The sequence below is a fragment of the Adiantum capillus-veneris genome, chromosome 1 (genome assembly GCF_014529385.1).
Source record: "Adiantum capillus-veneris isolate H3 chromosome 1, ASM1452938v2, whole genome shotgun sequence".
NCBI lineage: Eukaryota > Viridiplantae > Streptophyta > Polypodiopsida > Polypodiales > Pteridaceae > Adiantum > Adiantum capillus-veneris.
In genome coordinates, this window is record NC_140931.1 from 158706418 (window position 1) to 158778506 (window position 72089).

At 41.7% G+C, this 72089-nt stretch overlaps 1 protein-coding gene and 1 pseudogene across 1 annotated transcript; both read right to left on the reverse strand.

The window, feature by feature from the left end:
• Positions 1–24355: 24355 nt before the first annotated feature.
• On the reverse strand, positions 24356–39753 carry LOC147465887 (E3 ubiquitin-protein ligase At4g11680-like). Its single transcript, XM_086512782.1, has 3 exons — positions 39420–39753; positions 25391–25673; positions 24356–24848 (listed from the first exon to the last, which is right to left on the reverse strand). The coding sequence occupies exons 1-3, from the start codon at positions 39527–39529 to the stop codon at positions 24666–24668; spliced, it is 576 nt and encodes a 191-aa protein (XP_086368908.1). The 5' UTR covers positions 39530–39753; the 3' UTR covers positions 24356–24665.
• A 4113-nt stretch (positions 39754–43866) lies between these two features.
• LOC147465888 (uncharacterized) lies at positions 43867–44722 on the reverse strand (annotated as a pseudogene).
• Between the last annotated feature and the right edge of the window lie 27367 nt (positions 44723–72089).

Genomic DNA, 72089 nt, shown 5'->3' on the forward strand with positions numbered 1-72089 from the left:
GTCTAGGATAGCTATCGTCTTTATATCCTGATATTCGACAGGTAAGGTTGTATTACCTTCCTTACCTTCACAGTAATCTCCGACCTTGTTTATGGGCACAGGTTGGGCTTTGACCTTCTCGTTTGTTTTCTTCTACCGTAGGGTTTGTCTGAAGAGGAATCTTTATTCCTTTGTTCTCTAAATGTTTCTCCATGTCTTCCCATAAGCGTGGTCTGACTCTCAAGAGTTCTGATAATGTGATTTTGCATGCTACAGGTGTCGACAGCATCTCTTGAAGACTTTTTGAGTCAATCATTTGTGGAATAACTCTCTTCTGAGATGGAACTAATCTTATCTCCGATTGTGCCTCGTGTTCACCTATAAATGAAGGCAGGGTTTTCAGGGATTGAGCTTTGCTTTCCATCGAAGCCTCCATTCCTGCATCTCCATACAGCGATTGTATATCTCTTGGATAAAATTCATTGTCCATGTTAACCTCAGAAATTGGTACAGATTGAACGTCGCGCTTCCATTCTTTCTATTTCTAATGGTTTCCCATAAGGGTTGTGGCCATGGTTCTTTCACTTCTGGAATTGGCGTTATAGTCATTGACTTAGCATCATCAGTGGTGTTCGGCACCACTCGGTGATCCAATGACAATATAGTTTCAGGCTTGGGTCCGTTTACATGTTCTAATTCATCGATCTTCAGTTTTTCTTGCTCTTTGTGAATCAACACTTCTTGTTATGGGGTTCTAATCGCATTAGGTTCCATCAATGCCTGGGTTGTTTCAATGAGGTGTTTACACATTTCCAAACGCTTTGTTTCCACTTCTGTTTGAGGATAAGTCAACCATCTCTGCTCTAAGGTTTGGTTTGTTTTTATCCTTGCTTCATACGCTTGTAATAGAGCATCTAAAGGCTCTAACACTTTCTCGACCAAGACTGATCCCCCTGAGGATGCTTTCCTCGGCTTGTTGTTGTCCTCAACAGTTTTACTATCTCTCTCTTGTTTCAGTTGCTCTTTCGTTTCATGTAACTCATTTTGCATGGCAATTTGGGTTTTTATCCTTCTTGTTTTCATTCTGTCTCGTTTCGCCTTCTAGGATTTCCGCTGTGTTCTCACAGATAAACTCTCATTTTTTGTGGGTATTGTCAACTCGACCTTTTCTTCCAATGGTTTGTTTTTCTCTAAGTCCTTGGCTTGGGCTCTGGTTGCCGCATTGATTTGGATCATGGGTTCGGTTTCTGATCCACTGCTTGCACTCGGTAACACCCCCACAATATTCATAGTAGCTTTTCCCTTGTTGTCCGGATTCCTTGGGTAACCTAGCAGTATGTGATTCACACCACAACCGTCAAAAAACCCAAAAATTTTCACTCTTTCGCCTTTGAAAGGACAACTGTGCTCCCAATGATCTGTACTTCCACAATTATAGCACGGTCCAATTGGTGGTTGATTTTGAGGAGGTGGTCCCATAGGTTGTCCCGCCCTATTAGGATATCCTCTTGGTTTGTAGTTCTGGTTCGCAATGAACATTAGCGTTCTTTCATCCACCAAATATTGATCCCTTGAAGGTTATGCTACATATGTTGGTGGTGCCATACCCTCGTTATTTTCCCACGGTTGATAGGCTTCATCTGCGTACATCTGTGGTTCAGGTTCAATCACGTAAGGCTCATTCGGTTCCTCGTAATAAGAAATTTGAGGTGTATTATTTGTTCCTGGTGATGCTTCATAAGGTCGAGCATACCTAATCATGGCCCTATTTTCTTGGTGTAAAAGAGGTTGTTGACCCAACACAGGTTGAGGTCTGTCTGCTCCTGCTACCATATTCACATTTGGCCCAACTTGATATCTTGGAGGAGGTGGCGGGGGTGGTCCTGCTGGAGGCCCATACGGCCTTTCCCTCACATACTTTTTGTTGTAAAAACACTCATATGTGCCATGGTTCGTCCATTTTGCTCAATGATGCACCATTTTAGTACTCGTCCATTCGCAACTGGTACTTTCGGTTGCTGTGTGCACCACGACGTCGGGTGATCCCCCCAACATATGTCACATTTCCTCATTTGAGACTGTCTCATCACCGGATTTGATCTCATATGTTGCTACATTCTCTTCATTACTTCCTCTATCATTTGGTCAGCTGTCGGCATTAAAGAAGCCTGAGTATCTCTCTTGGTAGAGGGTTCACTCTTAATAGATGAAGAGACACTGGTTACTGAGTCAATATCCTCTGACACTTCCCCATATGCTTTGCAGTTATCAACAAGATATAATGCTTCTCTCGTAAACTCACTACAAGAGGTTGTGTGCTCTTGTGACGTTGTTAGCGACGGAAATACACTGGGTTTTTATAACCCCCGACGTCGCTAAAACCGTCGCTAATAGTGTCGCTAATAGCGTCGCTATAGGCGTCGCTATATAGATCGCTCATAGCGATGCTCATAGCGACGGTCATAGCGACGGTTATAGCGACGTTTACACAGAAGTCTATAGCGACGCTCATAGCGACGCTACAGAGCCATAAATAGCGACGGTTATAGCGACGCCCGAGAGAAATTTTTTTTGGTGACACGGCATTGAATGCCCTCCCACCCATCAACCATATTGTACTTGATTCACTTGTTAAAAAAATTGCAAGGGTAGATAATAGACCCAAAATAGTCACCCACAAGACGCATTGTTTGCAAAATTGACAAGCGTAAAATTGACAAGCGTAAAATTGACAATTGTACACATCATAGGCAAAATGAATTGATTGGAAAATGTAATAATGACAATTGTACAACATCATAGGCATAAAGAATTGATTGGCAAAATGAACTGCGGTGACAAATGTAATAATATACATGGTTCAAAAAGACGTATAAAATCCGTCTCATGATACATAAGCTATGAGAAACCCTAAACTAATGCTATCTAGCTACGGCTAACTGACGTCGTCTAGTCAGACGTCTCATCGGGTCCAAGCGGCGTATCTGTCGGATTCTGCAAAAAAAGACAATAAGACAGCTTTCAGTAAGTATAACCATATAACGACATTTATAAAACAATACAAAAAATAGAAAAGAGTAAACCCTAATACTAACCATGCCGCCGCGAGAACTGAGAATGTCCATCAAGGCATTTAAGCCCTTCCTGCCTACGTACTCGCGCTCGTACGGTGTGGGATCACGTCCTGTCATCGACCACTGTCAAAACATACAAAGATTTCATTATGTTAGAATTAAAAAACTCATAAGCCCTAAACTATCGAACATAAAGAGCAATGCAAAAACACTTACAAAATCGGCCTCAAATGATGCTGATCCACCGCTCCCCAAGTGGTGCAAGCCCCTGCCTCTACTCGCGCTCTGGCTGCATCCTTTTGTTGCTTCCACTTGTCGGGATTCTCACGCGCTGCTTTCTTCGCATTCTTCCAATCTTCTTTGGCCAGCCAATCTGGCCTGTTCCACCCATGCTTGATTGCTTTTTGCACTTCAAAACGCTTTTGTTTGCAGTATTCGCGCATTCGAATCTTCATCAGGTCTTCATTGAAGCGCTGATCCCGTGTTGGAACGGGAAACTCATCATGAAGTATGCTGATGACTCTGGATTTTAAATCACTTGGTACTTCACTCCATTTGTTTAGTATGTAGTGTCTAAACAGCTGAGAGCAAAGACCACGCATGCGCGAGATCACCTTCTTGCCTTCATCATCCATGATGATGCCGCCGCTGAAGTCGATGGAGTAAGACAAGCCCTCTGGCCGGTGACGCGTGAACCTGGGTGTCCCGGCAGGGGTCTCTAGCGGCGTGTCGATGGGGGTACGGACGTCAAGTGTCTCCACCGGCGTCTGGGCCCCAAAGCGAGGAGTGTCGAGTGGGGTGGCTCCTGGCGGAGTAGGTAGAGGTGTGTAGCTGCTAGGAACAGTCAGCCGCGCAAAACCTGGCGTAGATGGCGATGCTGTGGCTGGTGTGGGGGCGGGCAAAGAAGGGGAGGGTAAAGAGCCTCGTCGAACACGAGGCGGTGTGGAGGCATCGGCGGCGGAATCCCCACAACAACCGCCACCGCCACCACTAGAGCGCCGGTGTCTAGACGAGTGTGAAGATCGTCTCGTCGACACCGAAGCTTCGGAGCGCGCCGAATGCTCCGAAAGAGAGGAAGATGCGGATGGAGTAGGAACGCGCGATGATGCGCCAGAGCGATGACGCTCCACGTACCACTGTCTCTGCTGCGGTGACAAAGAAGAAAGAAACTCCTCATCATCCATACCTGCATTAAACACACAAATATTTAAACTTAATATTGAATGAATAGAGTAGACAATGACGCAAAGACCATTAAATACAATGACGTAATGACGCATATAAGTACAATGACGCAATGAATTGAGTGATAGAAGAGGCAAGTCGAAAACTCAGAATTTTCAATCAAAAGATGTGAGCGCGAGTAGAAAAGAGCGTTATACACCATGGAAGGTACTTAGAGAGCCAGAGCTTTTACAACACGGAGCAAAATTGTTCAAATACAATATTTGTGGCTTTAAGAGATCTCTCTCTCATCCTCGCATAACTCAGCATAGCTTCCTATATCTATATAGAGCTCTCCGTTTAAACACATATCCTCTGTTTCATTTTGTAGCTCCTCTGCATGCACCCCATATAGAGTAGTAGCATCTTGATGCTCGTCTGGCACCACCGCAGCGGCTTCTGATTGAGCATCTTCTCTGATCTCCTCCATTGATGCCGTTGTGATTGGCACATGGTAGCCTTCATACGTACTTACACTATGAGGGGCTACCTCTATGACGTACCACCAGTTTGATGTAGACTTTGTAGGATGGTCAACTTTGGCTCCCAAAGTATCTTTCTTGCCGTTCAAACGTTTAGAAATAAAGTCACTAGCTAGTCGTACATTGCAAACTTACCTTGGTTGCGCAACCCCGAGAGTACTCCCACTCTTCCTCAGTCACTTCATCACCGCATTGTTGTGCGCTTTTCAATTGGTTGTGCAACCATCTTAAGCTCATGAATGTTGGTAGGCTCTCCAGACCCGTCGGATAGTGCATCGGTGGTCGTCTTCCCCGTCTCCACTCGATTCGTGCCCTTTGTCGCTCTTGCTTTGCATCCTCATATTGTGAAATCCACTTTTGCATCACTGGATTGTGAAGCATGAAAAAGCGGTTGATTTTAGCCTCTAGATCTTCCGTCATCTTCTTCTCAACACCAAGATTGCACATGACAATCCCAGATATGCGCTCATCATCTATGGTTCTCCATAGCGTGTCCCGGGCTTTATCAAATCCGTCTAGCCACTCTCCAATGTACACTAGGGACTCTGATACCAACCAACCTTCTGCCATGCTACCCTCCAGACGTTCCTTTTGACGCACATATCCCTTAAGCGTTTTCATGAAACGTTCTAAGAAGAACATCCATCTGAAATGAACTATGCCAACTATTTCCACCTCATTAACTATGTGAACAAGAAGATGCACCTGAATGGTTAGCATGGTAGTAGGAAAATGTTTCTCAAACATGCACACAAGCTCCGTAGCATTTAGTTTGGCGAATGGTATGGAGTCTACGTTGATCTCCTTTTGTGAGATCCATTGCACCAGCTTTGCAAGTTTGTAGATTGTGTTACGGATGTCGAGAGACAAACATCCCTCAATGGCAACCGGTAAAATAAACTGTAAAGTATGTGCAGCAATGATATTAAAGTCCACATTTTATGCAATGATTTTAAAGTCCACTATGAACGTACCTGACACATTTTATGCCAATTGTGTGACTTCAAACCGGTAAGCTTTCCTTCTTTAGTAAAACACGTTCGGAGCCAGTGCATTACGCCAGTGGGGGTCCGCAAAGATCGAATGGTCTCTTTTACTTTGCATTCTTGGGCTCCTGTGAAAATCCATGGTGCTTTAGGGAGTTTTATCGATCCATCAGACGCTGTTTGCGGCCAATATTGCTCCATACGATCTACATTTCTAAGGTCAACTCTGGCTCCCAAAGTATCTTTCTTGCCGGTCAGATGGTCCCATAGTAGATTACCCACATTCTTGAATATGTGCATTGGATCGAGCAAGTGATTGATCATGAGTCGGGGCCAGTATGGTAACTCGTACCATAGAGATAGTCTCTTCATCCCTGGAGGCAATCCGTCATCGCACATCTCCTTCTGCTCTAACCATGCTTGTGCAGACATCCTTGGTGGCTCTCTTCCCAAAAATCCGTCGCGTAACACATGATTCTCTGGAAGATACGCTTGATGACCTTCGTAGATTTGCTTCTTCAGTGAGGGCGCCCTACGTGCATTCAGTCTAGGTCCACATGTGACACATGCTCTGTATCCGCTTGTTTGAAGCCCTGCATGTATACACATGATAATAGATCAACTATGGAAAAAAACAAGATTTACAGTGTCTGAGTGAGGAGTGTCAATAGATCACCTGAGCATTCTGTTAGCCCGGGATAGTCATGCACGGTCCACATTAGAATGCCTCTGATAAAAGCATTCCGTCGTCCTGTGTGTCGGCTCATATCCACCACCTCTATGCCAATCCACAATTGTTGTAGCTCTTCCAATAGTGGACGAAGATACACATCCATATTCTCCACTTTATATCGCCCTGGCACAATCAAGCTTAGCCATAGGTGCCCCTTCTTCGTTGTCAACCACGGGGGAATGTTGTAGTTGACGATGGCAACGGGCCATACACTGTAAGATGTTGATCTTTGACCAAATGGATTTATGCCATCCATAGCCAGGCCTAAGCGCAAATTTTGAGCTTCCCTGGCAAAATTCGACCATGTTCCATCTATATGTTTCCAGGATGCGCAATCTGCAGGAATTCGTAGCACACCATCCGAAGATTTATTCTCCTCATGCCATGATGCTAGGGCGGCCATGGACTTACATTCGAAGAAATGCTTGATGCGAGGAAGCAGAGGAAAATGTCGCAAAACCTTTTGTGGAATTTTTGTCCCGTGGAGATCTACTCGATATCTTTCGGAATCACATTTCGGACACTTCTCCATGTCTATGTATTCCCCTCTGAAAAGAATGCAGTCATTAGGACAAGCGTGGATAGAATTGTAATCCATCCCCAAGTTTCGTAAAATCTTTCTTGCTTCATCTCGGGAATCTGGCATCACATTGTCAGCTGGTAGTATGTGCTCTTTAAGCAATCTACACAACATAAAAATACGATACAGTCGTGTAAAAATCTATCAGATCATTATACATTTAGAGTTTTATTAAAGTAAACTAATTGTAATAGATCACCTGAAAAGCGCTGTGATGCTAGTGTCACTCCATCCAAACTTTGCCTGCATGTTGAGAAGAACCAGGAGTGCTTTCAATCTAAACATACGTGCTCCATTATACAATGGCGTATCGGCTTCACTTTTCATATCATCATAGATAAGCCTTTTTGAATCCATGATCGTCTCGATCATGTCATCAATCTCGGGCTCAAACATTGCCTCGTTGGGAATGTGCTCTGCATGATCATCCCCCGAGCTGTCAGAGGCTATATCTTGTGGCCTCACATATGCTGCTTGACCAAAGCGCCTGCGAACACGTCTATTGGGTTGCAAGATTGCTGCTTGTTGGCCAGCGTCAGAGTCCGACGAGTTATAATTGGCAACAACTCGATCTATAATAGATGGATCGAACTCGCCAAATTCACGAACGTGCTGCAAAGAAACACGTCTTGTCCGTCGCACAGCATGCTTGCATTGATTACAAGGACATAAGACCCTCGTTGAGGGATAGGTGTTTCGGTTGGACGGTCCCACATCCTCGTCACTACTCATAATGAGGATAAACATCTTATAACCTGGACAAAAAATTTAATATTCTATTGGCATTCTTCGTCTTATCTCTCTCTCTACCTCACATTCTCTAGTCATGTCCAATCCCCGCACACCTTGGTCTAGAGGTGCACGGAGATCAGAATCACAGGGTTATAATCTCGTCTTTATTGGTCAATACCTATATTTGTGGGTACAAGAAATCTATAGATCCACTTCTACATGATACTGCATGTAGTGGACAAAACCCCTTTGCCTCTTCTCTAGCTGTAGCACTTCACAGCATCTTAACATCTTTTCACAGTAGATCTTTTCACTGTTCGTCTAACTCTAAACCCTAAACCGTAAGTAATTCTTGCATGGACTCGATCTAACGTAAATAAGCATAAATCTAAATAAACGTAAATCTAACTAAAAATAAACCTAAATCTAATTTAACGTAAGTCTACATCTAACCTAATCTTTAACGTCTTTTGGGATAGTTTCCTACGACGTTAAAACTCTCTTCTTCTTGTGTGTGTGTGTGTGTGTGTGGGTAAACCTAAATAAACCTAAGTCTAATCTAATATAACATAAATCTAAATCTAACGTAAATTATGTTATATTAAAAACAAAGAACTAAACTAACAGGGATTATAAGAACCTTAAAACTGATTTAACACATAATTTTTCACATAACTCGGCAAGAGTTGGCATTCTCATCACTAAAGATGTGAGAGTTAACTTCCGGCGGTGACGCTGCCTCATCTCCATCCACATCTGACGACAGCAATTGGCCCTTTGGACCGTTCTTTCTCTTGTTACTAACTTTGAAGTTGCTGTTGAATGACTAGAGGTTGTCTAGATGGTCATTGTCGGGGATGTAGTGACTCTTGCCGCCCTGAAGATCCACCTTCTTCCCTATCTTCTGAAGACATTTCACCAGTACTTTTGGATCGACGGAGCCCACCATGAGTGAAGGCAACAATACCCTATATTCCATTGAGGGATTTCTTCTTCCGCTTCATGCAGGCATCGCAGTCTATGGAGACCTAAATCTAATCTAATATAACGTAAATCTAAATCTAGCGTAAATAAACGTAAATCTAACTAAAAATAAACCTAAATCTAATCTAATTTAACTTAAATAAACCTAAATCTAATTTAACGTAAGTCTACATCTAACCTAATCTTTAACGTCTTTTAGGATAGTTTCCTACGACGTTATAACTCTCTTCTTCTTGTGTGTGTGCGCGTGTGTGGATGTGTGTGCCAATAAAAAGAGATAAATGGTATAACCTTTCTATCACCCATGCCAAGTATGATAGATTGGTTATGCCATTTCCCTCTTGAATAATAGGTCTTGAGTTCAACTCCTCGTCGGCTAGATCTTTAGGTCTTTTAATTTTAATTAGTTTCCTACGATGTTAAATTAGTTTCTCTCTCTTTCTCTCTCAATGTGTGTGCGTTTTTTTGTTTATGCATGTTTTCTCTCTCTTTTCCTCTCTCAATGTGTGCGTTTTTTGTTTATGCATGTTCTCTCTCTTTTCCTCTCTCAATGTGTGCGTTTTTTGTTTATGCATGCTCTCTCTCTCTTTTCCTCTCTCAATGTGTGTGTGCATTCTTTGTTTATGTATGTGTGTGTGCGTTTTTGTTTATGTTTGTACTCTTTCTCTCTCTCTCTCTCTCTCTCTCTCTCTCTCTCTCTCTCTCAAAAACACTATGTGTGTGTGTGTGTGTGTGTGTGTGTGTGAGAGAGAGAGAGAGAGAGAGAGAGAGAGAGGGAGAGAGAAAGAGGGGAAGGGAACATGAGAGTGAGGAGAGGGAAGGAGCATACCTGGCTCTCCTTCCTCTCCTCGTGTGTGTGTGTGTGTGTGTGTGTGGAGAAGAAAGAGAGAGAGAGAGAGAGAGAGAGAGAGAGAGAGAGAGAGAGAGAGAGAGAGAGGGAGAGCATTACCTGCTCCTTGCTTGAGGGCGCCGAAAAACTCAGATTTGAGATCTGAGTTTTTGGGCGCTCTCTGTTATTTTTTTTAGCCCATTCGGCGTCGCTATGAGCGTCGCCGGGATTTTTTTTTTTGAGCGTCGCTGTGTGAGCGTCGCTAATCTGAATAGCCTCTTGTAGTGCCTGCTCAAATGTGCTACATGCTTTCAAGTGAAGGTCCTTTTTCAAGGGTTCGTTTCTAAGTCCTTCAATGAAGAGCAAAGACAATCTCTCGTCCTGCGGTAATTCTCTCCTTGGGCACCTCTCAATGTATTGCTTGAATCTCAGGGATGCTTCCTTCACTTTCTCGTTTTCCTTTTGTTTAAAAGCATATATTTGTGATACAGTATTATGCTTTATACCCCGTTTTGAGAATTCTTCTGCGAACTCCCGTAATACATGTTCAATATTCGGACAAGTTTCAGGGTTCAAAGGTTGAAACCATGTTAAGGCCGTCCCTTCCAAGGTCAGCCTGAATCCCTCATATTGAGTATGGAAATCAGTGATCTGCTCCGCTCTTAAGACTTGTTTAAAGAGCGACACATGGGCATATGGATCTTCTGATCCGCTATACTTCTTTGGCATGCATTTTGCTACTTGGGATGGCCTCATCCGTCTATGGTCTGCGACCAATCTCAATGCTCCCGTGTCTCGACTTAATCTTTCTCGTATATCATGGATGTCGTGGGTTGCTCTCGTTGGCTCCCCTACTACGAATCTACTACTAGGAGGCCAATGTGATGGTGTTGTTGCAAATGTCGGACCTATTGCGGTATGTGTAGAGATAGGAACCGCACTACCGCGATTCGTAGCATTGATTCTTTGGAATGTAATGTTCCCATGGGGCTTGGCATAGAATACTGAGGTCGACTGAAAGAATCAGCTACATGAGTCCTCTCTCCACCTGTTGCCATCGGGTTTGGCATGACATTTGTAGGTGCTGGTCTCAGTGGGCTTGGAGTGACATAATACTGGTGGAGTGGTCCCCCAAAGTACGTATATCCTTTCAACTCCTTTTTATCGATTGTTGCGTATCGTCTTCCATATTTGTCGTATGCAGTGATTTTCGTTTTTGATCCCTCTGTGTAGGTGAAGACATAAAGTCTTTTCCACTCTGTCAACTCTCCGATGTAGGGTTCCTCGCATCTATAATAGAGATCTTGCTCTCCATTATTATACTTATATAAACGCAAGTAGACGTTGTCTGTGTTGACTCTCAAAGTTTTGTTTTCTCGCCTTAACCTCGATCAGGGAAGCTCATTGTTGGTGCTTTCTCCTGAGGTTCCTCATCTACTTTGGCTTCCGTGCCCATCAATCCCCACTTGTCCACAATGTTAGGATTCACGAGACTACCAAGTACATGATACCTTCGTCATCTAAGTACCTATCTCTGCTATAGCTCACATGCACTGTCCTTGAACTCACTTGGTCTATCTTCTATTTTCACACAGTAGCGGTCCATACCATCTTTGTAGATCTTGGCACCTTGCTTGTTGTCATACTGATACTTGATGAAAAATAGCTTCATTGTGGCCGAAGGGTTTGATGGTCCTGTTGCCATGTTTTCTCTTCTGTTTAGGTTTAAATGTCCCAAGTGTTCCGTGAAATACTTGTAAGATCTCTCTAAAGAAGTATCAGAAATACTTTCTTCAAGGATCGGCTCTAACGGTCGTACTACACCTTGGTTTACACTCTCCTCCGTTGATAAAACACTTGCTTGATCCGCCAAATTTTGGTGTTGGTTGTTGATTTTCTTTCCCGATCTCAAAAACATGAAGAAAGTGGAATTTACCAATTGAATCCAAACCTCTTACCTGGAGATGGAGTGATCTTCCAACTCTCACGACTGCATGGATTGTTACTTGATTGGTCTCTGCAAATGAATACACTTGATGGCTATGAGATCACTGTATCATTCCAACTGTCAGCAGATTCAACAACTTCACAACGACTTCAACACAATTTTTCTTGCAGATTATTGATAGTATGTCCAATTTGGGTTTCGACAAGTCCTGATATCTTAAATAGTTGAGGTCTATGAACAATTCAAAAATGAGTCAAATCTGGCACAGAGGTACACCGATCGTGATCGTAGTATAGTGCCCAAATTTGATGAAACTTCACCGGCTTGTTCACTAGGCTATTTTAAAGCTATCCACCAAATACTTTTGTATTCAAACCCCAAAAAGTCAAGCTTTTACCAGTTCTTGGTTGGAAGTGTCTATTTTCCTGAATCTGTCAGTTTGACTTGACTTTGGTGTTTGTTTTGGGATTTGAGAGATACCTAGGCTTGTCCTATGCACACGCTATCCCTCTGCATGGTTTCTTCCCAGTTTTGATGTGTTTTGGTCTACTGAAAGTCAATTTCTATGCAAGTTTAGCAGTTTTTGACTTGGATATGTATTCAGTGGTTTTGACCAGTTTTTTGTGGTTTTTGACCCTAGGTCCTTTAGACCTAGGGTCAAAAGACTCTACTCATCAAATCTAGTAAAACTCTGAGGTCTAGGTACACCAATCACGATCGTAGTTCTGAGCCCAAATTCAACCAAATTTGGCATGTTTGTAGACACTGATGTTTTAAGGCTATCCCCCAAGTCTTTTGATCACCAAAAGTCAAGATTTTATAGTTTCTGGGTCTGTCAGGCTAGTTTTACCCAAGTGGCCTGATTTCCTTGATTTTTGATGATTTGGGTGTGGTTACTTTAGACAAACTTGTTTAGAATCTTATCAGGAAGGCACCTGTCAAATCTTGTACAATTGTGACACTGAGGTACACCGATCGCAATCGTAGTACCTAGGCCAATTCTGATGAAATTTAGTTTGCTGCCTCTGACAAGTGTTTTACAGGGTTTTGTGCTACCACTTGGTGATTTGAATCAATATCAACCCTGTTTGGTCAGATTTTCTAAATTTCAGAGTCTTATGGCCCTTTTGCCAAAGTTATGGTTTTCTGGTGTTTTTGACTCTATCTTTTGCCCCAAATCTGATTGAAATGTGATTTACTTATCCTACTCCTAAGTACAGAAATGAAAGAACATAAGAAAATGAATCAAACAAAACAAACAAAACGGATTTCGGGTGAGATTTTAGTACTCAATCGAATTAGGAAATTTAAGAGAAAAAATGCTTTGAACACTCTCACTCACAGCTCCCTAAATCTCCTAAGAGAGGATCTAGCCGGTCCACTGACTCTAGACTCCACGAAGCTCTAAACCCCTGTCTAGCAGCCTAACTGAGGTGTAAAATGGATTTGTGGATTGATCTTCTTTTAAGGAAGCTAACTGCATACTCGGTCACTTATCACCTAAGGTGCATTCCCCGGCAGCAGCGCCAATGTTTGCGGGTCGCCGCGACGGACGTCCATAGCATAGCTCTCACGCATCAACATAAAATATCAATACAAGGTAAGCGACCAGGATGAGGCACGGAAACCCACTAGGGTGTCATTCCTAATGAAGTGAACTCGATGAGATGCAACTACTAACTCTGCAAGCAAATCATACGCACTAAAGTAATTTGCCTATGTCCTTCTACACAGCTCTACAGCCATCACGCCCGTTTACCATGCAAATCATGTCGGAATCGCACGAAACTTGAAGGGGAGCTACAGGGGACTATTTAGAATCTATCCTATCACTCTCACAGCATTCTGGAGAGGTACAAAGATTGCAATCGTTCATTCCAAATTCAATAAAAACAGTGGAACAGGTGATCCCAAAGGGTCGTTTTAGGGTCCTTGAAGCCTCTCTTAGGGTCAAAACAACATAAAATATGCGTTTAAACACTCAAAACAGTGATTTAAGGTCTCAAACTCGTAGTTGAACACCTACACCGAATCTTGAATGATTACACTTGAATGGAAGAGCAAAGTAAGAGGAACACAATGCAATAAACGAATCTGAAATGAGATTACCATAGCCACAGTAGCGAAGATTACAAGTTGGAGCAAGATAGAGCTCTCAAACGTACGCTGTCTTCTTCACATAAAAGAGGATTCTGTTAAAACTTACAAAGCTAACCTTTATAGTTTAGGTCTTTACAAATGGCTTGTCCGGCCAAAAAGTCCTAAACTTCTAATTGGATCTCCACTATACAAATGATCTCGAAAAAATAATCAAAAATTTCTTTACAAGTTCTCGCCTTAGAGAAGCTCTTTTACAAAAGGATGAGATTTCCGCAAAAATGTAGATTCCTTGAAAAATGTGACTCTTTCTCTGGAGACCCTTGCTTCGTTGCTTCGTCCGCCAAACAAGGATAAGTATGGGATCATGAACAAATTGAATTTCTCTGTTGTGGAAGGGAAGAAGCACATACTCCCATCTTCTCATCTTGTTCCTAGTTTTTTCCATTACCCATTGAACTTTTGCATGTCAGAGATTCCTACCTCTAGTGTGGCCCTAAGGTGAAAAAACACTGTTCCTTTAGAGACAAATTCTCTTGACTAGTCAAATGGGACACATGAATCATTCTCTAAAAAGGAGACCAGTCTCAACTTTTAATGTTGCATTTAGAGCCTGAGGCTGTGACAAACAAGGGGTGGCTTTTAGAAACATCAAAGAATCATCAAGAAATAGTTTGGCCAATATTTGCTTGTTATCTAGGAGAGAGAGGCCTTGAATGTTCCCTTTTTCAATGCTTTTATTAAGCATGGTATCTAGGGGATGTGAGTCTATTACAAATAAAAGAGGGGACAAACAATAGCCTTACTTGATTGACCCCTTTTGTCATTGAAGGGTCGTACAACTATGTTGTTAAAGAGAAGTTTAGAGTAGTTGCGTGCACCTAGGGTGTGTATCATTTGATGCATACAAGGTTCAAAGCCCAAAGCCTTCATGACGTCTTCTATGTATGACTAAGAGACCCAATTATAAGCTTTGTCATGGACAAGGATACATTCTTGTTTAGTGAATTTTTCATACTCTATGCTAACCATCACTATAAGAATGTTGTTATATATTGACCTTCCTTTAATAAAGCCATATGGTGGGGGGTGATCACCTTCTTTAAGATTGAATAAAGACTTAGGGTGATAGACAATGCTGAGAAGTGAGGCTCTCACTTCTTTGACCTCTTTTCGATGAACATATGATTGTCCTAGGATACAGTTTTAAGTGGTCAAGCATAAGTTTTGCCATTACGTCTAGGTCTCACACTTCATTGCCCTTGTTGTTCGTGATTGTTGTGATGATACCCCATGTCTTTTTTGTTTTAAGAGCTCTAAAGAAGTGACCTTGATTGGTAGCATCAGGTTTGAGGTAAATCTCCTAGAAAACAATCTCGCCTTTCTTACTTCTTTGTGCTACAGTTTGGGAAGATCTGCTTTTACTTTGAGCCATTTCTTGTGTTCTACCTTGATGGTCATCCCTTCTTGCTTTTTAATAGTTAATGCTTCCACTTATTATTTATTTCATGGTGCTTTTCCTCACATGCCTTCTTCATCCTAGGCCCTTTTCTTCTAATCGCCATTTGAATCCTATGAGAAAGAGTGTCCCTAGTCCTTGTAATATTCCCAATCACATCCTTTTGAGATTGCAAAGTGCTATTTTGAATACGCTTCTAGAAAGTGTCCATTTGACTAGCTTCTTCTTATTCCCTTTAGGGCAGTGATCTCTTTTAATCCATCTCAGTTTGATATTGGCGAGTGATCTGTTAAGCTCTGGGAGGTATCACCCTTCATTTTGACTGATGGAAGTAGCCAATCAGCTTGATGGAAGTAGTAGCATTTGTCTAGTGTAGAGGTTGTGTTAGCATACTAGATGCTTGTGTAGGTAAAGCTCAATGTTCTACTCCATGGCCCTATAGACCACATGTCCACCATTTTCGAATTCTCACATTTTATTTTCTATTTAGCTTTTTCTAATCCCATCAAGAGGCTAGATGGGCCTATCTTGTCTTTTCTACTCTCCACCATTTTAAAATGACCCATGAGACACCAATCCTTGTCTACTTGGGAGTCTCTAAGATCCATGCAAATTTGGATCTCTCCTTAGTACAACTGCTCTATCCATCTGATCTTTACTCCTAGGATTCTCCCAAAAGCATGATTTAGAAATACCTTAGGCTCAAGGTCTCTATCTACAATTGTAAGAATTCCACGGAAGCCATCATTTCCTTCACCAAAAATACGAGCTTCTTTCCTAAAGCTTGTTCCCCACTACTTGTGGCATCCAAGTGATGTTCTTGTATAGACCAACAGTTAACGTTCCTACTTTCCTTTCCATATCCCACAAAAGAGCATGCTTTTATAGGAGTTTAGGCCCTTCACATTCGACAATGGTAATGTTAATTCCTCCATCATTGAGAGAGTGGTACAAATTCCTCTTATATTCTCTTTTTGGTTGTCATCCTCCATGAGATCAAATTCCCCCTTCTTGTGTTATTTTGAGCTAGTTAGCATATCTTAAAAACCTTGGGCGCACCATCAAATTTTCACAAATAATATCAAAATTTGTAGGCCTTTGTACATTTGGATTTCTTGTTTTAGGAGCTTTATATTGATATATCATACGTCATAGATCTTAGAGATCTACCTTATGTTACTGTACTAGTTAGCATATGTCAAAAGTGTGCTAACTAGCACTGTCCGCGATAGCAAAAAGCATGACACGTTAACATGATTTCACCCTACAATCCTAGTTTGGGAAGCATCCATCTTTCTAATCCTAGGGTCTTTCAAGAACACTTCAAAAACAGATTCTCATGTTGAATTGGATCCTCTTTTTTGTTTAGAGAATCTATTTATGCTATTCGATGGCATGAGGTTGTGATGCAAAGTACTTACATAATATGTTGGAGACTTTTGATGACCCATCATCTTCCCTTCTAAAGATAGGTGAGAAAACATATTTTGAATTACTAAAGCTTGCCCTTTTTGGTGGGGAGAAGATGTGAACCAAAAGTTGGGGTGGCTTTTTGTTGATATTAAAGGCTTTCTTTTCCTTGGCAAGATGTTCTTGTGATTTCATGTTTAGCTCTAAAGCCCGCTTGTCACTAACTTGCCTCGTGCTTCTTTGAATGATTAGTAAACTCTTGAGGGTTTTTTTCAACTTGTATATTTGCTCAAGTAGATTGTGTAGAGGATTTCTCTCCTCTCTTAGGATCTACCATGTTGGTTAGGCTACCTGAGAAAACTCTTGAAAAGTGCCCAAATGTGTTTCATTTACAAGATGCTCCAAAGGACGTGCTGCATTAAAGGAAAATTATCCTAAGACCAGCCCTCACATTTATGATCATGTTTTTTGGTCAAGGCTTCCCAATATCCTAGCACATGCATACCTTGTTTGCAGCACAACTATGATTTTTTGTTGAATGGGATGCACATCAAAGTGCCAAACGCCACTGCCATGCCTTTTAGATTACCACATAGCCATAGTGTAAGGTTGAAAAAATCTACCTATACCGGGCTTAAGTCCTTAAAAGTCTCTAGAGTCTCAACAGATAGATCTTATTGGAGCACACAGACTGGCGGTTTGTTGAAGAAAAGCGGGTTGTTGGCTATGGCTTTCGAAACTATTCATTAAACTAGACCGAGGTGCCTCTCAATCAACACCGGTGGAGTTGTCATTGTACATACAGTTTTTCAATCTCCACCGTCTAAGGTAGTGTCTTATTTAGTGATTGGAATTCCTTGTCACTTTTGGCTATGTCCATGATGGTGGATGAAGCATTTGTGTCCTTGAATGACCTCTTGTTTGGCATGGATTCGCCTACTTTGGATAGCTAAAATTTCCATTTCTTGCTATGCTTTCCACTCTCTTAGCTCCACCAACGACTTGAAGGAAGTTTCATTTCTCTCTAGTAGTCCACCGAAATTCGGGGTGCTCTCGACCCCTTCCACCCTCCTTTGGTGCCTAGGACTATTGACCGCATTGTGCCACTCTTAGCCTTTTCTCCCAAGGCCACCTCCATGTAAGAAGGTTTGCTCGTAGCCATGTCTGCTTATTGTGTCAAAAATACACAAAGCTCCAGGTAACGACCTACAAAATGTCTTCCAACCTAGTATTAAAGGCATTCAAGAACCTTAACACAAAAGAAACAAAGCCTTGTAAATGTTGCAATATTATGATCCACCACAAAGAAATGGATCACATGGTATGAACAACCAAAACCATTGCCGTACCAACCCATATGAGTGCTTTTGCTATCCTCTAAACAATGGTGCAAAAACCACTTTGCTTGACCCAATTAAGAGTTTTCTATATCTTCAGCTATCATTTGGTGTGCTGCTATAGGTGACCTTGCCGCTCATGTTTGTGCTGTGAATTGCCTACATTGCCTCATCCACTTTTCTTTCATCACCATTTTCTCTTTTGGCACCACTTGCACCACTGGAGGTTGTGCCATAGGGTTCTTGTTGTCCTTATGATTGACTTTTATCTTCCTTGGTTTCCATGCTTGCTTGTTTCCATGAGTAATTGCATTTTGTTTGGGCTAGTGCGTGGATTTTTTTTCCACACCAATCATTTCTATAACTTATCTTTTTTTGCCTAGTGAATTTTTTGTCCCTGAACAATGGAGATGGTGCCCTATAGAAAGTCCTTTGAAGCATTTTTTCACATTTTATAAGAGTCTGGCTTAATCTAGTGTCTTAATCACACTTAGTTTAACACCTCCAAAGAATAATCTTTCCCAATGTGTCACCCCGTGCATAGGATACCATCTTTGTCTTTTGAAGGATGGCATTTTCCACGTCTCCGTCATAAAGGGATATCTTTTTTGAAATCCCTCTACTTTCTCACTGCTAGATTGGACCTTGGTTAGTTTGTATCATTGTTGACGAGTGTGTGTGTGTGTCTATATATATATATATATATATATATATATATATATATATATATATATATATATATATATATATATATGTGTGTGTGTGTGTGTGTGTGTGTGTGTGTGTGTGTGTGTGCGTGTGTGTGTGTGCACCATACGTTGCCCCAATGTGCAATGCGTACCTATCACCAATTAAGCCATGCATCCATTGCAAGAATATTTTTGGTCAGTTTTCATTTCACCACTAGTATTAAACAAAACATGCCTTTGGTACTGCTGCTTTCTTCAATTAGCAATTTTTCACCTTTTTGTGCATGCTCTGCTTCTTAAGTGCATGAAACTATGCATATTGTTGTGTGTCCCCCCCACAATGCATTGCTCCATTCACTTTAGATGATTCTACATTTGACGCAACTTTTGATAAAGTTGCATGAGATGTGATGTATTGGACATGCCATAGTCTACAAGCCATGGGCATAACCTTCATGCACTTCAATGTGCCCATAGATTGGCTGATTCGCCAATACACAAGTCTTGGAAGACAATATTACATGTTTGTGCCTTTGTCCATAGGTGAGGATTGTGCTCCATTGCATCAATTAGATGTACGTCTCCCATTGTAGGTGGAAATTAAAATGCAATGTCTCCATCATATTATTTTAGAATCTCCTAGACGACCCCTCTCCATCATAATGCTTTGAAATCTCCTATACAATCCCTCTCCAGCCTCTTAGAAGCTCAATTTTTCACACACTCACCTTGCACAAGATAGGAAAGCTCAAAAAGGCATAAGGCATCTGACCTTGATTCTCTTATGGCCCAAGGCTGAAACTATCATTTTCACACATCTATCTTGGGTTGCAATGCATGCACCGAATACACAAAGAGAAGGATGAGAAAATAGTGAGTAACAAAGAACAATGTGTGTGTGTGTGTGTGTGTGTGTGTGTGTGTGAGAGAGAGAGAGAGAGAGAGAGAGAGAGAGAGAGAGAGAGAGAGACCCATGATTGCCACATGACATGTGAATATCAAAGATTTTTTTTTTTTCAAGCACCCTTCAAATTACAATCTTGAAGTTTCATGTATTAGCATCTTTCAACTTAACATCATGATTTGGTTATCATGACTGCATAGAGGAAAAACCCTTCACTATCTATTTTTGAAACTGCATATAGTGCACTGAAGGCATATGGACAAACTATCCTTCCCAAGAAAGCCTCTTCCTTGAAGATTTCAAGATTTTGATATTTTCAATATCATATTCATAATAGGTATTAGGAACACCTCGAGTGCATTAGGAAGATAATGGGGTCTAGGAGGTTCTCTTTATTTGGCAGTCAGGGAAGTCACACCTTGAGTATTAAGAAAGTAATCAAAGGACAACTTTTGAATTCAAACAAGCAAAACTACTCGAGTGCATTAGGAAAATAAAGAGACCCTCCTAAACCCCATCCTCTTCCTAATGCCACCCTTGCCTCAACCCAAGTAGCTAAAATTCCATTGAGGGAAAATTGACTAACAACAAGGCCACAAAATGTATGATGGTGCTAAATGTATGATGGAGACACCAGATGTATGTATGAAACCTGAAGGGAAATAGACATATAGATATCCACAAGATGTGGCATGGATGTAAAAACCATGAGTAGGGATGGAGACACAACAACTTGTCTTAAGTATGTAGCCTCCATTGCCAAGTCGCAACCTTGTTCTAATGAAATTTGTGTAGCTTGAAGAACTAGTGAAGGAACAAGCCTTGGTTCTTGTGATGCAGTTCTATTAGAGGAATCCTACCTTAGCTATATATAAAGACTTGACCATGCCAATACATAGCATGGATCCCTCTATCCATGTTACAATGGATACAAATACCTTGTACAATAGACTCCAAATAGATATTGAAACAAGCAGCTGTGCCATGGCTTTGGAGTAAGTAATCATTGGAAGAATAAACACTTAGAGGACCCTTTGGAGAAAGTGCAAGGAACATGGTATAACCCACTTTCTATCAGTTTTTTCAAAGAATAACAAGAATCATAAAAAAGTAACCATAAGTTTAGTTGAGGTATTACCCTATAGTGCTTTTGCGAGTGAGCCAATTGTTCCCTTGAAAGTGATAATTGGAGCTCAAGCCAAAATACCAATAGAGGAGGTAGAGGAACGAGAAACATCCCTCATAGTTTCACTTGGCTATTTTTTGAAATCACAAATCATTGAGAATGTGTTATGATCATCGCTTGTTTAGAAAAATCTTCAGAAAAATCTTTGTTGAGCATCGATATGTCCAAAGTAAGCAACATGTAAAGTTTCAAGCCAAGAAAATTCCATCCCTCCCAAGATCAAGCCAAATCCTTCAAATTGAGTATGGAAGTCCATGACTTGCTTTGCCCCCCTCAGGACATGCCACATGTTCACAAGGATCTCTAGGATGATTGTAGAGTTTTAATTTGACTCACTTCTAGCCCTAAGATAATTGCATTCTTATGGCTTTCAATCACATACATACCTAATGATATTGGAAGTCTTGTATGTCATAGTGCCAACTATGCTTTTAAAATTGCAACATTACAAACCTCCACAGTGCCACCTCTTACCTCCCCACTTTTGCTAGCCCTCACATTTATCCAATATTTGCACACGCTCACCCTAATCCATCAGAGCCTAGCCCTTGCCCACACACTCATCCAACCCTCACCTATCACACGCCCAATCCAGCTCTTGCTCACTTACAAATCCTCTTGTCTAGCCCACTCCTTGTTCGATTAACTATATCCTTGCCAGAAGTGCATAGCCAATTTATACCCCAACATCAGACAATAGAAATACAAATGGACTTTTCAACAATAGTGTGCAGAATACAACTCATAAACTCCCTTGCGTCCCTCCCTTTTCTTGCTGAAGACAAGTGAACAACATAGCTCTACAACTGATCATAACTCTCATCATGTATACAGAACAAATGGTGACTCAGACTATTGAGTTGAGGAGAATGATGACTCCTTGGAGGGTATTGATGTATGGGACAATGATGGCAAAGAGGTGTTCATACAAGATGTGTCCACCAACCAATATGGTGAGGATGGGGAAGAGGCATAATCCAAGATTATAATTAGCTTAGTAACTTCACCCTGGACTTCACCCCCAAGCTCTCTATCTCAATCATTATTCAAAGTTAATATGCACATGGGCCTACTTGGGATATCATTCAAATAGAAGTTTCTAATCTCCTTGGGGCTACCACTATATTACTTGAACCCTAGAGACCTCTACACCTTCTCACACCCTATATCTATCACATGCACCACTGTTATTTTGCATCATATAGCTGCGTCCATTGTTGTATCTTTAGCACCTAACACTTGTTTCACATCCACCACTTTATCTGTTTTAGTTATCACTCTCTCCCTCCCTATCCATGCTATAAATTTGCTCCCATCACCCACCTCCGCTTCACTCACATATTGACTTCACCAAGATAACTTTGGCTCCCTCTTCCCCTTTCTACCACCCCCATCCAATTCTTGTCCATTGAGTTTTTCTGCATAGTTTGCTTCTTGTGATGAGGTCTTGTCATAAATTCTTTGCTTTCATCTTATATCATGACTTCTCATGCGTTTTCAAAGTGTGAAAGGCACACAATGAGGCAATTTCTGAAAGCATGGATCAGCTCATGCGTATGGATAGATTGCATTGGACACGAGTGCAATCATTGCACAATCACTTTTCAAACCCAAAAAAAAAACACTTCACAAGTCAATGGTTGGAGGCCTTCATCAAACAATTCTTGATGAATAAGTGATCCAATATCCATTGAACTGCAAGGACATTCTTGTGAGGTACCAAACAAAACTCTCATATATGCAATACTCAATCAAACAAATCTCTCTCTCTCTCTCTCTCTCTCTCTCTCTCCAAAGAAAAAAAACTATACTCACAATTGTGAGCGGAGATGTTATATTAACTCTACAAGAAATATACAAGGACCCTCAAACACACCTTGTGCCTTGAGGGGCTACTTAAATCTAAAACAAAGAGACTTACCAAGATAGTTACAATGGAGGTTCAAAGGGTAGGGACTCCAAGCTAGCCAAATTTCATTCTTTAATAAAGAAAGAGATTATACCTGTATAATCATTCAACACTAATCCATATGGATCCAAATTGAAATTGTGATAAAATGTATAGTGGTATTATTAATCACATGTCAAAGTAGAATCTTATCTTGCCCTTAGTGTGATTTTGGTACAACAAAAACAATCTCCTTGTTGTACCGTTGATTCTATGGGTTATTAGGTGCCATAAAAAAGTGAAAAAAATGTAAAAGCACAAAATCCATAAGCACAAACAAAGTTTTAGGTGGTAATGTTGATTCCATGGGATATAAGGGGTAGGGAAAGGTCATTGGCTAACCTTTCCTTGTAAACCAAGCAACTCATGACGATCGACGGATGCAGGGACCCATGAGGAGCATGGATTGTAGGGAAAGGTCAGCCAATGACCTTTCCCTCCCTTCAAGAGTTGAGGGGGGGAGGGCTAATCACCATGCATGAATCATACACAAGGTCGCAAGCAGGGCCCTGTTACAACAGGCTATAGTCATTGCACATGAGCTCATGGCAGACTGCACACAAGCTAGTGAGAGATGCAAAGCCTACATGCATTTTCCACTTGTTGACGTGCCAACCACAGATTGCTTGACACTGTTAATTACTATTGCTGATGTGTAGGTCGCTCAGCTCGTTCCCTTCGTTGACTCGGCATCTTTTTCCGTTTGACCGCTGACGTGCCAGATATCAGCTTGTTGCAGTGGCAGATTCTGCTCAGGAATGCCAACGCCTTGGACGGCTCAAATCTCTTGCCCTTCGACCCCCGACCTTGGCGATGCCATAGAAAAGTACTAAAGAATGTAAAAGGCGTTTTGAATCTTGATAAAAATATATAACCACAAACAAACTTGCATCTTGAATGTTGAATATATATATATATATATATATATATATATATATATATATATATATATATAGCATATGTAAATTTTCACAATTAAGTGATAATTTGTAATACAAATCTTTTCTATCTTAAATAAAAACACATCCAAAAATAGTAAACCAAGATATCTAGCATGTGAAGCACACTAGCGTGTGATCGAAATTGGACAAAAATTGACAAGTGCTCGATGTCAATTTAGGTCTCAAAGCACAATAAAGAATTCGAAATCAGTGTAAAAAAATTCCAAGATTTTTTTCAACCCATATTTCACTTTGCGAATATCTCACCTTAAAAACCGATCAAGCATTTGTTATTGCAATTCCTGAAAGTAGCTTGGTTAAAAAGACACACACACACACACACACACACACATACATATATATATATATATATCTGTGTATGTGTGTGTGTGTATATATATATATGTGTGTGTGTGTGTGTGTGTATATATATATATATATCTGTGTGTGTGTGTGTGTGTGTGTGTGTGTGTGTGTGTGTACACACATATATATGTATATATGTAGAGGGGTCCGAATCCTTAAAGAAATAAATCTTAAATTATGAATGTAGAAAGTTGGACAAAAGAATTGAGCTAGTGCTCAAGGTACTTATGATTGCTTAAACTTGTGCTCCCAAGAAAATTCATAGATTAGATATGACAATAACACAAAACCACTACTCTCCTTAGTTCAATATATGTTCTGATGATTGCGCGCACAGAGACACACACAAAGAGAGAGAGAGAGAGAGGGAGAGAGAGAGAGAGAGAGAGATGAATACTGGCTAAATAAACCTCACTTGGCAAGGCCAAAGAATTTTAAAACATTGCAACCCATTGCTCATTTGAAACTCAACTCTCAAATAAAGACATCACAATATGCGCAAGACAGGAGAAGATTTGAAGATTTTGTGTACATTTCCAAATTCCCACTAGTGTGTATGTACACCCACACATGCTAAGATTTGGTTACTTCTTAGCATGGGGAAAGGATAGGAGGGAACTTAGGAATAAGAAAGCTATATGGCAAGTGACATAAAAGCACATGGGCCAAAGCCCAAAAGGTAACTCTATAGTTGGGTATTAACAAGCCAACACAAAGAAAGATTCGAGCTCCACATCCACAAGCCTGAAGAAAGAAACAATGACATGTTTGTGATTGTCATAGCATCAATAGATCATCGGTTGAATGGTGATTGATATCGTGCTTGCAGAGCGGACATGTTGCGCTCATTCTCAACCACTTGTCTACACATAACATATGAAAATTATGTGTGCATGGAAGCTCTCGGACAAGGGCTCCCTCCTTGTATCTTGAGAGGCAAATGCAACAGCAAGAATTGTCCTGCATAAGTGAAAGCAAAATGCACACATTGAACATCACAAAAGGTCTCTCTCTCTCTCTCTCTCTCTCTCTCTCTCTCTCTCGCACACACACACACATACATTTAGGCTAGATGCTATCTAGCATGCACTTTCACAATTAGTCTCAAAGGCCATATTGGCTTTCCTTATTTATTTCTTTTGTGCGCACACACACAGCCCTAAGGCTAAAAAACTCTAAGGTAATTGAATTTTAATGAAATGGGAAAAATAATTAAGAGAATTGTTCTTTTAATGCATTGTTTGCTTAATGTGGACAATGAGGTAGGTAAAATAAGTGAGACTCTAAGAGGCTGACTCATTTTAACAGTGCATTGTTTCCTTCATATTATTAGCTTGGAGAGGGCATACTTGCGCACACTTTACTTCCTCCTAGACTTTGCATCTATGGGGACATTACACAAGATAACAATGCTTGTACACTCAACCTTGAGGAACTAATCCTCTCTCTCTCTCTCTCTCTCTCTCACACACACACACACACGCACACACACAAGTTTGCACCTTGGCATTGCTAGATAAGGCCGGTTGAGCAGACGAGCATGAGAGGGTGGAATGGGTGTGAAGGGGGAGGGCATGGATGGTAGCCTCCGAAGCACCGGCTCTTCGATCCATTTTGAGGTGGTGCATATAGCTGAAGTCATCATCGTCATCGATGTTGTCATTGTCATTGTCATGGGTGCACAAGGCTCGAATGAGAGTGGGCATGCAGCAATAGAGCGTGGAGCAAATGATCATGGGTACCGCCCACCTCACCAGGCTCAGTGTCAGCACCACAATCACCAACCTTCATCAATGCAACTTAACTTAATCAGTCACTAAGCTCCAAAATTACAACTCTCTCACATCAACGACTATATTTACACAAAAAGTTTTGGACAAATCCTCACAACATTTCCCACATTGTGACTTACCTCAACATCATGAGCCTCTGTGAGGGAGGCGCCGCATACCTAGCTAGGTATGGGGGCAGGGGACCGCCCCACCGGGCCGGTGGTCCCTTGCCCCCAATCGTACCTAGCTAGGTATGCGGTGCCTCTCGAACGGAAGCTCATGATGTTATGCATTGTATGAAAAACACTAAGAAAGACTCCGTTTTCCTACATCAGAAAATTTCTAAATCTTCTTGTGTTAGGCTTTCCAATGTCCCAACCTCAGATACATACTCAAGGAAATTATATCAGTCCATACCACACTTGTGACACTTCAAGAAACCAGGTCACTAGTTTTTCTTAATACAAATATCCCACATAATGTGGAAATTGCAAAAACAAACAAAAAGACACCAGGGCCCTTTGCAACCTGGCCCTTCAATTCAACAATTGATAAGCATAGCCATCTACAACATTACTAGCGGCCCTCATTTCTTTGTAGAGCCGCAAAAGTGCGATGCATCCACATGTGTCTTTCGTCCCCTTTGTACAAAAGCTCAAAACATGGGGAGGACTCTATAGCAAAACAACATCGCTACAACAGCCATATGCTTTTTTTTTTTTTGCCAAACTCACATTATCAGAGTGATTTATGTTAACAACCACCATATGTTATATATGATACAAACCTTGGAGCTGGGTCTAACAAACTCAATTTAATGTACTAAATTTTTTGTGGCACTTAATTTAACTCGGTGATACTTAGAAGACAGTGCGGCCAAAGGGGAAATTCAAGGTCTTTCAGAAGAAAAATTTATTTACTAGAGAAGCTAATAATATTCAAATGAATGTTTCCAATTAAAAGATTTAAATAAACAAGTCAATACTAAAGTAACGTCCAATGATAAAAATCCAAAGTCGAGAATTCATCTTGGCATATGAATTAGTTAATAAGTCCAAAGATAAAAATCTCATAAAAAATTCCATCATCCAAGTTTGATGAAGAGCGACAAGTGATTCGACAAACTCTAGACAAGTGATTCGACAAACACTATAAAGTGACTACCTTCCAAGTGTAAGGCACCTAAAGTGCTTGAGGTGAATTGTACATTCCTTGCGGAGTGATATAATATTTATCCACTCACAATTGTGCATATCGGAGGAAGAAAAGGAAAATCCTATCATAAGTTTTGGTAAAATAAGACACAACCATTGCCTCATAAAAAGCCTTGCTTCACATAAGTTCATTGAAAAGATGACGTAGAACGTATCCTAAGTGCTCATAGCTAACAGATGCTCTTGTTGACAAAAATTACTCATTGTTGTATATCGAGGAAAACTCACTTAAAATTCAGTGTCATCTTAGACTTATGGGAAAATCATCACCCATCAACAAAGTCCTTCCTTAGGCAAGCCAAAAGCATTTGATAGGATCTTGATCATAGACAAGAAAACAATGTAGAGGTAAACTTGATCATAGACAAGAAAATGATGTACAACCACATAGTCCTTTTAAGCAAGCCAAAAAGCATTACTGTTTTTTTTTTTTTCGGGGTGTGTGTGTATGTAGAACTCACAAATTTTTTGTTTATAAAGCATAACTGTTCTTGATCATAGATGAGAAAACAATGTAGATGTATTTTGGATCCCCCTTTCAAGTGTAAGGCACCTAAAGTGCTTGAGGTGAATTGTACATTCCTTGCGGAGTGATATAATTTATCCACTCACAATTGTGCGTATCAGAGGAAGAAAAGGAAAATCCTATCATAAGTTTTGGTAAAATAAGACACAACCATTGCCTCATAAAAAGCCTTGCTTCACATAAGTTCATCGAAAAGATGACGTAGAACGTATCCTAAGTGCTCATAGCTAACAAATGCTCCTGTTGACAAAAATTACTCATTGTTGTATATCGAGGAAAACTCACTTAAAATTCAGCGTCATCTTAGAATAATGGGAAAATCATCACCCATCGACAACAAAGTCCTTCCTTAGGCAAGCCAAAAGCATTTGATCGGATCTTGATCATAGACAAGAAAACAATGTAGAGGTAAACCTGATCATAGACAAGAAAATGATGTACAACCACATAGTCCTTTTAAGCAAGCCAAAAATCATTACTGTTTTTTTTTTTTTTGGTGTGTGTGTAGAACTCACAATTTTTTTGTTTATAAAGCATAAATGTTCTTGATCATAGATGAGAAAACAATGTAGATGTATTTTGGATCCCCCTTTCAATTCACCACTCATACTTGCATTCTTATATGCAACCAATAATTGAAAAATCTTATATAATAAATGCTCAAGTTACATTTTATTCACTCTCCATGGTTCAAATCCATTGTACAGCACAATCTACTTCACATGTGCTAAGAAGAAGAAGAACATGAACTTTGCAACAAAGAACCTTAGATAAACACTAGAAAGAGGAATCACAAAACAAACTTCTCACCCACTCTCTATATAGGTATATTTTTTGGCTCTATCTCATACCCATTAGGTGGAATCTTCGTAGATTCCACCTCTTTAGGATCGAGCTCATACCTTGAGGTGAAGGAGAACACTCTCTCGTAAGCCACTCCGTCGTGGAAAGCTCACTGCAGCATAGGGCGAACCTACAAGCAAACAAAAAAATTTGTATGGCCTGCGCCTTGTCCAAACCCCATTTGCATTCTTGCCAGTTGGAAGCTTCAAGCTTTCGCCCCCTAGCTTCCCCCGCCTACATCCGAACCTCCATCCCTAGTGTGGCACCTGACATTCGTGTGGCTTTCGTCCCCTTCCCCGTCCGCATCCTAACCTCCATCCCTAGTGTGCCACCTGTCAAGCTCCCGCCCCCAACTGACTCATTGGCTGCCAACTCTCCTTCCCTCTGGCCGGAGCCTGAACGGAACCTTTTGCCTTCATTTTTATCTTCTTCAAATGCGTATCCCCAGTCCTTTCCTTTACTTAATTTTTAGCTAAACCTCCCACAAGCATCTTGCTTGATTCCATCAAAACAAACGTTTCAAATACTTGAGCAACAACCTACCTCAATCTCAACATAATTTATATACTTGAGGACTCCAGACAGCCGAGGCGCGTCACTTTGTTCCAGTGGCTGGTTGCACACAGAGACACAACAGTAGGGAGCTGGCTTGTGCATAGTGGTCTCTCGGCCGCATATGTAGCCTGTGACCAGTTGGTGGAGAGTCAGCGTCACTGTCTTTGGGACTGTCCTTCGGCCCAGCAGGTGTGGCTACGAGTTCTTCGGCTGATGCCTTCCCTCTCCACGGCTCGACAGTACACTTGGGGGGCAGCGGCTTGGTCCACCCTCACGGGCCCGGCACTTCAGTTTCAGCTATCTTCCACCAGCAGGATGATAGTGAAGCAGGGGGGGCGACCTACACTCCAGCCTGCTACAGATCTTACTCCACATGAGTGGTGCAGTGAGAGAGAGGAGTGTTGAGAGCTCATCAGCGGCCTAGCTCTCTGGTTCATCTGGCGGGCCCGCTGTTTCCGCATCTTTGAGGCTCGCCCTGTGCCACCAGCAGAGACTGTTCGTGACTTTTGGCTAGAGATGATCCATACTCTCAGAGGACAGCTTGAGGGACTACAGGGCAGCTCCGACCGCATGCGAGAGCGCCGCGAGGCTTTCCTTCGACTCTGGCGCCCTGGGCCTTTCTACACCATTGTCCAGGGGGTGCCCAGATGGCACTACTGTCCACCTGTGTGGCTCTTTCCTCCTCCCATCTCTTGATTTAGCCTCATTGTATATATGCTGTTTTTTCATTGGGAGAGTCTCACCATCATGCTTGTTGTAGCCCTCTCCTGCAGAGGTGGATGTAGCCCTATGGGCAGTTTTCATTAACTAATAGAAGGATCTTTTTCTCGGAAAAAAAAATTTATATGCTTGAGAGCAATCACTGACTGGATATAAACAAGATGCAACATGTATCCATGATTTTCACAAAATGGGAGGAGGGGAAGTTTGCGTATATTCTCCCTCTCTCTCTCTCTCTCTCTCTCTCTCTCTCTCTCTCTCTCTCGTATTCAGACAAGCACAAAAATAGAGGGGACGAGAACCCCCCCCCCCCCCATTTTACATAAAATGTCACATTTTTCTCTCTCATGTAGCTCCATTCTCGCCTCGCATATGCTCACCCTCTACCTCTTCTGTGCACCTCTCTCTCTCTCTCTCTCTCTCTCTCTCTCTCTCTCTCTCTCTCTCTCTCTCTTACATGGTCGCTAGTGGCAAGCTAGGCGTTGAATAGGTAGGAGGTAGGGGCTAGCTAGTTGATTGCTTCTAAATGTTGAAATTGAAAAATACTTACAGCAAAGCAAAGAAGTTTTTTTACATCATTATGAATGACAATCCTATTAGTAGAAAGACTACATCCTCAAAGGGGCTCAACTCAAAGAAGTCATGCATATCACATGCATTTGAATGGTATTTTAAAATCTCTTATACTCAAATGGTATGAGGAAACAAGACCAACCAATGCACTTGAACAAAAGAGTTTCCTCTTTCGCAAATTTCCTCTTCAAAAGTAAAATTTCAGAGTGTATATATGTCTCCACAAAATACATAACCTTCCATAAGTTTCTCTGTATCCAATTGCTTGTAGACTACCATATCGCGTACTGTGTGAGAAATAGTTTCTAACTTCTAAACCACAACTCCAAAAGAGATGCTTTAAAGCTAGTTTTTTTTTGCAATTCATCAAATAAAAGTTATAAAGACATCGAGTTTTGAAATAAAGGTTTCCATAGCACAGCTACCGGTCGAGGACAAGAAATTTCTTCAAAAAGGATGAAAGAGCCACAACGATAGAAAACTTGCAAATTTCGGACATTCGATTAAACTTTATTGAGTTTGTATATGAGTTTAGTACTAGGTTGGTAACCTAACAAGACATAAAAGCCTCCTTTTAGGGTTTGGAAAAAATCTTGCAATACCATAGTTAGATTCACCATTTTTTTAAAAGAATAGAATGAGGTACCAAAAAAGTTGCATTTTTTTCATTCTGCTGACATATCGTCAAACATGCTCAATATTGTCAATCTATTTTTGGTTCCCTTGAACCTTAACATTCATGAGGAGTGATGGAGTATATCAATAGTATATAAAAGTTCTCACTAAGAGAAATCTTGCTCATAATGGTGAGTACTAAACATAGAAAACAAGAAAAAATTGGATTTTCCATTATGACCTCTAACTCTCACAAAAAAGGTTCTATAAATAAGAACAATGGAAGGTTATAACTAGATATTGATACTACCTACAAAATTTGCATAATTAGCCTAAGAAATTAGCAAACTTGATAAGACTAAACTAACTACACTAGAATGGCTTTGATTCTGCAATCACAAGGCTTGTACTACACACCACCCCTTTTACAAGCCATCATTGCTAGTGCAATTGTTCCATTATCTTTACTTTTGTTCTCTCTGAATTTGACTAATTAATGACCTTCATTATGATGAAATTTTGAGAAGGCCTATAGAGAGAGACTCCCATTATGATGAATGGTTTCAGTAGAGCCCACCTCCACACTACAAGAGGCTCTTCACATTAGCGACGCTTATAGCGACGCTCATAGCGACGCCAGCTGGGGTAAAAAAAATAACCGAGCGCGCCCAAAAACTCAGATCTCAGATCTGAGTTTTTCGACGCCCTCAAGCAAAGAGCAGGTAACGCTCTCCCTCACTCTCTCTCTCTCTCTCTCTCTCTCTCTCTTTTTCTTTTACACACACACACACACACACACACACACACGAGGAGAGGAAGGAGAGACAGGTATGCTCCTTCCCTCTCCTCATTCTCATGTTCCCTTCCTCTCTTTCTCTCTCCCTCGCTCTCTCTCTCACACACACACACATACACACACACATATAGTGTTTTTGAGAGAGAGAGAGAGAGAGAGAGAGAGAGAGAGAGAGAGAGAGTGCAAAAACGCACACACATACATAAACAAAGAATGCACACACACATTGAGAGAGAAAAAGAGAGAGAGAGCATGCATAAACAAAAAACGCACGCATTGAGAGAGGAAAAGAGAGAGAGAACATGCATAAACAAAAAACGCACACATTGAGAGAGGAAAAGAGAAAGAAAACATGCATACGATCCAAAAAAACGCACACACATTGAGAGAGAAAGAAAGAGAAACTAAGGGAGCGTCGTAGGAAGCTAATTAAAATTAAAAGACCTAAAGATCTAGCCGACGAGGAGTTGAACTGAAGACCTATTATTCAAGAGAGAAATGGCATAATCAATCTATCATACTTGGCATGGGTGATAGAAAGGTTATACCATTTATCTCTTTTTATTGGCACACACATCCACACACGCGCACACACACAGGAAGAAGAGAGTTATAACGTCGTAGGAAACTATTTTAAAAGACGTTAAAGATTAGGTTATATGTAGACTTACATTAAATTAGATTTAGGTTTATTTTTAACTAGATTTACATTTATTTAAGCTAGATTTAGATTTATGTTATATTAGATTAGATGCGGGTCTCCATAGACTGCGATGCCTGCATGAAGCGGGTGAAGAAAGCCCTCAATGGAATATAGGGTATTGCTGCCTTCACTCATAGTGGGCTCCGTCGATCCAAAAGTACTGGTGAAATGTCTTCAGAAGATAGGGAAGAAGGTGGATCTTCAGGGCGGCAAGAGTCACTACATCCCCGACACAATGACCATATAGACAACCTCTAGTCATTAGACTTACGTTAAATTAGATTTAGCTTTATTTTTAGTTAGATTTACGTTTATTTAGATTTACGCTTATTTACGTTAGATCGAGTCCACGCAAGAATTACTTACGGTTTAGGGTTTAGAGTTAGACGAACAGTGAAAAGATCTACTGTGAAAAGATGTTAAGATGAAGTGAAGTGCTACAGCTAGAGAAGAGGCAAAGGGATTTTGTCCACTACATGCAGTATCATGTAGACGTGGGTGTCTAGATTTCTTGTACCCACAAATATAGGTATTGACCAATAAAGACGAGATTATAACCCGGTGGTTCTGATCTCCGTGCACCTCTAGACCGAGGTGTGCGGAGATTGGACATGACTAGAGAATGTGAGGTAAAGAGAGAGAGAGAGAGAGAGAGAGAGAGAGAGAGAGAGAGAGAGAGAGATAAGACGAAGAATGCCAATAGAATATTAAATTTGTTGTCTAGGTTATAAGTTTTTTATCCTCATTATGAGTAGCGACGAGGATGTGGGACCGTCCAACCGAAACACCTATCTCTCAACGAGGGTCTTATGTCCTTGTAATCAATGCAAGCATGCTGTGCGACGGACAAGACGTGTTTCTTTGCAGCACGTTCGTGAATTTGGCGAGTTCGATCCATCTATTATAGATCGAGTTGTTGCCAATTATAACTCGTCGGACTCTGACGCTGGCCAACAAGCAGCAATCTTGCAACCCAATAGACGTGTTCGCAGGCGCTTTGGTCAAGCAGCATATGTGAGGCCACAAGATGTAGCCTCTGACAGCTCGGGGGATGATCATGCAGAGCACATTCCCAACGAGGCAATGTTTGAGCCCGAGATTGATGAAATGATCGAGACGATCATGGATTCAGAAAGGCTTATCTATGATGATATGAAAAGTGAAGCCGATACATCATTGTATAATGGAGCACGTATGTCTAGATTGACAGCACTCCTGGTTCTTCTCAACATGCAGGCAAAGTTTGGATGGAGTGACACTAGCGTCACAGCGCTTTTCAGGTGATCTATTACAATTAGTTTACTTTAATAGAACTCATGGTGTATAATGATCTGATAGATTTTTACACGACTGTATCATATTTTTATGTTGTGTAGATTGCTGAAAGAGCACATTCTACCAGCTGACAATGTGATGCCAGATTCCCGAGATGAAGCAAGAAAGATTTTGCGAAACTTGGGGATGGATTACAATTCTATCCACGCTTGTCCTAATGACTGCATTCTTTTCAGAGGGGAATACACAGACATGGAGAAGTGTCCGAAATGTGATTCCGAAAGATATCGAGTAGATCTCCACGGGACAAAAATTCCACAAAAGGTTTTGCGACATTTTCCTTTGCTTCCTCGCATCAAGCATTTCTTCGAATGTAAGTCCATGGCCGCCCTAGCATCATGGCATGAGGAGAATAAATCTTCGGATGGTGTGCTACGAATTCCTGCAGATTGCGCAGCCTGGAAACATATAGATGGAACATGGTCGGATTTTGCCAGGGAAGCTCGAAATTTGCGCTTAGGCCTGGCTATGGATGGCGTAAATCCATTTGGTCAAAGATCAACATCTTACAGTGTATGGCCCGTTGTCATCGTCAACTACAACATTCCCCCGTGGTTGACTACGAAGAAGGGGCACCTATGGCTAAGCTTGATTGTGCCAGGGCGATATAAAGTGGGGAATATGGATGTGTATCTTCGTCCACTATTGGAAGAGCTACAACAATTGTGGATTGGCATAGAGGTGGTGGATATGAGCCGACACACAGGACGACGGAATGCTTTGATCAGAGGTATTCTAATGTGGACCATGCATGACTATCCCGGGCTAACAGAATGCTCAGGTGATCTATTGACACTCCTCTCTCAGACACTGTAAATCTGGTTTTTCCCCATAGTTGATCTATTATCATGTGTATACATGCAGGGCTTCAAACAAGCGGATACAGAGCATGTGTCACATGTGGACCTAGACTGAATGCACGTAGGGCACCCTCACTGAAGAAGCAAATCTACGAAGGTCATCAAGCGTATCTTCCGGAGAATCATGTGTTACGCGACGGCTTTTTGGGAAGAGAGCCACCAAGGATGTCTGCACAAGCATGGTTAGAGCAGAAGGAGATGTGCGATGACGGATTGCCTCCAGGGATGAAGAGACTATCTCTATGGTACGAGTTACCATACTGGCCTCGACTCGTGATCAATCACTTGCTCGATCCAATGCACATATTCAAGAATGTGGGTAATCTACTATGGGACCATTTGACCGGCAAGAAAGATACTTTGGGAGCCAGAGTTGACCTTAGAAATGTGGATCGTATGGAGCAATATTGGCCGCAAACAGCGTCTGATGGATCGATAAAACTTCCTAAAGCACCATGGATTTTCACAGGAGCCCAAGAACGCAAAGTAAAAGAGGCCATTCGATCTTTGCGGACCCCCACTGGCGTAATGCACTCGCTCCGAACGTGTTTTACTAAAGAAGGAAAGCTTACCGGTTTGAAGTCACACGATTGGCATAAAATGTGTCAGGTACGTTCATAGTGGACTTTAATATCATTGCATAAAATGTGGACTTTAATATCATTGCTGCACATACTTTACAGTTTATCTTACCGGTTGCCATTGAGGGATGTTTGTCTCTCGACATCCGTAACACAATCTACAAACTTGCAAAGCTGGTGCAATGGATCTCACAAAAGGAGATCGACGTAGACTCCATACCATTCGCCAAACTAAATGCTGCGGAGCTTGTGTGCATGTTTGAGAAACATTTTCCTACTACAATGCTAACCAAGGTAAGTTTGCAATGTACGACTAGCAAGTGACTTTATTTATAAACGTTTGAACGGCCACTCATAATCTTTGTTCGTTGTAGTATAAGTCATACACAGCAGCATGGTGTAAAGGTCGACATTTTAGGGTGGAACGAATCGACAAAAAGCGTTTTACTCAAGATTGTGGAATCATGGCAAAATTTGAACAGTCTAGTCGACGACGTTCCTCTGATGCAGATCCCGTGGTGGCGGAACTCACTTACTTCGGCACGCTGCAAGAGATTTTGAGGATCGATTACAGAGGATTTTTTGTCGACTTGTTCGACGTGCAATGGTTCAAGATAATCATGGAGGGTCGAAACGCTACTGTGCGTAGAGGAGAGTCTGGTTTTCTTGAGGTGGATTCTACTAAGAAATGGACTGACCTAAGAGACACTTTCGTACTACCCGAGCATTGTGAACAAGTAAGTATATAAATAGTTAACATCCCCCTTTTACAAGTTATGTGCTTGAAAGCTCTCATGTAAGTTATGTGGCTCTGGCAGGTAGTATTTCATCCTACAAAGTCTACATCAAACTGGTGGTACGTCATAGAGTTAGCCCCTCGTAGTGCAAGGACGTATGAAGGCTACCATGTGCCAATCACAACGACATCAATGGAGGAGATCAGAGAAGATGCTCAATCAGAAGCCGCTGCGGTGGTGCCAGACGAGCATCAAGATGCTACTGCTCTATATGGGGTGCATGCAGAGGAGCTACAAAATGAAACAGAGGATATGTGTTTAAACGGAGAGCTCTATATAGATATAGGAAGTTATGCTGAGTTATGCGAGGATGAGAGAGAGATCTCTTAAAGCCACAAATATTGTATTTGAACAATTTTGCTCCGTGCTGTAAAAGCTCTAGCTCTCTAAGTAGCTTCCATGGTGTGTAACGCTCTTTTCTACTCGCGCTCACATCTTTTGATTGAAAATTCTGAGTTTTCGACTTGCCTCTTCTACCACTCGATTCATTGCGTCATTGTATTTATATGCGTCATTACGTCATTGTATTTAATGGTCTTTGCGTCATTGTCTACTCTATTCATTCAATATTAAGTTTAAATATTCGTGTGTTTAATGCAGGTATGGATGATGAGGAGTTTCTTTCTTCTTTGTCACCGCAGCAGAGACAGTGGTACGTGGAGCGTCATCGCTCTGGCGCATCATCGCGCGTTCCTACACCATCCGCATCTCCCTCTCTTTCGGAGCATTCGGCGCGCTCCGAAGCTTCGGCGTCGACGAGACGAGCGTCACACTCTTCTAGACACCGGCGCTCTAGTGGTGGCGGTGGCGGTTGTTGTGGGGATTCCGCCACCGATGCCTCCACACCGCCTCGTGTTCGACGAGGCTCTTTACCCTCCCCTTCTTTGCCCGCCCCCACACCAGCCACAGCATCGCCGTCTACGCCAGGTTTTGCACGGCTGACTGTTCCTAGAAGCTACACACCTCTACCTACTCCGCCAGGAGCCACCCCACTCGACACTCCTCGCTTCGGGGCCCAGACGCCGGTGGAGACACCTGACGTCCGTACCCCCATCGACACGCCGCTAGAGACCCCTGCCGGGACACCCAGGTTCACGCGTCACCGGCCAGAGGGCTTGCCTTACTCCGTCGACATCAGCGGCGGCATCATCATGGATGATGACGGCAAGAAGGTGATCTCGCGCATGCGTGGTCTTTGCTCTCAGCTGTTTAGACACTATATACTAAACAAATGGAGTGAAGTACAAAGTGATTTAAAAAACAGAGTCATCAGCATACTTCATGATGAGTTTCCCGTTCCAACACGGGATCAGCGCTTCAATGAAGACCTGATGAAGATTCGAATGCGCGAATACTGCAAACACAAGCGTTCCGAAGTGCAAAAAGCAATCAAGAATGGGTGGAATAGGCCAGATTGGCTGGCCAAAGAAGATTGGAAGAATGCGAAGAAAGCAGCGCGCGAGAATCCCGACAAGTGGAAGCAACAAAAGGATGCAGCCAGAGCGCGAGTAGAGGCAGGGAGCTCGCACCACTTGGGGAGCGGTGGATGGGCATCATTTGAGGCCGATTTTGTAAGTCTTTTCACATTGCTCTTTATGCATGTTCGATAGTTTAGGGTTTATGAGTTTTTTAGTTCTAACATAATGAAATCTTTGTATGTTTTGACAGTGGTCGATGACAGGACGTGATCCCACACCGTACGAGCGCGAGTACGCAGGCAGGAAGGGCTTAAACGCCCTGATGGACATTTTCAGTTCTCGCAGCGGCATGGTTAGTATTAGGGTTTACTCTTTTTTATTTTTTGTATTGTTTTATAAATGTCGTTATACGTTTATACTTACTGAAAACTGTCTTATTGTCTTTTTTTGCAGAATCCGACAGATACGTCGCTTGGACGCGATGAGACGTCTGATTAGACGACGTCAGTTTAGCCGTAGCTAGATAGCATTAGTTTAGGGTTTCTCATAGCTTATGTATCATGAAACGGATTTTATACGTCTTTTTGAACCATGTATATTATTACATTTGTCACCGCAATTCCTTTTGCCAATCAATTCTTTATGCCTATGATGTTGTACAATTGTCATTATTACATTTGCCAATCAATTCAGTTTGTCTATGATGTGTACAATTGTCAATTTTGCAAACAATGCGTCTTGTGGGTGACTATTTTGGGTCTATTATTTACCTTTGCACTTTTTTTAAAAAGTGAATCAAGTACAATATGGTTGATGGGTGGCAGGCATTCAATGCTCTGCCACCAAAAAAATATTCTCTCAGGCGTCGCTATATGCGTCGCTATTTATGGCTCTGTAGCGTCGCTATATGCGTCGCTATACTCTTCTGTGAGAGCGTCGCTATAAGCGTCGCTATAGGCGTCGCTATGAGCGTCGCTATATAGAGACGTCTATAGCGACGCCTATAGCGACGCCTATAGCGACGCATATAGCGACGCTCTCGTAGCGACGCTTTTAGCGACGCTTATAGCGACGCCGGGGGTTATAAAAACCCAGTGTATTTCCGTCGCTAAGAGCGTCACAAGAGCACATAACCTCTTGTAGTGCCACAAAATACACAATACACAAAAGGACTCCACAATATACAGAAAGACAAGAGGCTAACATTGAGTCCTACTGCTTTTGTAGGTTGGGTGGCTCCCATGTTCCTCAATCGTGGACTCGAGATAGGGCGGCTCCCTTTGTATCCAATCTATTGTACCTTATATGAGTTTGATGTTGTCTTGTGAGAGGGGGGCATCTGAATTACATGGCCTCACTGTGCTAATCTCTAGCCATGGCGACGCCAAGGGACGTAAAGGGAAACCATGGCTACATAAGGAGCCCCTCTTTCACCGATGCGGATAAATTTTGACCGTTGGTGTCTATATGGCACTAGCAAGTGTGGTTGATTTTTTGATTTTATTGATCTTCAAATTTTTAATGACGAACGCTGCTGTCAATGTTGCCACATAGACAGAACCCGAAAAGTCCACTATGTAAAAATTGCATATAACACGCGCGAACAAGAAGTAATTTAACAATTTTTTATCTATATATTTTCAAGTATTATATGTACTCTTTATGTATGCATTTTTGTAAAAAAACAACTAGCTCTTATGTATGAAAATTTTCACTTTCTCGATTAAAAAACCCTTTATGTAGTATATTTTTTGTAAATGTACTTAATTATAAATCCCTTATTTTGTTCTCATGTACTATCTACCATATTTCTTAATGGCTCGAGATTTATCACCACGCCACTCATATTTCCTAATGGCTCTAGATTTATCACCACCCCACTCATTGTGTTGATAATTCTTTTTGGGTTGATATATAACTCACTCACTCATTGAAACCAGACTGTTCCTTGAAATATCATTATCATTGACAGGTAACTTAAGGCGACACTCTTGACCTTACTGCTAACAGACAGTAATCACTTCGTCTGCCTAGCGATGGGCTTAGCATATGAATACTGCAGGAGAAGGGTAGTAGGCTGTGGGTGATCGCTCACAAACGTTGTAGGTAAAGTAACCGTTGAAAGTGTTATCTCTCTCTCTCTCTCTCACACTCACACTCACACACACTTTGTACAAAGTACATACACACGCACAATGTATGAGGAGAGAGAGAGGGAGGTACCTGCAAAGGGCGAGGCAGGTGCTGGAGGGCCGTTCTCCAAAAGCCCACATGTTGCCCATCACAAACCACACGGTGATCAAGCAATCCCCACAACACTTGAGCAGTTCCATCGCGCGCGTGCTTCTGTGTGGCGAGAGAGAGAGAGAGAGAGAGAGAGAGAGAGAGAGAGGGATGGTTTATGTGCAAGGCAGTGAAGTACAATCGATCTGAACTTGAAGCAAACCTGTATACATGCGGAGAGAGAGAGAGAGAGAGAGAGAGAGAGAGAGAAGCAACACTGCTGCCTCAACTCATCATATACTGCACTATTCAAATGAAATGCAGAGGGAACTGTGCGTGATGACTCACTTATGATGAGAGAGAGAGAGAGAGAGAGAGAGAGAGAGAGAGAGAGAGCCTTATCCGAATCTGTGAGAGGGAAACGTGCCCAACGCTCGGGGTAGACAGAGTCAACGTAAGCGACGTGTGCCGCATATAAATGGAGTCGTCTCCATGGGCCGTGGGCCCAAAAATATCCTATTTATCGCGTGACCTTTTATAGCAAACACCTAGGTTTTTAATGTAAGAGCTGGGTCGCACTGAGGGGCAGGGGGAGCAGTGGGGAGAGCGGATTCTCTATATTTGGTATCTCCTACAATGAAGGCAAGGAAGTCGAACTCATATGCTAGCTACTAGCCCTTTGAAAAACAAGGGAGACTAAGCTATTTTTATGGACGCCAACTAACCAGCGTGATTGTTGGAGATGGCGACCAATGAAGCAACAATCTTCAGCTCCACTTTTCATCAGGTTTTTTGTAACTTTTATGGAGAGTATGTGAGTGGGACCAGAATTTCGTTAATCGGCTGTTAACTCTGCTAATGCTGGGGCTACTCGGCTCTAAGTGCGTAATTCGTCCTCCTCGTCGCTATATCTTACAAAAGGGATGAAATCTAGGATTGAATCCACAACCTGGAGATGAGAAGCATGTGCCCTAACCACATCTCCCATGCACGTCCTTGTGGAATGTTGATGCCTTCCTTCACTGTTGGTGTGAAAGCATATCACAACATAGAGGTAAACTCGGATACAAAAGTAAACTCAAGTACCCCCAAATTTACACGGGTGCAAAAGTAACCTCGAATACCTCCGAGTTTACTTTTGTACTCGATTTGACTTTCACAACAAGATCTACGACGTTCGATTGATGTCGGGGCCATATATCGATGGGGGCCTTTGATCTTGTCTGATCCCATGCCTGTGTGAGATATAGTTGAGGCTCCCCAAGAAGCAAGTTGTCTATTAGTGCTAGAAGGAGCTAGGCTAAAGAGTGTGGAGAGAGATTCAGCCAAAGCGGGTTTCTCCTCAATGCAGCTACGTATTATTCATAAGATATGTACATGGTGGTGGGCATGAAATGGCACCCATATTGCATGGTATTCATGGACGTGTTGGGTTGGGGTGGCTCTATCATTCACAAAATATGTACATGGTGGAGGGAGTTCCTCCTGCTTTGGTGAAATGGCACCCATATTGCATGGTGTTCGTGGACGTGTTGGGCTGGGGTGGCTCTATCATGCAGGTTTCTCCTTGGGGTTTCATGTTTTCCTGATGATGGGTGGGTTGGTGCTTTGCTTCCAGGTCATGAGCTTCGGGGTTGGCATCGGTAAGTGGGATTCCTCCACCTGGCGCTACTTCAGATGGGTTTCTTGCCCTTGTTTGTGATCTGCTGGTTCGCAAATTGTTGTGAAGGCGGGGGACTAATTGAGAACATGAAGGAGATCTCTCTGGCTTGGTGGTAGCCATTGCTTCATTCTCATGCCTATTGGGGTCATTATCAACGATTGCTCTTTTTACCTCTAAGATGTATATGTGCATGTCTAGTGATCTTCTCGTGTATTCATCAATCTTTGGGATGATTTGCCGTCTTCTAGGACTGGTGGTAGTAGCTAGTACATGGGATGATCTGTTTAGTCTTCTAGAACTGGTGATAGCTAGTACATCCCAATGATATGTTCAATTTTATATATGTATGGATTGTTGGCTTCTTTTGAAAGCCAATCTTTCATGTTCCTTTGATCTCTTGGGCACACAGTAGATCTCTTGGGCACATAGTAGCAGAGAGTCAAAGCAAAAACAAGACCTGTTGCTAAATTGGCTTTATCAGACAAAAACATAATTCTAAATGAATTATTGGATGCAGATAATTGAAAAAAAAAGGGAATCCTCCAAGGTCTTTGCACCCATTTGTAGACTTTCCCTACAAACCCTCTGGTGGTTGAGCAACCTTTGAAGCGGTGGCTAGAAACTTCAATTGTTGCCTTGCATCTTGAGCATATGCCAATGCTAATAGGAAGCTAGCTATGGGGGGTGTAGCAGGTGAGGGTTCACCATGGCGGGTGCAGGTGCAGTAGAACAAGAGCGAGAGAGGAGAGAGAGAGAGAGAGAGAGAGAGAGAGAGAGAGAGAGAGAGAGACAGAGTTCGACACTCAGCACAAAAGAAAACTCACGCTATGATTGATTGATATTTGTGTAAAAATAACCTTACATATATAGTTTGCTATGCAAAGTTGGCATGGAAAGTGAACTTTGAACTTAATCTTATCTGCATGCCTTGAGAGGCTTGTTCCCGCGGGCTTGACTAACCGGTCCGTGCTTGAACACCCAACAATCACCCCCTCAAGCCCGAACTAGACAAGCCCTCTCATGATACCTCGAGTTTTTGGTGTACTCGTCAACCGTGAGTTTTAGGTTCTCTCACAACCAAGGATTTCTTGTTTATCCATAACCTGGTGCTATGATAATGCCCCCTTGAAGAGATAGGGTGTAGATAAAAAATTAGCTACCAATGATTGGAGTTTTTGGTTCACTGTCAAACCTTGGGTTTCAGGTGTACCCAGTAACCTCATAGAAGCGATAACAAAATAGGACGTAAATGGGCTGAGAACAAAAAACTGGTATTTTTGGGAGGTCTTACCACTCATGTGTGGCAGTGTCTAACCTGTACAATTTATCATGGCAATAATTGACTATTTATAGGCTAAAATAAGGCTTTGACTGAAAATTGTATGATGGTTTTGAAAATAGACAAATGATGACAAATCTATGACACCGAACAATTTGGAATTCTTTGTTGATCTACCGAATGATCTAAGAAAATTGTTGAATGAGTCTTTACTTACTTTTCTTTTGCTTTGATATGCTGTGAAAGCTTTAGATTTCCCTTGCTGTAATCATTGCTTAGCAAACCTTGAGAACATCCAAAACCTCGAGAAGATCCTCTTTGCCACCATTTGGAGATCTTGCTAGATACCATCGTTGTCGGCTAATGTCGTTTCAACACCGTGTAGCGGCGTTTTTGGAAAACTTACCTTGTAGCTTCTCAATATACTGTTGAACCTGTTTGTTGCTGGCCGATAATCACTGCTCAGCACCGTGGATGTGAATGGGCTCTTGATTAAAGGCAAAAGGGGTCAAATGAGGTGGACAATTGATATTAATCAATGTGAAAATAAAAACTCTGTAGCGAAGCCGAGCACAACAGCGCGATGGCGAGGATGATAGTGATGCTCACAGCAGGCTGAGAAGGCCGAATTTGCAGGCGCTCAAGAGACGAGATCTCACCAGCAAGCCAGGGCGAAGTGGTTGATGGAATTCTTGTTCAATTTTCTGCAGGTCGACATGCGTGCTTCCTCTCTGCAGGCAGCTGTTCCCACGCCGTGTCGAGCCAAGACCGATGCCAAGCAAAACCGCCTTGCTCTGATACCAAGTGATATGAAGCTAGCTATGGGGGGTGTAGCCGGTAGGGTTCACCATGGCAAGGTGCAGGTGCAGTAAAACGAGAGCGAGAGAGGAGAGAAAGAGAGAGAGGGTTCGACACTCAGCACGTGAGAATATTATCTTAGGGAATTCTCACGATGCAATCCTATATTGCTCTCTATCTTTAAATTGAGAAACTACATTCAGAGAAAGGTTATACTTGACTGACTTGTTTCAATCAATTAAGCCTCCAACATTGGCGGTAGAAAGAGAGAAGTTATGCGTGGACAACAGCAATTATTGAAATGTTTTAAAATTTGTAGGTAGGATCACACTAAACCGTGGGTTTTTTGTGGTGGATCTGAGTCTCTTGGGTCTTGTGTGTGTGAGAGAGTATTTATCTTAGGGAATTCTCACAATGCAATCCTATACTGCTCTCTATCTTTAAATTGAGAAACTACATGCAGAGAAAGGTTATACTTGACTGACTTGTTTCAATCAATTAAGCCTCCAACATTGGTGGTAGAAAGAGAGAAGTTATGCGTGGACAATAGCAATTATTGAAATGTTTTAAAATTTGTAGGTAGGATCACACTAAACCGTGGGTTTTTTGTGGTGGATCTGAGTCTCTTGGGTCTTGTGTGTGTGAGAGAGGTAGAGAGATAGGTAGATAGATAGATAGATAGATAGATTCATTATCGTCCACGGAGGTCAGATATGACCTATGGGACCAAGAAAACTGGTTGGACCTCTTACTAGAGGAGTACATAGAGAATCATGGCTAAGGTGGATACAGCAAAATTTGTGACATATGTCACTTAGGGGAGGGAGAAGGGGAAGATGGCTTGGGGGTTTTTGGAGCCCGAAATTCTTCGATGATGGCTTTGCCGCCTCAATAGACGGCCCATTTGCCGGCTGCTCGTGCCTCTCGAACCTTTTGGAGTTCTTGTTTCTTGACTTTAAGTTGGGCAGGTGTCAAGGCCTCGCTTATCCATACCGTGGTGCCCTTGAGGAGTCGTGCTTGTTGTAGAAGTGTAATGCGCGCCTCTTTAGTCTTGAAGACCAAGATGCCTTAGTTGGTGTGGTTTTCTTGGTGAACCCTCTCAATTGTGTTGGGGTCAAACTCGGTTGGGTGGATGGCTTGGTTGAGTTTCACTAGGGTTGTAGCGCAGTCGTCGTTCTCTTCCCACCAAGTAGATGGCAGGCCGCCGATACGTACAGATAGTGCTAGTCCTTTCCGTCGACGGCGTTCTTGCATGCACTCTTCTACTTTGGAGGAGACTGCCACGATTGTTGCTTGGACTTCGGTGGCAATTTTGGCCATGCTTGCGGTGAAGGTGCTTTCGACTTCCTTTGCTTTGGCGAGATAGTGCTCGCTATCATCTTTGTTTTGAGACTCCAAGGAGGAGAAATGTGCCTCAAGGGCTGCAAGACGCGCCTTGAGCTCTGTGTTCTCATCCTTGAGCTCTTGAACTTGAGAGTGAAGGCGGTCCATCGGATCCACCCGTGGGGTGGGCACAAAGAGCCGTGTCCGCCTGATTGGGGAGCGAGAGCCTCGTCGCTGCATCGTAGGTCCAAGATTTTTTCCCTTGTAGTCGAGGGCGTAGATTTCCCTTGCAGTCGAAGCACATATTTTTTGAGTTTCTGTGGGACAGGTTGCTTAGGTTAGGGCAATGGGCAGAGTCTTTTTTGTACATTTCCTTGCCCCCTTGGTGAAATGACAAGGCGCCGTGGGATGGCGGCACGGCCTGGCTTGGCCCGAGCAGAGCGCGTAAAGCACGCGACCTGGCCTAGATGGGTGTGTGTGTGTGTGAGAGAGAGAGAGAGAGAGAGAGAGAGAGAGAGAGAGAGAGAGAGAGAGAGAGAGAGAGAGACGACAAAGAAATTTGATTGTAGTATTCTTCAAATTAAGCTATAATATTATGATTTATACCTTAAAATGTAGGTCATACAACCCACTAAAACCTTGGAGTGTTTTGTGCTATGTCTCACACACACACACACACACACACACACACACACACACACACACACACACACACACACACACACACACACACACACACACACACACACACACACACACACACACACACACACAGAGAGAGAGAGAGAGAGAGAGAGAGAGAGAGAGAGAGAGAGAGAGAGAGAGCGAGAGAGAGGGGTAGTAATTCCTTAGAAGTGCAAGTGTAATTCACTCTCTTTCTCTATTTTCTAGTGATGCCAACTGTGGCCAACTTGTGGCCAATGCGAAACCTCAAGCTATTGATCTACCTTGCGAAAATAATAAGGTAGGCCTCCATACACAACGTTGTAAAGCTATGTGTTTATTGTTAGCCTGCAAATATTTGATAGAGAGATATGGAGATTATCTACTCACAAAGTTGTACTATTGTTTTGCCCTTCTTTGTGGCAAGGGTTCTACATGTAGCCCTCAAATTTGAAGGGTGACTGTACTTTGATATTTTATGTTTAAGAGTTTTGGAAAATGTTGAGCTCTTGGTAGTGCTTCCACAAATCGGGCAATGCAAAGAGAGAGAGAGAGAGAGAGAGAGAGAGAGAGAGAGAGAGAGAGAGAGAGAGAGAGAGAGAGAGAGAGAGAGAGAGAGAGAGAGAGAGAGAGGGGCTCTATCTAACCTCTTGAACTCAAGACGTGGTATTTAAGAGGAAACTATGATAAATAGTCTGCCAAACTCAAAGCTTACAGTAGTTTCCTCTTCTCATCCAATGAGATAGATCTCAAACATCTACTCGATGATTCTTGAAAAAACTGTGTGTGTGTGTGTGTGTGTGTGTGTGTGAGAGAGAGAGAGAGAGAGAGAGAGAGAGAGAGAGAGAGAGAGAGAGAGAGAGAGAAAGAAATTCTAATGGCTTAGGAACACATCAAGAGACCTCAAAGCTCTATCTAACGTCTTGAACTTAAGACTTGGTATTTAAGAGGAACTATGATAAACAATCTGCCAAACTCAAAGCTTACGGTAGTTTCCTCTTCTCATCCAATGAGATAGATTTCAAACATCTACTCGACAAGTCTTAAAAAGGCTTTGTGTATCTGTATGTGTGTGTGTGTGTGTGTGTGTGTGTGTGTGTGAGAGAGAGAGAGAGAGAGAGAGAGAGAGAGAGAGAGAGAGGGGGGGGGGGGAGAGAGAGAGAGAGAGAGAGAGAGAGAGAGAGAGAGAGAGAGAGAGAGAGAGATTCTTGACTCAAGACTTGATGATAGAGAGAGACAAAAAGAGGGGGGAGAGAGATAGGGAGGGGAGGAGGAACAAAAGAATTTTCATTGTCAAAATAGAAATCTGAACAAATATCAAAGATTTACTTGACGAGTCTTGATATCAAGATTTGATGAGAGAGAGTGGAATTGGATGAGCTGATCTCTTGAGACAGCTAATTCCAGTGTTGAAGGATTCCAACTACTAGTGTGGGAAGATTTCAGACAGCAAACTAGACAGAATCCAGAGACTAGACTGAAATATGGATACTGAAATAAGAATCAGACTTATAGACTGGAATAAGGTTCAGGTTCAGATTCAGATTCAGATTCAGATTCAGAAGACTGGACGAGAAGTAAGTATCTGAAATATATGCCATGATTGAGATTACAGATCAACATTACAGTGAATATGATTACAGAGAGAGAGAAAGTACAGCCGACAATACTGCTACTGATGCTCAAGTACAAGTATAGCCCAAAGCGCTAATACAAGTGATAACAATTGCCAACCCGAAAATAATGTAATGGGCCCTATTTATACACTTCGGGTTTACTGTAGTAATTACTCTAGTAATTACTGAGTAATTCGTTGCCCATTGTCTAAGAACACGTTCCCACATGGTAATTATCCAGCCGTCTACATCCTTCCCTTCTTTCTTGAATTTTGGCAAGATTCCAAAATTTCCAAAAAATTCCCCTCGGATTCGGATGTGAGACTGAAAAATCCATCGTTTGGTTCTGGTGTGGAACTGAAAAATCCATTGTCTGGTTCTGATGTTGGGATGCAGGAGTTCAAGAAGGACCAAGGATTGTAGGAGGCAGCGGAAAAGGCCAAGGTGGAGCTCTCACCAGGCCAAGGTGGAGCTATCATCAGGCCAAGGTAGAGCTGTCATCTCTCCCTGCCTGCTGAGAAGAAAAGTCGCCACTGAATTCTGAGATGGAACTACCCAGTATCCTTCCATTGGACCGTCTTCCTTTTGCCTTTGCTCTTTGACCGGGATGGTGCCTGAGAAGTCTCAACACCAGCATTCTCTTTCTGAATCAGTCGGTAAATGGCCTCCTGCTCAAGCTGATCCTGCCGGTCTGTGGTCATCTCTACCTCATAGGGCATGAGAGAATGATAGGTTTTGGTGTCAGGATCATACAGTGTACGCCTGCCCTTGCTCAGTCTAGTTCTGGCCAGCTTATGACAATGCGAAGCAGTATGGATCCATCCTTCTGGAAGAGGCTGATTTGTTTTGACGCGAGCTTCGAAAAGAATCTCAACCATCTCTCTATACTGCGGTGCCAGACCCAGCTTTGCTGCAATGTCTTTTTCAGGAAATTTGGAAGATTCGACCGTAAGTTGTAGCAACTGATTAGTAATCCTGGTCAATCCTCTGACTTGAATCTTCCATTGGCCCATACACAGCTGAATCCTATGCAGCTCCTCTTTCATTGCCCGAATGTCATTGATTTGGAGAGCATCATTGAACAATGTCTACCAAGTCTTCCATTCCACAGTTGATCTCTCATACCAATCCTGAAGCTCATCAGTTATTTTGAAATATGTGAGTCGATCAACTGGTTCTTGATGTTGAGGATACATTGCTAGAAAGAATCTTGGAAGCTCAGTTTCTCTTGCTGGAACATCATATAAGAGAACAGGAGAATCAGACACAAATTCCAGGAAATTGAGAATAGCTTGGTTTTCCTGCTGCATCATCTTTCTGGTGATTCTCACTAACTAGAAGAGGGTTCGGACAGCAGTTGCCTGTGCTCTTACTGACATTCGCGTTTGAGGTCCTCTGCTAGTAGCTGTCTGTTCCTCAAGAATGGTTTTGACTCTCTGATCCAAAACACCTCTGGCAGCTTGCATTTGTACTAGAACTTCCTTGAGTTGTACCCTAACATCCTTCATGCAGCGGTAAGTTGGTTTGTTACCCAGCAGAAGTTCCAGTTCTAGAGCTAAGGACCGATAATCTGCAGTAGACTGCCTTTGCCAGTGCGGGTTTATCACTTTCTCATCAGCATTGAGTATCCATTCTGGAACTCGTTCCAACAACTGGACTGTACTGGGATGCGCAGGTAGTCTACAAGCTTCTTTATTATGGAAAGCAGCTGATTTCCAATGGTCTACCATCTTCCTGGCTCCCACATATAGTCTTTGAAATCTTTCTAAATCAGTCTAGAGAGCATCATTCTCCAGATACTGTCTGGTGATGGAGGCCTGTTGATGTCTCAGTTGCTTATTCAAAGTAATGAGCTGTAGTGGATGCTGATGATCAGCCACTGGTCCCTCATCATGAACCTTCATTTTCCCTTTAGCCTCTCTGCTGTGATGGGACTGATCAGTTGGCTGATTCCCAGTATTACTGGGCTGTTGCTCTTCAGTCTGTTGATTACCCGACTGGTGCTTTTTATCCTGTCCTTCCTGCTGACCCTCATTCTGGTCTGGCTGGTCTGGCTGTGATGACTGGCCTTCTTCATCTGGCCCTGTCCCTCCAGTACCAGGTCCTGGAGGTGGAGATGGTGGTGGGGCATCATCATCATCCTGTGTATGCCCAGTTTCTTGATCCTCCTCCTCCTGATCAGCTTCATCTTCTTCATCTTCTTCATCCGGGGAAGTCTGTTGCTCAATATAATCCATTATAGCTTGGTTCATCAGAGCATTATTGAACTCACCCACCTTATCCTGCAAATCGCTCTGCATACTTTCCATCAAGGACTTTAAATTTTCTAAGTCAAAAACAACATTGCCAGAAGGGTTTAAAATTTCAGACAAGCTATTGTAGATGTATCTGTCAGTCAGCGAACGCTTCAAAGTTGTATGGTGCAATAGCAGATTTTTGAATTCCTCCCGCTTCATCCTGAGCATCGTTTCAGCTCGCTCGGCAGCTCTCAACGCTTCATTCCTTTGACTTTTGATGATCATAATTTCAGACTCAGCCTTAGCTAACTTTTTGTTCAACAATTCCTGAGTCCTTTCTGATTGAGCTTCCAGTACCCTGTGTTGTATGTTCTGTACTTCCTGGGCTTTCTGGAGTGTTTCAATTTGATGTTGTGCTTCTGCCAAGTCAGCTTTAAGCTTTTTGACTTCGTCTTCTGATCCTGCAGCCTCCACCAATTGTCCCATACAACTGACAATGGTATTCCAAGAAGACTGTATCAATACTGAACATCTGTCTTTGACCGTGGTTGGATCAGAATCAACAGGTTCATATATTGCCACTGGAGCCACATAGGGTAAAGTTACATAATCAGCTTTGCTGAGCAAAAGATGCCCTCTCAATTTCTGAGTTTGCATTTGCTGCAACTTATCCTGTTTTACCAGTTGCAGAGGGCTTCCAGTAATGGCAGAAATTCCACCAGACAAAGTTGAGAACGATGGACCTTTCCCTTTGTCTAGTTGACTCTTGCCTTTGTCCCCTGACTGGTATGGTATCTTCTCAATAGAGACTGGCTTGACATGATCTTTCCCAGATCCAATAGCAACTGTATGTTTGATAACTGACTGATCAGAAACAGTCTTCTGAACAGATTGCTGCTCAATTTTACATATCTCAGCTTTCTCAGTGCTTATTGCCTTAACCTGGCTTTCTATTTGCTTCAATAACTCACTGCTTTTTGTCAGTGTAATTCTTGGCTTCTTTGAACTGCCAGCTTCTTCTGTCGTGGCTTTCCTTTTCAGGTCATTGGAAACCGTTTGAATGTCTGTTTCCTCGTCGTCTGAGGACAGTTCAATCTTCTTTGGTTCAGAAATGGGCTGCTCACTTCAAGCCTGCTTTACCTGTAGTGGCCCAATACAGGAATTTCCAGACATATCATGCCTTGAAAATAGTTTGAGATTTCAGCTTGGCAGTCTGTTGGAGTACATTATGCAAGAGTATTTGACAAAGGTTGATATGGACTTGTGGATCCAGTATCTTGGCTAACAGCATAGAAAATAATTTTTCTGACACATACGTTGGGTTGTTCTTCAGGCTGACTGCTTCAGCTACAAACCTGTAAGCAGCGGAGGCTTCCAGTCCTACTATTGGAACTCCTTGAGCACTTGCCTTGCACTTCTTTCTAGCCGCTTCATCCTCCTTCAGAGCGATACTTATTTGCTGCGCAATTGCCACAGACGGTTTGGGCTCGTTAGGCATCCGAAATGCGAATGCAATGGCTTCTGGTGTCACTGACACCTTTCTACTATTTACCATAGCACTGCTAGTTTCAGCATCAAAGGAATCAAGAACTTGCTTGATGATATCTGCATCAAAAGCAATCCTTGTAGCTTGCAACACAACTCGCAGATCCCAGAGTTGTAGCAGAGTCATTGCGTGATCAGTAAATACATATCATTGGATTTTACTGTATGGAAGAACGGGAAGGCTTGCCTTTGCCTCAACAACTATAGCCTGGGTTTCTTCAAGAGTTTCCTGCATCTTCTCTGAGCGTTTCCTTCTACCCATACACTGTGAGGTCGACGACGATGAGACAGGCGAAGGAGAAGATGACTTAATTGTGTCATAGCCGTTTCCTGGTGTTGCTGGTAAGACTGTCTGACAGTCAGCTGTCTCGTCAGAAGTTGAAGTTTGCGGCTGTAGTGAAGAAACCTCGGAGCTCGGCGATGGCGAATGGTTGACAGAAGGAAAGCGTCACGCAGGAGATTTATGGGGAAAAATGCTAACTCTCCTGACTGTTATACGTGTTCGCGCCATAAAAGCTCCACCACTCGCCGCTCCTAGACTTGTGTGCGTCGTTGCTGTCGTGGTAGACATGCATTGGACAAAATTGCGACCCATCCTTGTAATAATTATCACTGGCGTGCCATTTGACAGTTGGACACTTAAAATTTGGAAGGTGTGTCCATACTGGTACTGAACTGATTCCGATTCTGGTACAACCATACTGGTAGTGATTCTAAGATCAGATTGATCTGGTCCTTCTGGTACTGGTTCTGAAACTGGAACTGGTTGCACATGAAAAAGTCCAAAAATATCTGATTTTGGTATCTCTTGATCAACAACCTCTAGTTCCTTAGTTCCTTGTTCTAACTCAGTTTCTCTGGTCTCTGAATAATAGAGCTTGATCTTTGCTCCATTATACACTCCCGGCAACATTAGTCTAGATAAATATTTCAATGTGACTGTGCCATTGGAGAAGACCCAATCAACCTCAAAAGGTCCTGCCCAGGCAATCTTCAAATTCGGCTTCTTTGGACCCAATCTAGACTGATATAGAAGCACTAAGTCTCCTTTCTGGAATTCTCGAACTTTAATTCGGCGATCATGCCAATGCTTCCTTTGTTGTTGAACAATTTCTTGTTCCAATATAGCCCTTTGCTTGAGTTCATCTAACTGCATCAATTCATCCAGCCTTTTGTTAAGATTATGGTTGAAGTCTAATCCATACTTCACAGCCATTCTCAGACTGGGGATTACAAACTCCATAAGAACCACTGCTTCAGTACCATACACCATTCTGAATGGTGTCATTCCAGTAGTTACCTTATAAGCTGTCTTATAAGCCCATAGAGCAGTCTGAAGCTTCAAGTCCCACTGGTCTGGTTTCTTTTGCACCACCTTAGTGAGAATAGTCTTTATTGTCTTGTTGCTACTTTCAGCCTGTCCATTGCATCTAGGATAGTAAGGGGTAGATTTCCGATGCTTGACTGAAAGCATATCCAATAGGATTTCCATAATATCATTGATAAAATGTGTTCCTTGATCGGTCACAATTTCTAATGGACATCCATATTGGCAGACAATATTCTCAAACAGAAACCTTGCAGTTGACTTGGCTGTGTTGTCAGGAAGAGCCTTGGCTTCAACCCACTTGGTAACATAACAAGTAGCCATCACGATATACTTGTTCTTCCTGGGAGTCACCTTCTTAAAAGGTCCCATAAAATCCAGTCCCCATTTCATGAATACTCCCAATGGTTGTATTGGCATTAAGGGAGTCATGTCTGCAGCTGTTGGTCGGCCCATTCTTTGGTATATGTCACAAGTTTTACAAAAACATATGACATCAACAATCAGTGTTTGCCACCACAGACCTGCTTGCAGGATCTTCTTGTAGGTCACTTTGTTGGAAAAGTGTCCACCAGACTCGCCATTATGCGCTTCTGAAATAACTTGCATTCTATCTCCCATAGGGAAACATCTTCAAAGTATACCATCCACACCTAGTCGATAAAGTACTCCTCCGATGATGGTAAATTTTAGGCTTTTTATGATCAGAGCTTTCTTCTGATTCTGTTTCCAATCCTCTGGAAAGGTACCTTGGGAAAGGAATTGATAAATATCATACCATTCAGGATCCACTGATTCTTCTACTTCTAACTGAAATAAATCAGCATCCACTAGCTCATCTCTTAGAGGTGATTCTGAATATCCCTCTGTACTTCTGGAAAGAAAGTCAGCTCCATAGTGGTTTCGGCAAGGCTTATGGAAAATTCTGAATTCAAATTCCATAAGGAACATCATCCATCTTATCAGCCTGCCTTGAATAATAACTTTGTTAATCAGAAATAGAAGAGCTTGATGATCCACATAAAAATGGAATAACTTCCCCAATAGATAATGCCTGAACTTCGTAGCGCTAAAAACTATTTCGAGGGCTTCTCTTTCAGTAGTCGTATAGCCTTGTTCAGCCTGACTGAATCTCCGACTAGCAAAATAGACCGGATAGTCTGTTCTGCCATTTGGCTGAGCTAATATTGCCCCCATTGCCAATCCTGAAGCATCTACATGTACATGAAAAATAATATCCCAATTCGGCTGCCTAAGGACTGGTTTACTGGTAATGGCTTTTTTCAAATTCTGAAAACTCTTCTCACACTCAGCAGTCTAGTTGAACTTACTGGTCTTCTTTGTAAGCTCATATAGTGTTACTGCTTGAGAAGCAAACTTGTGTACAAATCTTCTATAGAAATTTACATACCCCAAGAAAGAACTCAATTCTGAAGCAGTTCTGGGTGCTTTAGCTTGCTGGACACACTGTATTTTGTCATTGGCCATTTCTATTCCATTGCGGGAAACCACATGTCCCAGTAGCTGCCCCTTCCAGACCAGAAATACAGATTTGAATGGATTCAAACAAATCCTTTTCTCCTGACAGCGTTTAAAAACCATCTCTAGGAATAGAAGGTGTTGTTTGAATAGACAGTGAAGTCATCCATGAAAATGGCGAGGAACCGATGAAGAAATTCATTAAACATCTCCATCATACACCGCTGAAAGGTAGCTGGTGCATTGCACAGGCCAAAAGGTATCACCAGATACATGAATGCTCCCTACTCAATGATGAAAGTGGTCTTGGCCCTATCTTCAGGAGCAATCTGTAACTAGTTATAGCCTCTATAACCATCCATAAAGCTATACATCTCATATCCTGCGATCTCATCAAGCAACATATCAGTAAAAGGTAAGGGAAATGGATCCTTAATTATCTGGGAATTTAGTTTCCTATAGTGGACACAAACTCTTAATTTCCCATTCTTCTTAGGAACGACGACTATGGGAAATAACCAATCACTGCTTGCTACTTCCATAATGAACCCAGCCTTGAGAAGATTATCAATCTCCTCCTTGACCTTCTTTGCATAGTTGGGGTTCATCCGGTATCTTTGCAATCTGAATGACCTAGCATCCGGTTTCAGTGGTATTCGGTGCTGACAGACTTCAGGATATACTCGCTTCAAATCTATATGTTCCCAGGCAAACACATCTTTATAGTTTTGGAACATTTTTTGTGCCTTTTCCTTTATTGCCGGTTTGAGGTGCTTGTTGACTTTGATCATTCTGGGATTTTCCTCTGATCCCAGGTTCCACTCCTCTACTTCCTGATCGTCTGGAAGCAACCAGTTTGGTCCGCCTCCTTTTTGTTTGGTCGATTCTTCAGCGTAGTCCCAAGAAGGTCCATTCATTTCTGAATCTTTATTCTGATCCAGTGGGTACTCTTCAGAACATACTGGTTCTTCCATTACACCAATATCAGATGGTTCCTCTATTCTTCCAGTTAGCTGAACTGTTATTTCCCCTGCATTGACTTCAATAAACTGATCAAGGAATTGTCTCTTCTGCTTGTCAGCTTGCTCTTTGTTCAGCAGGACTGCATTCAAATCAATTTCTGCCAAAGGAAATATATTCATAGCTCCTAGCATTCGCTCAATTTTCTTGGCTCTGTATTTCTGACACAACTCCTTCGGCCTTAGTTCCTTTTTCCAGCTCCTGGTGTTGTTGGTCTAGATTTTGATTCTGCCACTGGCCCCTTCTATGGTCAAAGTTTGGTTTGCGTAATCATGGACAGCATGTGCTGTTCTTAACCATGGGCGGCCTAGTAGCATTCCATATGCTCCCTGCACATCCAAGAATAGGAAACTGGTTTTGAATTTCTCCCTCCCAACTCGTATCTGCATGTGTTCAATCATGCCCGTCGCCTGTACGACTCGATGATCTGCCATTCTTACTTTGAATGGTGCTGGTTTCATGTTAGTGATACCCATTCTTTGCTGAAGATGGGCTCCCATTATGTTGACTCCTACTCCATCCAGTATGATGCTTGAGAGAGGTTCCCACTGCTTCCTGACCTTGTATTCTACCTGAATAAGTGGAACTTCATCATCTCGGACAGCCGTCAGGTCCACTGTTCTGGCCTCTGCCTCAGTCTTCCTACGTTGTCTGATAAAGTTGGCCACCTCAGGCAAGGTCTTTCTTATATCCTCCAGCTCTACAGTCAGCTTCTGGATTCTATCACAAATTTTCACATGAATTTTCTCTTGCTCTTGGTCAGACTGATTGTCAGAGCTTGAAGAACTGGTGTCTTCACACTGCCATTCTTCTTTAGCAGTACTTCTACTCTTTCCATCCACTCCCATTTCATAAGCTAGTCCCTGTACTACAGCCAGCATGGTCTCTGTCATGGCCGGTACTGACTGATCTTTATCAGTCGATTGGGCTGGTATCTTTTGAATGACTCTAGCTTCGGAACTTTCTGGCTGCTCTGGCAGCTTCTTAGCTAAATCCTCTGTGATTTTAGCTGCTAGTTCCCGCTGCTCTTTCCACTCATCTACCACCTTTTCTTTACCTTTAGCCTTCCAAACTTCCCTTTGTTGAGCCCACTTGCTGCTGTTAGGATTGACTGGTACTTCTGAAATGTCTGGCATTTCTTTAATAATCACTCCCTTGCTCCTGGTAACCACCCTGACTGGGACTGGCTCTAGTGCCTTAACCTCAGTAGCCGGTGCATGTGGACATTGGGCTGCAAAATGACCATACTTCTCACAGGTATAGTAATTCATGATCCTGGTCTGGAAGTTGCCTCTTCCTCTTCCTCTGCCCATTCCTGGTTGGTATCTTCCATGTCCTTGACCAGTACCACTGGTACCTGGTCTTTCCTCTTGAGCTACTTTGATTAGTTCTACCTTCACTGGTTCAGTGTAGGCAACCACTGATAGATCCTTTCCTTTCTTAAAATGGTGAATTCTGATGCCACAATTATTCCATAGGTGACCAAAGGCCTTGCAGTAGGTACATTGTGGACATTCAGTGGAGATGTGGTCCTTGGATTTACATCTTGAACACCAAGTCTCCATCTTTCGGACCGGTTGTCGTGTGTGGCTAATTTCTTCAATTTGCCTAGCCATTTCTTCAATCTTCTTGGTCCATGATCCCTTCTTTGATTTCTCATTTTTTCGTTCATTGGAGCTGCTCTCGGAGCTGCTGGATGTTGCACTGGAATCGGAAGCTTCAGTAGCCGAGCTACTGCTACTGGTCCTTCGCTTCTTGTGGCTCTTCTCTTTCTTAGCATGCTGTTCCAGCTTTAATGCTCTTTGGACCAGATCATTGAATTTCTTTGTAGGGGCTGGTACTTCTTGTTCCCTAAGCTTCTTGCTTCTGAACCCATTCAGAAACCATGCCCTCAATCTCTTCTCAGACGACGGTTTTTGCAACTGCTTGGTCAATTCTTTTATCTTTTCTACATAGCTGCGGACTGACAAATTCCTCTGTTTGATCTGATCCAATTCATAGAGAATATCCTCGTCCCCTCGATTGTCGGAATATTCCAACCTGAAGGCCTTAAGTAATTTGTTATATGATCTCAGCTGGCATGCAGGGTAATGGTAGTACCATTTCCTCGCTGCCTCCTTCAAGGTTTGTGGAAAATATTCCCCCCAATCATCTTCATCAATGTTTTTTAGTTCAGCATACTGCTCGAAAGCTTGTATGTGAACATCTAGATCATCCTTTTTCCCTCCTTTGAACATGGGAAAGGAAATCTTCAGGGAAGCTGTGTAATCATTTCGATTATTGCTGATCCCACCACTTCTCTTCTTGGCTTCAGAATGACGCTTGGGAGCCTTCTTGCAATTGTCAGTGTCAGCATCCCAATCAATCTCTGTCTCAGTCTCAGTATCAATATCTTCTCTGTTTTGTCTGCTAGAAGTACGGTGACTTCCCTTTCTGCCCTTGATATTCTCATCTCTCTGGCGAGACTGAGAACTCTTGGAATTCTTTTCCTTTCGTGCTTCCTGTTCTGACCGTCGGCGTCGAGAATGACTGGAGTGCTGTGAGTCCTGTGCCTCATCAGCCTGACTATGCTCCTCCTAAGCCTCAGTGTCAGTCATTTTCTCTTGCTTGGGGTTAGACTCTCTTCCTGACTCCTCAGTAATGGGGTCCACACGAATGGTAGATTTCCGGCCACGATTGGATTTTGGTGCATTGCTGAAAACTTCAACTGGGAGAAGAGTCTTTCAGTCAACGAGCGTCAGCTCGATCCACCGTGATCGCCAAAATGGAATTGGAGCTGATCTCTTGAGACAACTAATTCCAGTGGTGAAGGATTTCAACTACTAGTGTGGGAAGATTTCAGACAGCAGACTAGACAGAATTCAGAGACTAGACTGAAATATGGATACTGAAATAAGAATCAGACTTATAGACTGGAATAAGGTTCAGATTTAGATTCAGATTCAGAAGACTGGACGAGAAGTAAGTATCACTGAAATATATGCCATGATTGAGATTACAGTGAATATGATTACAGAGAGAGAGAAAGTACAGCCGACAATACTGCTACTAATGCTCAAGTACAAGTATAGCCCAAAGCGCTAATACAAGTGATAACAATTGCCAACCCGAAAATAATGTAATGGGCCCTATTTATACACTTCGGGTTTACTGTAGTAATTACTGAGTAATTCGCTGCCCATCGTCTAAGAACACTTTCCCACATGGTAATTATCCAGTCGTCTACACACACACACACACACACACACACACACACACACACACACACACACACACACACACACACACACACACACACACACACACACACACACACACACACACACACACACAGAGAGAGAGAGAGAGAGAGAGAGAGAGAGAGAGAGAGAGAGAGAGAGAGAGAGAGAGAGAGAGAGAGAGAGAGAGAGAGAGAGAGAGAGAGTTAACATCTTCTTGGAGTGGGAGTACATTCCACACTCCTCACTTGTGCGTTGATGCACACACATAAACATACACGTATAAATATTTGCAACTCCCTACAAGCCACCAGAAAAAGGAATTCCAATAGACTTAAAAGATCAACTTGGCAGAGAGAGAGAGAGAGAGAGAGAGAGAGAGAGAGAGAGAGAGAGAGAGAGAGAGAGAGAGAGAGAGAGAGAGAGAGAGAGAGAGAGAAGAAGAAGAAGAAGAAGAAGACAGAGAATTCAAACAGACTACAATTGTCCAAATTGGTTTTCTTTATTAATCACCATTTGTAACTTTTTTGGTAACTTGTTTGTTTTGGAATGTCAACGTGTCCATTCACCTTGTTTTTTCACATTAAGCGTAAGGAATGTAGTGGGGAGAACTTTATATATACTAGTATGTCCGGCTGCCTTTTGCGGCCTCTCTCTCTCTCTCTCCCCTCTTTATCGGTACGTCTCTCTTATTGTGCGCATATGCTACAGTTTCAACCGTCCTCAAAAGTATGGTCAATGCTATATGTTGAGTTGTCTTGTTTCATCGCCAATACATCCTCTTCCCTCCATGGAAACAACTCTCCACTGAGGGGGGGCGGCACTCGCATAGATTTCAAGGTCTAAAGATGACAACCGGTTTTCTACCATGTTGTCCCCACTCTCAATTAATAGCACGCCCCCTAGTTGCGGCGATAACAACGGCCGTCGTCAATTCTTGTGCGTGACAACACAATCTTCGTCACTCCCTGTCTCTATTCGCAAGCTCTCTCTCTCTCTCTCTCTCTCTCTCTCTCATACACACATACAAACATAGAAACTGTAGAGAGAACCACATACACAAAAGTTGTCAGGTTCCTCTTTGTCTGTACCCATCCATGCACCATCACGCTTCTCTCATACCACCCAAGTGTGGTAGATTGTTCATGCCATTTTGCTCTTGAATAACAGGTCTCGAGTTCAACTCTCCTCGTCGGATAAATCTTTAAGGTCTCTTTAATTAGTTTCCTAAAACGTTAAAATTCTCTTCTTTTCAGGTTTGTTTGTGTGTGTGTGTGTGTGTGTGTGTGTGTGTGTGTGTGTGTGTATGTGTGTGTTTGTGCTAATAAAAAGAGGAAAATGATTCCTCTTTGTTCCTGCCCAGCCATGCACCATCACGCTTCTCTCGCTATCACCCAAGTGTGGTAGATTGGTTATGCCATTTTCCGCTTGAATAACATGTCTTGAGTTCAACTCTCCTCGTCAGATAGATCTTTAAGGTCTCTTGGATAGTTTCCTATGACGTTAAAAGTCTCTTCTTATTATTCTTCTTCTTCTCTCTCTCTCTCTCTCTCTCTCTCTCTCTCTCTCTCTCTCTCTCTCTCTCTCTCTCTCTCTCTCTCTCTCTCTCTCTCTCTTCTCTCCCTCTCTCAGAGATACTCAAAAATGTGGACATCGCCTGTTGCTATCTGAAACCTATCCGTACAGTAGGCAGAAATCTCTCTCTCTCTCTCTCTCTCACTCTCTCTCTCTCTCTCTCACACACACACACACACACACACACACAAAGCGGACGGGTCTCTCTCTCTCTCTCTCTCTCTCTCTCTCTCTCTTTGTTTTTTTGACTAACATTATTAGGTGCCTATTTCCCTTGGAAAAAATGCACCCCTTTCCTTTCCTCACCATTATTACTAGGCCATTCTTTGAATGGTTATACCACTGGTTTATCCGCTTGGGTTCTCTCTCTCTCTCTCTCTCTCTCTCTCTCTCTCTCTCTCTCTCTCTCTCTCTCGTTTCATTTGGTAAAGATGTGTGCCATGCTTTCATAAGCTAGAGGATACTTTTTACCATACCTTATGTAAATTGGATAAAACTGAGGGCTTAAGAAATTGGTTGAATGCCTCTTTACCATACCTCCACCACGTGGCTTTAAGATAGAAATTATGGAATGCATGAGATGCTACCTAACATTTTGAAAAGAAATGGGCCGCATCTGGTTCTATCAAGGCCAAACCTTTTTTACGCTCATAAGCTTTATCACGTACTGCTCTACTTGGATGAAATTAGCTCATTGTGGACTCTGTAGAATGCTCTGCGAGTGAGATTCATTCCCCCACTCTCTATCGCTAGGGTTCATGGCTCTGGAACCGCTACACAACACTTGGCTGATTTGATGGGCAGCGCAAACAACATCTATCTTCCCGGATCTACACTTCCCAACGTGGGCTCCATAGCCAGCTGGAGGTGGCATCCGACTTGCTATACAATATAAGGTGAGCCCAGTGCTCACTTAGTTTTCATACTGCAAACTGCTTTTCTTTTTGCTGTGTGTGCTCTACATTGAGTTCGTGCTCGGCCTTCAACTCTGTTGTTTTCAATACGATGGCCTTCAACAAGAAAGTTGTTGCTGAATCTACAGAGGTATGCGTCTTATTAGGGAAATGTTTCAACAAATATGGTATTTATGGTCAGTGGTGAAAAGCACTCTCATGGTTGAACTACAAAAAATGGTTATGTTGCTTGCTAGTCCTTTGTTGGGGATCATTCTTTCTAATTTGACTGACCAAAGACTTTGTTAACTCACAAAAATAATCATGTTTAACTGGTCTATATGGGGCTCTTGCTGAGAATGCTATGCGCGACTTATAGGTTGGGAAACTAATCTGAGGCACAACATGCTTCACTATCTTGGTATCGGGTACATTGGCTTGGCTCTATTCGGCTCTATGTACGGCATACCGTAGCTGTCCACTATGTATAATCTGTAGTAAGCCCTGGTTGGCCTTCAGATGCGGGTGCGAAGTTGGTAATGCTAACTTCTAACTCTCATCATTGTTTTACATATATTTTGATGGGTACATTTGTTTGGATTTATTCGGCTCTATGTATGGCATACCTTAATTGTCCACTTTGTCTAATCTATAGTAAGCCTTGTTTGGCCCTCAGATGTGGGTGCCAAGTTGGGGATGCTAACTTCTGACTCTAATCATTGTTTTGCAGGTCTTTTGATGGTTAGGGTATACTACAACTTCAATAATACATTCACTTAGTAAATTACTCTTATGTATGAGCAATGAGATGGCAGAGTAACGTGTTGGCTCTATGTGCAGCATACCATAGCTGTATGTTGGCTCTATGTACGACATATCATAGTTGGCTCTATGTACAACATACCGTAGCTGTCCAATATGTATAATTTGTAGTAAGCCCTGGTTGGCCTTTGGATGGCCTTCGGATGCGGGTGCCAAGTTGGTAATGCTAACTTCTAACTCTAATCATTGTTTTACAGATCTTTTGATGGGTACATTTGTTTGGCTCTATACGAATCTATGTACAACATACCTTAACTGACCACTTTGTCTAATCTATAGTAAGCCCTGTTTGGCCTTCAGATGTGGGTGCCAAGTTGGGGGTGCTAACTTCTGACTCTAATCATTGTTTTGCAGGTCTTTTGATGGTTAGGGTATACTACAACTTCAATAATACATTCACTTAGTAAATTACTCTTCTGTATGAGCGATGAGATGGCAGAATAACGTGTTGGAGTTGATAGCCTTTGCGGACGATTTTGGGTGTCTAATTGAACCAATGTATGGTGTAAACTTCTCATTGTCTTAAGGAGAGGTTTCTGTAGCATACTCCTCCCTTTTTGCGGTAATGTCACATAAAGTTTTAATTTTTTTACATCTGACACTAGTAGGCCAAATGCTCAGGCCCGCGAATGCTTGAGCATACTATTTTGGGTAAAGGTAATCGAGCTACATATGGTGTAGCTGACAGACATCTGTTACGACCCTAACACTTTGCTGGCCCCCTTTTTTTCGAACAAAGGTTTTAATTTAGTATGGAACTAATGATCCATGAGGAAATAATAGCAAAAGTTGTTACACATCACTATTTTTCTAACAACATGTTGTTTTCCTACTGTGGATGCAGGTAAGGGTGCCCTCTCCTTGGCTGCTGACTAAAAAGATGAAGTGCTGTACTCTCAATTATCTTACTCTACAGGACCATTTTACTATCTTAGGCCTGTAAAACTGAAGATGTATTTTTTTGGGTACACTGTCCAAAGGAATACATCATGTCTTTGTATTATAATTGTTGACAAAGGTATTTGTATAAGTTTCTCATGTGCTATATAAATATTTAATATATAAAACTCTCTCATACACACACAAACGCATTGGCAATATCTCCTCTCTCTCTCTCTCTCTCTCTCTCTCTCTCATACACGTACACACATAGACACAGTAGATAGAATCACATACGCAAAAGCTGATGATTTCTTTGTCTTTGCCCATCCATGCACCCACACGCTTATCTCTCTTTGTGTGTGTGTGTGTCTCTCTCTCTCTCTCTCTCTCTCACACACACACACACACACACACACACACACACACACACACACACACACACACACACACACACACACACACACACACACACACACACACTTTCAAGCGCAACAATGCTTGGGGAAAGTGTGCTGCAGCTTAGCCTTGAGCCAAGTGAGAGGGAGAAGGAGAAAATCCGCTTGGAAAATTTAAGAAAATAGAGATAAATTGTGAAATGTGCCTGTTATTTTGGAAAATTACCTCTTTGAATCTAGATTCCACCTTGGAGGGAGTTTTGTATGTTTGTTAAATTGATATTTCCCAAACATTGGAACTTAGAAGACTCTCTCTCTCTCTCTCTCTCTCTCTCTGTGTGTGTGTGTGTGTGTGTGTGTGTGTGTGTGTGTGTGTGTGACACGTCGATCGGCATGGATGCAGAGTTGCACTCGCAGACATGACAGGCATGGCTTCACTGCCGCTTCATTAACCCAAACGACGCCAGCATATTTTGAGTCCGTGGTCATCTGGTCACCCCCCTTCGGTGCTACAAAGTCATGCTCTTTCTCTCTCTTGAATCTTTTCATGTAGGCTCTATACGTTGTCGGGCGCCAGGGCACCCTCTTCCCCCATGATAATACTATAGATTTGTGTACTTACAACCAGAACTTCTATACACATCACACCCACAAGGGGCCATATAGGGGGGACAACTCCCCCACTGAAGAAGGTAACGCCCATCGAACCCATCCTGTGAGGCTTGATCCTTGAATTTTGGGGTCGCATCTCGAAGGTTTATCAATCAACTGACTGATTTCTAGCTTGTTGCTGCTAAATGTGGCCATTGTAATTTGATGCCAACATTACTAACACGTGTGCGTGAGTTGTATGGAAGGAATGTATATCTAGATCCATGATATGGAAATCTAGATTCTACCATAGACGTATCTTTAATGACATCCTCACATTATTACACACATATGATGATGGAGACATGCGAGCTTACACTGTTGCAACTTGCACTAGCTTGCTGTTTGAGAACCAGAAGACAAAGCTTTGAGGCCCTTAGAATGACCTTTCAATTTTGTGCAAAGCATTAACACATCCAAAGATTTCAAAGATGCACACGGAAAGAACCATGTAGGGGGCATTGACGCAATCCTTTTTTTTGGACTGCATAAGTAGTCCTTAGTAAAGGATTGGATTTTGAGTGCATCTCTGAACCATTGGATAAAGCTTGCGGATTAGTGTCGCATGGCAAGCTAATAATAATAAATCTTTTGTTTTATTTCTTTTAGGCTCTTTCTAGAGGGTAGAGGGTGTTGAATTTGTGTACCTCTCTCTTCAAAGAAGGGCATCGACTATTGTGTCAAACATTACTTTTTATGCTTTTGAAAATTATTGTAGTATGAATAGTTCATTGTTATATATTTTCAAAAAAAATTATATTTTATTGTGATACCTCATGTTTTAAAATACTAGTATCACTTTCTGTTTTTCTCTCACAAAAAAGCCTCTTATCATGAAATTCTTCTCAATAGCCTTATGTAGGCCACAATGAATTTTCACCTTGTTTTGTTTCAATTGCACAACTCTTGTGCGAGTCGAAGCAAACGTTTGTGAGTGCTACCAGGGTCGTTTGGCCGCACTCAAACCCATGACCCGGGTCACAGCCTCTTTTGGACAGGCAATGATGCAATCCTAAGAGGACACTCAATCTAGATAGTACATATCCTCTCCCTAGCATTGTTGAGAATGGTGATCTAGAGTGGTGTGCTCTAACATTTATTTACAAAAAGTTCAGAAAATCTACATTTGGTTTATAGGTAATTTGACTACATTTGAAGGTATGTTCACCAAATTTGTAGGTTTTCTTACCTTCTAAGTTAAAATTAAGTGGTAACTTCCTAATTTTGTAGACGAGATCTCTATACTTGGTTTTTTTTTGGAGCATTAGTCTAGAGCTCACAACTTGGTATGGGGTTCCAGTGGATGTTGGATGCCAGATGCCATCAAGTTTACTCCGATGCAATTCAAGAAGCTAGAAGCCTCTACTACAATGCTGTCAAGTTTACTCATGTATTTGAAGAAGTTAGAAGACTCACTGCCTACACTCTATGGAAAATCAAATGATAGCATGAAAAAGCCGCAAGACCCTTTCCACAAGCACAACCACTCCTTGGAAAAATCCTTTTGTTGACCATTTTTGTTAATGGCAAACTAGTTAGACAACCGGAATTATGCCAAAATACCCAATTTTTTAACCTTGAAAATCAAGGTCCAATGGATTTAAGTTTTAAGGCACACATTGATCAACATTGTATAGACAATTAAAAAAATAGTAAACAAATCTTATTTAATTGCAAAACACGAGAGATGAAAGCTTATAGCTTTGTTGCACATCAATTGACCAAGCTAATTTTGCAAGTAACAAGATCGTGGGCATGATACAATGAACTACCTTTTTTCAAACGACTCATCATTTTGGTTGCATCAACAAGAAATTGAACCAGGGGTGAAAATTGTGAGGTGCCCTTGCACTTCCCAAGGAAGAGAAACTTCCACAATTGTCCGTTCTTGAGGAAAGTCTTTGGACCAATCAACTTGGCAGAATGCAATACCAAAAATTAGCTAGCGCTACCCTTCCGAGTTTGGTTTGATTATAAGCATGAAACTTTTATCCATAGAGAGAGTAGGTGATACGATTTTTGAAAAAGGTAAGAAGAGGAGAATCAAAACAGATTCTCCTCATGCAATCTGTGTGGAGGAGGTCCCGATTTCACTAATAAAACTAACCATAGCTTGCTAAAGTCAAAAGACTATGAAAAAAATGAATAACAGCTATAAACCACCATGAGCTTCATCATAAACCACTCATAATATTTGGGCATTGTGGTCATACAGGTACATGTACCACTTTAGCCCACCTACGAGATGGATAGTTTCACAATGGACCCAACACATGTTTAAAATATTGTACGGTAAAAGACTGCAATGGTGGAAAGTTACTTGTTCTAGCATATAACACACCATGGAAATGGGGGCAAGCTCAAGCACAACATTTACCTTGAGGGGACAACCTTTTCAAGGAGGGGCTATTGCATTCAGAAGTAGGCAAGTTCGTAAGATAGTTAAAAAAATAGTTCGTAAGAGGATTGGAGGAAATAGGGCCCAAGATGGCTTTGATAGCTTGAATCTAGTCTTCAGAGCTCTTGTGTTTTCCAATTGAGATGATCACTTCCTTGCTTTCTTGTACAATCTTTTTAAAGCTCACTATTGAGAGGTATTTTTCAAGGATGCGACAATTCTTGGTCTTCCAAACTTGGCTGAAGAAGTAGAAGTGGACGGTTTGAGTGCAACTTAGGATTGCTTGGTTCTTCAACATCTTACCTCCCAATAGTAGGTCGTTCTTGAAGAATTGGATCTTCCATGTCTTTTGTATCCATCTACAAATTTTTCTCGCCAAGCCTCTCAAAACTGGACAATTTTGGAATAAGAGGAGGGGATCCTCACTAGCCACTTTGCATGTTGGACATCTTTTAGTGCTTATCCCTCTAGTTAACACCTTAACATTGGTAGGAATAGCCCCCCATAACACCTTCCATAGGAATGATTTCATATGTGGGGGCCACTAGGGGTCCCATATGATCCTTGCTATGGACGTCCATTTAAATTTTGTCCAGTGTATTTGTTGCTACTAATTGAGTGGGGAGAAAGAGTCTATTCTGATCTTTAGTTTGCAATGGATTTCCTCTATTTGCGATTTGGTGAAGTTTTTGTTTTCTGGCTAGCGCCAAGCTTTCCAATCAAATTCAGCCTCACAAATGGGCATAAGCACCTTGTTAAGACCTTTCATGGATTTGTTGACCAGTAGTCTTTCAATTTTGTTGAGGTTGTATTGGGTAGCCAATTGGTCTACTTCTTTCGAGCTCGTGATGCCTCAATCCCATAATTGGTCCAAATGTTGGAGTCCTTTGTTATTGACCTCTTTTATTAGAGTAAAATGTAGCTTCAAAAAAAGCACCATTTTTAGTTCATTTTGAGTAAACCTTTGTCCTAGCAGATCAACTCAAGTAGGCATAAGTCCACATAAAAATGTAAAGTATAGAGAGAGCACTCTACCAAATCAACTCAAAAGTCCTCAAAACCAAACTACATTCCAAATGTCACCGTGTCATGCATCTCATACTACACAATCACCAAAATGCCATGTCCACGCCATATGGCCACAATGTACATAAAAAGCATAAATCAAAACAATAAAAGTAATGTGTAGAGATAGCAAGCAACCTACCAATTCAACTCAAAAAACCTCAAAACCAAAGTACATTCCAATTTGTCATGAGCCTCAACCTCTTTCCATGAGCCCCTTTAATAGGAGATTAGCTTTGCGTAGTGGATCATGTCCCATGTCATGATGGCCCATGCATGTTCTTGTTTGGCAATTGAGTCCATCAATTTTGCACATTGGGTTTTGGCATGCACTACAAAGTCATGGATCCTAATACGCCTTGCTCCTTGCGTCTAGCAACACACTCCCATTTAGCCCACTGCCAAGATGTTGTTTCTTTGAAATTTTTTCCTTTAGAAAATTTTCACTAGTTTTAGAAATTCCTTTCAATTGCATTTTGCTATCTTAAGAAGATACCCAATGAAGGATATACACGGGATCATAAATGAGTTGATCACTTTTAGCAGAGTGATTGTGTCAAGCTCTATCTACCTCCCCTCTATATATAGAGGTAGATAGAGAGGAAGCAAAGAGAGAGGTAATATCTATCCTCTATCTACCTAATCCTTCTCTATCAACCCTCTCTCTACAAATCTCTATTTCAACTCTCTCTACCTAATCTACCTATCTACTTAACATCTACACTCTCTCTATCTTCACCTCTCTACTCTCTCTCTACATCCTAATCTCTACTTAAATTCTAACCTCATCTATCTACTCTCTATCTCTATCTAGTCCCTCAATCCCCTCATCTCTATAATCTCTCTATATTCTAATCTTTACACTCTCTTTACCTAATCTCTATCTCATTCAATCCCTCTATCCTCTAATCTTTACTCTTTCTTTCTCTATCCCCTAATATCTACTCTCTCTACCTAATCCCTCTATCTTCTCTCTCTCTCTCTCTCTCCACATTATCTCTCTATATCCTCTATCCCTCTCTCTCTCTCTCTCTAAATTAACTATCTCTCTCTACACCCTCTATCATTTTTTTCACTCTCTATCTCTCTTTTCCTCTCTCTAATCTAACTTACAATATTTTAACATTTTTGCTCTCTCTTTTCTTCTTCTTCTTCTCTCTCTCTCTCTCTCTCTCTCTCTCTCTCTCTCTCTCTCTCATTTAGCATACAGTAAACACTTTTTCTTTCTCTAATATCTCTTTTTAAATGCCCAATTTATCATAATCTAGTTTATTACTCTTTCTATTTTTGCTTTTCTAATGTTCAATGCCTAATGTTTAACTTTTTCTCTTATTTTTTATTTTTTTCTTTAATTTGATATATACATCTTTCACACACTTCCTCACTCTAATTTATCACTAATTTAATATACAAGAATTTTTATCTATATGTGTAATGTTTAACTTTTTCTCTCTATGTTTTAACAATAATTTGATATTAACCATTAAATCTATGCTAATCTCCCTTTCTCCATCTCTCTCTCTCTCTCTCTCTCCCCCCCCCAATCACACACCTACAATAAGCAAGCAAGCAAGCAAGCAAAATGATCTCAACCAAGCAATCAAGCAAGCACCTATGAGCTAATCACACACCTACAACATGCAATCATCAAAGCAAAGTGATCGCAATCAATCAAGCAAGCAAGCACCTACAACAAGCATGCAAAAGGTATGAAATCTGTCTTTTCTAATATGTGTGTATTTAAGACAATAGGGTGGGATGAGGGGTTGTGTAGAAGCTTAAGCACCTCTTGCAGTCCACCCTCTTGCGATACTCTTATGTAGAGCCCTTTTGTAGTCTACCCTCTCCTCTCCAATGATTGCTAAGTAATGGAGCTCTTCACCACCAAGGATTATTTGTGTGTGTTAAGGGGAGAGAGAGAGAAAGCGAGATTATTTGTGTGTGTGAAGGAAGGAGAGAGAGAGAGAGAGAGAGAGAGAGAGAGAGAGAGAGAGAGAGAGAGAGAGAGAGGTGAGCTTTGAGAAAAAGAGAAGGAGAGAATATAGTTGTTGCTGGTGCGATGGTTGAAGAAGTACAAGAGCAAGGTATGTTGCAAAAAATACGGCATACCTTCCTCTACTTATTTTTTAAGAGCACCATTTATTACCATGGATATACCATGCCTTTTACTACTGATATTATCGTGTATATAATTGGGATCTACATTTAATTTTTAAACATTTGGAAAAGAATCTGAGGTTGCAAACCTAACCATATTATCGTGTATATAATTGGGATCTACATTTAATTTTTAAACATTTGGAAAAGAATCTGAGGTTGTAAACCTAACCATATTATCGTGTATATAATTGGGTCTACATTTAATTTTTAAACATTTGGAAAGGAATCCGAGGTTACAAACCTAACCATATTCAACCACTAGTACTATTTTTACTCCTTTCAAAAAATTTATCGTTATTTGGTTTTCATACTTATTAGTTTTTTATATATTAATACTTTAGTTTTTTCTTTCACTTGTCACAATTCAGCTTCATTCTACCCTATTTACTATTCATTTTTTAGGCCACATTAGAAAAAAAAAACTGAATTAACATAGCTCTCTTTTATGCATGTGCAGGACAATTGGGATGATTCTAGCCCTCCAAACTATGCGAAGCGCGAGCGATGGCTCAAGGAAAACTAAGTTGTCCTTGTGCCAAGTGCCAAGGTCCAATTACTTGCTTGCAATGCATTTCTTTTGAGCATGTGGAGAACGAGGGGCTTTGGATCCCTCAAAAAGGCCCTCGAGTTGATGGAAGTATCATTCCGCCCTTGCTTGACGATTCTTCCCATTGGTCTATTATCAATGGAGGTGGGAGGTGCGAAAAATATTGAAAAACATACAATAGCAAGATTGGGTGAGCGAAGGCATGGGTCCGAGTGATTGTGGCACTAGCTCTACTTTGATAGCTCCTCCACATGCCTCTCATGTCACTTTGATTTTGAGGACACATGCTTGACATGGTTGATGATTTATTGGCACATGAAGCCAATATGTGCGAATAGGAATGTAGACCATGCACTAAACAAGTACAAGCAATGGAGGACAAGCTACTATTGAGTGCTAAAACACCTCTTTACAATGGTGCACAATAATCAATGGTCCAAGCATTGTTAGGAGTTCTTAACTTGCAAGAAAAATTTAGTTGGAGCAACGCTAGTGTATATGCCCTCCTCAAATAAGTTTTATTTCCACTTTTTGTTTATTTCAATTTCTTCTTGGTTGATTCACAAAATTGTATTGATTATCTATTTAATTGTATATTGATGGAGAAAATGTTTCCTAGAAATCACCACATGCCTTTAGATCGTCGATGGGCGAGATCATACATTTATGTGTCACTGCACTTGGCATGAAGTATGAGCGCATCCATAAATATGTCAACGATTATATAATTTAGTGCAATCAACATGCACATTCCACCATTTGTCCTATGTGCAAGGAGCCCCACAACAAGACCGACATGACCAAGGCTCATTTACCCCGCAAGGTATTGAGACATTTTGCACTTATTCTTTGGATCCAAGGCAAGTCTACAATGGATCTTCTCACATGGCACGCCAACCACCGCTCAAATTATGGAATGACATATGTCATGTTGATTCACCTGTATGGAGACTCATTGGCCAGAGTTTATGCTAGAGCCTCGGCAGTTGAGGCTTGAGTTGGTAAACAATGGTGTCAATCCCCTTTGACACCAAGTCTACATCATGGAGCACTTGGCCAGTGGTGATCATCTATTACAATATTTCACCATGGGAGACAACCAAGAAGGAAATATACTTTTTTCTTTTCTTGTTCCAGATAAGTACAAAGTGGCAAATATTCATGTCTACCTTGAGCCCCTCATCAAGGAGTTGGAGGAGTTATGGAAGGGCATCTCCATTGCGGATGTATCACTTTCTAAGGAGAGGAGAGATGCCCTTGTGAGGGGTATCTTTATATGTACTATGCACGACTATCCTGAGAGATTTGAGGTATTGTATTCATTCCTCTCACTCTTTATTATTTGAAGAATAGAGCTTTCCTCTAACGATATGAGTGTAGGGTTGTTCACATCAGGCCACAATGCTTGTACTACTTATGGGCCATCATTGGTGATGAAGTGGCCAAATTCCTTGTGCAAGGTAACTTATTAAAAAAACCATTGTTTCTTGCCTCAAATGCATAGAAAATAGAAGTCTCCTACATATGGGAAGACCCCCTTCAAGTGCACAATGATAGATTGGGAAATCACTTAGAAGGAGCAGTATAACAGTAATCCATTCCCATCTACTCTACCAAAAGGTATGCCAAGGTACTCCATATTTTTAAGGCTTCCAAATTGGAAGGAATTAAAGTTTCAACACCTTTTGGATCCCATGTACATATTAAAAAGTATTGCTCATATCCTTTGGGACCACATTATGGGGAAAAGGGACTCATTGGGAGTGAGGGAGAGTTTGAGGGCCTTAAAACATCTCCTCGCATCAGCCACTCCATATCAAGGCCCCATATATTATAACCAAAGAAGAACATGATTGAGTGAAGGGCTCCATTATTTGTATCTGCACACCAATAGGATACATGAGATCACTAAAGGGAGCTTTCACAAAGGAAAACAAAGGTGGGAAGCGTTCAATTGTATGGATTGAAGTTTCAAAATTGACACAAGATGTTATAGATAATTCTTCAATATATATGTTGACAATGTCCCTCATTTAGTTTACACCTTGAATTTTGTGTATGACTAAAAAAATATCTTGACTTAATCTTTTGACATTGTATTTTCTTTTTCCCATGACTATGTGCCAATGCATGGACAAGAAAGTGAGGGAAGCTAAACTTCAATCTCGATGAGTAAGGTACTCATATCTCTATTTCACTAAACTATTCTATATATACTAAATCCTCACACTTAGTGTACTCTTGTGGGTCATCTTGTAGATTTGTATGGTCCAAATAAATAGAAATAGATGTCATTCATGTTACTCAAATGCTTTCCATGAAAATAGTATGTGACATTGAGGATGCATTTCCTCAATCCGTTCTTTTTAGTCAGGTCCGTCTCTTGGTTCATGTGGTTAAGGAGATAGCTATATGTAAAGTAGAGCATGCACAATGGATGCTATTTCTTGAGATATTTTTTAAAACTTTCAAAGAATTTGTGCAACTACGAGACTGACTAGAGGCATGCGTGGCCAAAGGATGGATGAGGGATGGATTGTGCAAGAGGCATTTGTATATATATTAGAATATTTGTCTTCTATTGATCCCTCTATGCCTTGGATGTGGTCAAATGACAAGGATGCAAGGATGAATTCACACTTGCTGAGTGAAAAGAGAAAATTGATTGATTTGGCCATGGATCTACACCACTTGGTCAATGATTTTTGCATCAATGCAAATATTATGACCAAGTGGGTGGACTTGTGGATATTGGCAAAGGCAACATGTTTCCAAGAGAGAGAAACATGGAATCAAACTCATGGAGACATGAGGGCACCCCCAATTCCTTGATATTAGATCTCATTAATCCTAGGTGGATCCATGAGAGAATGACCGAAGCAAAGTCAAGTGGAGAGAAAATCACTGATAAAGATTGGGAGTATGCACAACGTTGCGTGCCAAAGGTAGAGTACAAATACACATAAACAATATTGTAGTTTTTACTTGATTTTATCTTTATAATTGATTGTATACTTTTTTCTACTCTAGAGTGTCTTGCCTTTAACTCTATGTGGTCGAAGGGTTGACACTTTCATCCATGCCACCATTGACAAGCATCAAGCCACCATGGAT

What these genes read in the sequence shown, in the direction of transcription:
- LOC147465887 (XM_086512782.1), bottom strand. Translation starts at nt 39,529, where the DNA reads ATGGAACTGCTCAAGTGTTGTGGGGATTGCTTGATCACCGTGTGGTTT. An exon ending in ACCTGCCTCGCCCTTTGCAG is followed by an intron (nt 25,674 to 39,419) that starts GTACCTCCCTCT and finishes GCATTGATGAAG; the next exon opens with GTTGGTGATTGTGGTGCTGA. An exon ending in CCTTATCTAGCAATGCCAAG is followed by an intron (nt 24,849 to 25,390) that starts GTGCAAACTTGT and finishes TCACTTATGCAG; the next exon opens with GACAATTCTTGCTGTTGCAT.